General features: G+C 41.8%; 8 protein-coding genes across 8 annotated transcripts; all 8 read right to left on the bottom strand.

The window, feature by feature from the left end:
• Positions 1–4,155: 4,155 nt before the first annotated feature.
• On the bottom strand, positions 4,156–5,674 carry twist1a (twist family bHLH transcription factor 1a; the record flags this gene model as incomplete). Its single annotated transcript, XM_079231887.1, has 2 exons — positions 4,156–4,622; positions 5,081–5,674. One exon carries the CDS (start codon positions 5,672–5,674, stop codon positions 5,108–5,110), a length of 567 nt encoding a protein of 188 aa, XP_079088013.1. The 3' UTR covers positions 4,156–4,622; positions 5,081–5,107.
• Positions 5,675–7,806: 2,132 nt separating this feature from the next.
• Positions 7,807–8,268, bottom strand: LOC306749102 (fer3-like protein; the record flags this gene model as incomplete). The annotated part of the gene is made up of 1 exon (XM_079232351.1): positions 7,807–8,268. One exon carries the CDS (start codon positions 8,266–8,268, stop codon positions 7,807–7,809), a length of 462 nt encoding a protein of 153 aa, XP_079088477.1.
• A 10,545-nt stretch (positions 8,269–18,813) lies between these two features.
• polr1f (RNA polymerase I subunit F) lies at positions 18,814–23,507 on the bottom strand (the record flags this gene model as incomplete). The annotated part of the gene is made up of 4 exons (XM_079232245.1): positions 18,814–19,996; positions 21,508–21,716; positions 22,296–22,437; positions 23,218–23,507. The coding sequence occupies 4 exons, from the start codon at positions 23,505–23,507 to the stop codon at positions 19,519–19,521; spliced, it is 1,119 nt and encodes a 372-aa protein (XP_079088371.1). The 3' UTR covers positions 18,814–19,518.
• A 2,650-nt stretch (positions 23,508–26,157) lies between these two features.
• Positions 26,158–32,034, bottom strand: tmem196 (transmembrane protein 196; the record flags this gene model as incomplete). Its single annotated transcript, XM_079231904.1, has 5 exons — positions 26,158–26,229; positions 26,397–26,515; positions 27,453–27,588; positions 29,818–29,874; positions 31,870–32,034. 5 exons carry the CDS (start codon positions 32,032–32,034, stop codon positions 26,158–26,160), a joined length of 549 nt encoding a protein of 182 aa, XP_079088030.1.
• Positions 32,035–42,092: 10,058 nt separating this feature from the next.
• On the bottom strand, positions 42,093–51,876 carry LOC306748839 (4-galactosyl-N-acetylglucosaminide 3-alpha-L-fucosyltransferase 9-like). The gene is made up of 2 exons (XM_079232064.1): positions 51,741–51,876; positions 42,093–44,580 (listed from the first exon to the last, which is right to left on the bottom strand). Exon 2 carries the CDS (start codon positions 44,571–44,573, stop codon positions 43,488–43,490), a length of 1,086 nt encoding a protein of 361 aa, XP_079088190.1. The 5' UTR covers positions 44,574–44,580; positions 51,741–51,876; the 3' UTR covers positions 42,093–43,487.
• LOC306748840 (4-galactosyl-N-acetylglucosaminide 3-alpha-L-fucosyltransferase 9-like) lies at positions 46,282–51,836 on the bottom strand. The gene is made up of 2 exons (XM_079232065.1): positions 51,741–51,836; positions 46,282–49,059 (listed from the first exon to the last, which is right to left on the bottom strand). The coding sequence occupies exon 2, from the start codon at positions 49,057–49,059 to the stop codon at positions 47,977–47,979; it is 1,083 nt and encodes a 360-aa protein (XP_079088191.1). The 5' UTR covers positions 51,741–51,836; the 3' UTR covers positions 46,282–47,976.
• A 10,793-nt stretch (positions 51,877–62,669) lies between the features above and the next one.
• Positions 62,670–63,719, bottom strand: LOC306748471 (4-galactosyl-N-acetylglucosaminide 3-alpha-L-fucosyltransferase 9-like; the record flags this gene model as incomplete). The annotated part of the gene is made up of 1 exon (XM_079231647.1): positions 62,670–63,719. One exon carries the CDS (start codon positions 63,717–63,719, stop codon positions 62,670–62,672), a length of 1,050 nt encoding a protein of 349 aa, XP_079087773.1.
• Positions 63,720–69,052: 5,333 nt separating this feature from the next.
• On the bottom strand, positions 69,053–69,985 carry LOC306748468 (4-galactosyl-N-acetylglucosaminide 3-alpha-L-fucosyltransferase 9-like; the record flags this gene model as incomplete). Its single annotated transcript, XM_079231644.1, has 1 exon — positions 69,053–69,985. One exon carries the CDS (start codon positions 69,983–69,985, stop codon positions 69,053–69,055), a length of 933 nt encoding a protein of 310 aa, XP_079087770.1.
• Positions 69,986–71,940: the final 1,955 nt, after the last annotated feature.

The following is a 71,940-nucleotide window of genomic DNA, read 5'->3' as shown; positions in this document are numbered from 1 at the left end:
CGTATGCATGATAAGAGACCACTGTGATTTTATAAGGTAAACATGGAGAAAACCTACTCAATCTCCATCAACAGACCCCCTAAAGTTCCACATTTAAAGCCAGAATTAGAAAACTCCAAATCCAATAAAGGAACTTTGTATAAGGCAAGGTTAATTAAGTTAGGAGAAAGAGCCGATGTGTTTGAATGAGCCATGCTGGTCTTTGATAAAGCCTGTATGTTTATATTCGTAAAACGGGGTCACTGTGATATTGTCTGGTATGTGGAGAGTTATAAGAGGCTTGCGCTTAACTCAATCTGCAAGATAAACAGCCTCGGGCAGGAGCGCTGAGAGGATTCATATAAGTTTGTTCCCTCCTTCCTGCCCCCTTTTTCTTGAGCTGCTTCCTCTTTTTCTCACTTGTACGTTCATTTTGAAATGCCGACATGTTTCTCTCCACCATCCTCTGTACCGCGTCTCTGTACTCTTCTGTCCATCCATCTGAGAGGTATTAGTGAACTGAGTGGATGCTTTGTCGGTGTGAATGTGGTGGCTCGTGGTCCAGCTGGGGGTCCCTGCAGTCTGGGGACGGGGTCATTTTGAGAGGTCACAGGTCAGGAGTGATGGGTGCAGTTGGCACCGACCTCAGGGAATGTGTGAGCGCTCATTATGTTACTGGGCTGCTTTGCCCTCACTTCCTATCTGTCACTCCTCTGTCACTCTATTCCTTCCTGCTTGCTTTCATAGCTTCCTGCAAAATGCTACATGTTTTACTTCACTACAAATGTTTAACTACAGAGGCTGTGGGTCATTAAAGGGGTACTCCAGTGATTTCCACCTCTTTGAAACAACATTTTACCCCGTATTTAATGTAAACCTGACCCAAAGAACCAGTTTGACTCGTAAGACGTTTTAGTTATTTCATAATAAATAAGTCAGAATTACATTTTATAACACTTTGTAACACAATGTCAGAACTACAGAAACATCAGGAGGGAATTCTTCTCAAAATTTGAAAATAATTGGCATTGTGCAGTGTGGCTGCTAAATACATCACTTCCTGCCACAACAAAAGAAACAACGAGTCAGATCTACTTCTACAAATTTCTGATTACCACCATCATCTGCTTTACTTACATTTACTTGAATATATATATATATATATATATATATATATATATATATATATATATATATATATATACATATATATATTTATATATATATATATATATATATATATATATATATATATATATATATATATATATATATATATATATAATTCAATACCTTTTTCATTGATTGCTTTTATTCTATTCTATAATATTGTCATTCACTGTATTTTTTCCTCATTCTCTTCTATTCTGTTTTTGTTCATTTTAGTCATTGTATTTCATAACTGTAATTGTGCTTTGGCAACACATATCAAATGTCATGCCAATAAAGCCGGTTGAATTGAATCAAGGGTTGTAAAGAGAATAGGTGCAGGAATCATTACATACGGGCCAAATTAAATGATTGACAGGCTTCTCCTGTGACAGCATATATTTTTTCCTCTTTCTGACGGAGCATTCTATTCATTGATTGCCTTCGGGATGTAATGAGATTTTCAACAAAATATAGTTTTGAATAAGCCTTTGAGCAAGACATTTTGGACCAAATATTTTTATGTTTCTGCATTACTTGTTTCTATACAGCATCACACCAAACTTATTAGATGCTTCCTATAATCAACTAAAAGACAGAAAAGGCTGGAAAAAAAGGATAATTTAACTTTTCAACCTAAATATGCTCAACATTTCTGCTATCGTAGTGGAGATGGGGGTTGCAGTGATAAGCAAAGCAATATTTCAGAGAATGTCCTCAGGTATGATTGTCTTGATTTGCGATTCATGAGTCAAAAGCAGCAGAACACCAAAAAAAAGAGTCCCCAATGTACACACACATACATATGTACAGTTTCACCTTAACAGACACACAAACTCACACACACTGAATGCTTCAGGTTGAGATAAAACAGATAATTAGCACTAATGGAAACCAGGCTTGCAAATAGTCTCTCTCTCCTCCTGTGTGTGTGTGTGTGTGTGTGTGTGTGTGTGTGTGTGTGTGTGTGTGTGTGTGTGTCAGTCCAGCTTGCTCTCCCACTGTCTTTCTGTGTTGTTGAGGTTTAATGTTAACCAGCTCTTGTTACTCCTTAAAGGGAGGAGGAGAAATGGAAATGAGGGAAACATCAATCTGAAATAGGTAAAAGGAGAGGTAAGACAGGAAGGCCTCTGCTAGTTTAAACAAGCCAACAAACAACATGATGGACCAACTGTCTATATATGTAAAAGTGTGTCTGAGGAACCCATTCTTACGAAGATTTACAGCTCCTGGTATTACTAAAACAAACACAGGCCTGCACCTTTGACTCTTAGATCAGTGTACACTACAAGCCCATTGCAAGGAGATATAAACTGTGATTAATGAGCGGGAGAAAGAGAGTGTGTCGATCATCAAAGAGTTTATCATAGCACACTTATAACCAGAGAGCCAGATGCCTTCACGCTGATAACAAGCGGTCTTCCCATTACCTTCAAACATCAAAGGGTGGCGGGAGCTGAGTCGCTCTTTCTCCTCTCTCTCTCTGTGGAATGTATTTCCCTGTTTGGTAGGCGTGAGAAATCTCCATCGGTGTGTATAACCTATACATGTGTGTGTGTGTGTTTGTGTGAGTGTGTGCTTCGAAGCCTCAGAGGTGACATTCCTCTGTGTCAGAGCAACAGCCTCAAGTTTAAGATAACATGGCCACGGTGATCTGAGGGTGGGAATCGATTCCCCCCGTTGGCAGGCGAGGACCCTGGGTCAGGGCTGATGGCTTTACCTTCCGCACGCAACTCGTGAAGCAAAAACACAGTAATGCTCCCATAATCATCGCTCAACAACCCTATGGAGAGATATGGAACGCACTATGAAGTGTTTCTCAGTATCTTTCATCTATGACAGCTCCAAGTACCTCTGTAATAGCCTATTCCTGCAGGAACTGTGTCGTCTTTCAGCATTTATCATGGGACATTTACGGGAAGGAAACTTTTGGCAAGAAAAGGCAATGGGGCCCCATCTAGTCCTAGCCCTGGTCTGATCTAGTCCTACACTCCCTGAATAAATCTAAGGATCTATTTTAGTCAAGAAAATGCATTGATAATTGAATTTATACATTTTATAGAGATTATTTTTTGCAAACGCTCAATTGGTGATTAAGTAATTTAGTTTTGCTCAAGAAGACTTGCTTCATGCAGGTTGATGGGTTTGGTTCATGTGTGTGATGTTGCTTGATTCGAATGAATAAATCCTTATTCTTGCTCAATTTCGAAGGGTAATGCATATTGTTTCAGGAAAACCCATTTTTTTGTGGCACAACCTGAATGCATCATTATTTCAATATAACCTGCTATATATATATAGCAATATTCCAAATTATATAAATATATATATATATATAGCAATATTCCAAATTATATAAATATATATATATATATATATATATATATATATATATATAATTTGGAATATTTAGGAATGGTTTAATAGCAAAGTTATTCAAATAGTTTTGAGTTAAAAATCAACCTTTAAAGATTATTTTGTTTTCTTTGTTGTTTTGATCATGGTGTGCATATGTGAATAACTATTTTTCATCAGTTATGTAACCACACAGTATGCTTTATGACCACATCCACTTCTTATATCTGTTAGAGCTCTTGTGTAGCACCTGCAGGAGACTCCCATGCTGACCTGTGGCTTGGAGGACATCTGGGAATATCATGCATGCCTCCCACAGCTCTACATTCACGCTGTTCAAACAGACCACCAGCTAATTATGGCTTCCCCAGATCCCCAAGCTCAAGAAATCACTACAGACTAAGCCACGGGTATGAGATGTTTTCTTTTGCCCCCTCCACTGTGGTTTAGTAGTTAACTGGAGATTCAGCAACAAACAATGAAAATAAACTTTCTACATTGGCTCAAAGTACTGAGACTATAGGATGTGAGTTTGTTATAAAAAATGTCAGGTATTTAAAACAATTGTGTGTGTCAAATAACCACCTTTGTTTTATTACTTTGTAACTCACCCTCTTGTAGCTGAAATTGAAACCTATAATGTATACCCAGACAACGTAGAGGTACGAATCATACTTTCATTTCTTTTATTCAAGATATTACCAAATATTTACAACACTCAAAATGTGCAGACTTCTGATCCATTCAGCATTCTGTGATATCCCAAAAATAAATAATCTTTATTTGAGAGGGGAAAAGGAAATTTGAGTCTGCGTAGAAAAATAAATACAAAATACTTAATTTGCTGTGAAACATTGTCACAGGGAATGTGGAATGAATTGTCATTTGTCTCTCATGTTTCCAAACAGAGCAGTTCCTCAGAGCTCATTTTGTTTTTACAACATTCATAGTCGCAGTGGTCTTTCTTTCTTCATATCCGTCCTGTCTGTCCTAAGTACTCCCTTGCAAACATTACAGTCCTTACAATGGGACATATTAAAAGGCCCCTCTCCACGGAGGCCTGCACAGCGCCTGGCCCCTCAGCTGTGTTAAGCTTGTTTCAGTCCATCAGATCCACTGGTTCTTCAGTCTGGAAAGATCTGTGAAAGAAATGTAAATCTCATTAAGAAAAGAATTCAAAACATATAATTGTATAGTTTGTAGACTGGTGGTAGTCTGTTTTTACAGTGGTGTAATCTGGTTGTGATATGAGGTCGCCATAAGAAATGTAAACATCTCTCTGTATTCAGAAAAAAACGCATATTTCACACTTTGCACGTAGCAGCAGCTCAAGTTTAAAATGGTGAAATGTTGTGGCTGTCTTACAAATAATGTCCGTAATATTTCTATTCAGTCTAGAGTGACGCATTTCAAAGTAATTTCATTAGGAAACATACTTATGTATGCATTTCAGGAGTGGTTTAAGCCATACAAATATGGCAGCTAAAGCATATTGGAACATTACAGCTACTTTTCATCCGGGTGCTTGTGCGTAAAATGTGCATTTTGGCACAGCTCGTCTCCCTGCAGCATGAATAGTGAAACGCACTCATCTCACCTTTCTGTACCATCCACAGCAGCCCTGCTAGTGGGTAGTTGTAGTTGTAGACAAGGACCACGAGCCCCCCATTCTCCAAACCGAGAACGCGTAGCTCAGGCGCTCGTGCGCCACGTAGCTGCAGCTGGTTCCTCGCGCGTCCAGCTCATCGCTCTGCAGAACTTGGCACAGGAAGTCAATGTACCGGCCTGCCAGCTTCAGCGTCTGGATCTTGCTGAGTTTGTCCGACGGGAGGGTGGGAATGATCTTGCGTAAGGACGTGAAAGCCTCGTTGAGGGACTGCGTCCGCTGCCGCTCGCGGACGTTGGCCATTACGCGCTGTGTCTGCAGGTCATCGAAGGAGGGCTCCGGGCTGCTGCTGGCTTCGCTGCCCCCGCTCCCGGCGCTGCCGCCTCCGCCGTCGCAGCTCTTTCTGCACGGCTTCTTCCCGGGGCTCGGACTCTCTACGTCTCCCTCCTCCTCTTCCTCGTCGTCGTTGTCCACGCGCCTCCGGGTCGCCCGCCGCTTCCTCGCACCCCTCCTTGGCAGCTGACAGTCGGTCTCCTCCTCGCTGTTTCCTGCACTGTCCATTGGGGAGGAGTCCTCTTCCCGCATAGTCTCTTCCAAACCGTGTCTATGGTCTGTAGGAGCGTAATAACCCCTGACCCAAATTCAACGAACTGGATACAACATCAACAAATACGACAGGTAATAAGAAGTGTGGTCTAAAAAGGGGAGTGGGCCGCACGGAGTGGGAGAGGTGTCTCCTAGACTAGGACGACCGGGGCTCTTATAGCGGGTATAGCGGGCAGGAGGATTTTGGGGAGCGCTGTGATTGGGTGAGGAGGTGTAACATAACACTGCAGGGGAAGGAGAGTTCTAGCTACAATATCAAAACTTGTGTTGAAGGCTCTTTACGGCTGCTTTACACAAGATTGCTTAAGGGCGGTGTAATTACACCACAGGTAGATTTGTGCAAGAACAGGAACTGGTTTTCTGCCCCATACATATTGCGGTCTCTCCCTCTTTGATTATAAATCAAACAGAGAAACTATCTGTTTCATGTCTATACATTATCATTTTAACAATAGGGCTCATTTTTGTTGTGCCATTTTCCAACATATTTTTAAACGATGATACTATACTTCAATGCTTGAACTTCCGTTTAACTTCTCCTATTGCAAATAAATCAAAGTAACAGGGAACATGACAGACATTCCCACACTAGCCTGCTGTCGGTTGTAGGTCTCAAGTCTCCCTGCCTAGGTCTAGACACTGCCTGAGATGGGAGCAGTGTTGGCGGTGAAAGATATCAGACCTACTGAAACACAGGAGGTTGTCACAGCAGGAGGTCTCTGCTCGTATAAGCAGACCGAGGTGTTTATTTTCCCGTCAGCGGGCCCGCGTTGAGGTATGCGCTTAAATGGGTCTGACTCCCGCAGGGATCTGGACACCGCGGCTCAGGTTTAAAAGACGGGCCGACCCAGGGAGCTCTTAGGGCGGATCCGTGCTCACAGCGGGGCCGCTAAAGGCGGTGTACTGCTGGAGCACAATGCAAACACTGGAGGTGATGAAGATGGACTAGGGAGGGAGTTAGAGAGAGAGAGAGAGAGAGAGAGAGAGAGAGAGAGAGAGAGAGAGAGAGAGAGAGAGAGAGAGATACTCGCACGCAGAGTCTAAACACGCACACATGACCACCCAGCTCTGGGGCTTACCACGATACAATATCAAAATCCAGCAGGGATACCTCTACATGTGGCTGAAACTAGATATGGCAACTTTTGGAGATCTGTGTGAATTACCCAAAGGGAGGCCTCACCCCTGTCGAGGAGTTTGACACACGAGGAGGTCCTGGTCTGGTCCCTTAACCTCCACAAAAGCCTTGCGGTCCTGCAGCTCCCTAAACAGACTCAATTTACACCTCAGTGCTAAAGATAACGTCCAACGTCACGCAGTGAGTTTTAGATTTGCCATTCAAATCCGCTGAATCTTGACTCATTTGCACGTGACACGGTTGATAAGGCTTTAAAGGCCAATACAAATTTCGGATTTGTTCTCACATTCTACTGAGGGAAAGGTGCACTCAATCACACTTGATCAACGTCTGAATCAGCCCAGGTGAGACTGTGCCGCTCTCCAAGGTGCTGAAATAACACCTGGAGCTTCAGCATGCATAGAAACCTCCCCAACATGTGTATATATCATATCATCTAGAAAGTTAAGAATGAAACGTTACTGTTTCAAACATTAACACTTTTAAAATAGCATTGAATGCAGCCGTATAATACAAACAATTAAGATGTGGTCATACAACTATCAGGGCATTGATACGCATCGTTTGAGCCTATATTGTCCTTGTTCAAATTAAATGTAGAGCAAATAACACATACATTATTGTAGTATATTTATTTAAGGCAGAACATATCTTAAGTCACATATATTAAGTCAAATGTTTAGAGGAGGTGCTCTCGGCTTGTTTAGGTCACGTCTAATGATGTATGTAATTGGCAAAATAATATTCTGATGTAATTGCTATACTTTTTCCGAGCAGTACATTTGAAACGTTGCCAAGGAAAACGTCTGTGTAGTTTTAAATATATGTGGTTTTCTAGATTTCAGGAATTGACCCACAGTTTGGATAACGATGACAGGATGGTACATTTTGAACAGTTTATCGGCTCGAACAGTTCATTAATAAACGCAAGACAATCTCCAAGGAATACAGTTCATAGTTGGACTATTCTGACTCAGGTGTTCTCCAGCAGGTCCGTCATGAAGGAGATGTAGACGATGGCCAGACGGAGACTGTCGATACGGGAAAGCCTCTTCTCGTAGGCGAATGTAGGAACTTTCCTCCTCAGTTCATCAAACGCCTCGTTCAGGCTAAACATCCGCTTCCTTTCCCGCACATTGGCCGCCTGCCGCTGGACCACGGTGATGATCCTCCTCCGTTTGGACTTGCTGTGGTGCCCGTGCGCGCCGCAGCTGTAGTACCTCGGCGTGCCCATCACGGCGCAGATATCCGCAGAGTGCAATCCGTTTTCCAGGTCGCTCCAGGGCGAGTCGCTCAGCCGCGTCTGGTCGTCCGGGCTGGGTGCGTCATTATCCACCTGCTGTTTTGCTCCCAACGTGCACTTTTGCGGAAACTCCGTCAGGTTCATGTCATTGACAAAATCTATTAACGTGGAGTCGACTAAGCGGTTTTGCATCTCCACATTCAGTCCCAAAACAGCAGTCTCACGGAGAATACACTTTCTGCTATTCAATCAAGCGCAAGAGTGACGCCAATCAAAGCTTTCAGGACTGGCTGAACTCATTCAGCAGACAGAGAAACAACAAAAAAAAGAGGAGCATCTTAACAAGTCCAAATGTCTCCAAATCCGGTCAGAGCACGACAGGGTGAGATCCTATTTGGCTCAAGTCCAAGGACCTTTCCTGCTGTTTTAATAAGTCGCCTATGCCTCCTCACAGCGCAGCAGCTTTCATGTCCCCTCTACCTCTAAATTAAGTCCATTTCTAACTTTAGTTAGCCAGTGAGTGAGGTGAATCCGAGGAGAGAGGCTTAAAAAGGCAGAAAGGATGCTGGAGGACCCTGCCAATTGATGCGCTGTCCTCCTGGAGGCCCTTAATGAGCTTCTGAAGAACGGAGGCTCTTGACAGAGGGTCATACAGTCTTGTTTGCACTCTCCCCTCTGCTTCAGGGGCTAAATAATGACACTTTTATCACTTAAACAGGCCAGGAGAAGACCAAATAGAACATTCCCTAACAGTCACTATACACCACACGCTATTCTGTTGCAAATTAAAGCAAATAACTGTCCGTTTCCATGACAGGATAGAGTCCACACGGCAGGGACTGCTGAGAGAGCCACTGATGGGTGTAACTGTGCACTTTGAACCTCCTGTGTAACTGCTTGGACATTGTAACGAGCTTTGCATTACTGAGACCAAACTTGTTGCTGATGATGAAAGTGATGACAAAGAGTTGAGTCTGATCATTTAAACCTTACTTGGATACGATGTTCTTTCAGGTTAAAGCTCAGTCGCCCATTTCCATTGTTCACACTTCTCTGGAAACCAATAATGACACAAAATAATACACAATTTCCCACAGCGTCACATGCTTCATTTGTGCAGTATACAGCGCATTTTGCCGCAGCTGACAGACAGGGAGACATTAACAGTGTTTGTAGTTATTTCAGTTGTTCCCTATGTGGGGAGGACACCAACTAAGATGTAATTTCATCATACTTACATTAGGTAGTTTGACGAAGAACACAATCACCGATTGCTTAATAATTGAGGCAGCGAGAAAGGTCACATTTCATTCATAAACACGTTCTGTCCAGAACAAAAACAGCCTCCAGACTTTTAGTCTCTTGGGTTTGAATAAGTAACTCAAGGGCAACTCAAGTGGTTTAAGGAGGAGAGATTGTGCTGTGCTAACAGTTTCTGAATTCAGCTTTTGTAGAGCTGGTGGTTTTAAAGCCCACTGTTGATGCCAGAGGCATGGCAATCCTCACTTTCAGCTTCACACAACTGAACTAACTAACTTATAATATTAATACTGTAAAAAATGAACTGATCCATGAGGATAAGTTCTGCTTTGGCATGTCCCTTCTGGGAGGTCAGGGGTTGTGGTCGAACCCAGAACAATACCTCTGAGATTTGCAGAGATTTGCATTTCAACTGAAGTTGCCTTTCATTCATGCTGGTTGGCAGGTCGCTGTGTGTGAATGTATCTAAGTCGTCAGGTGCAGTTCTTTGGTTTGAACGGTCATATTGGCTATAGTTGTTGCTTTGGTTGCCCTTGAGATCGCTGTATTAATATTAATAGTGAGTTTGGTAAAATTTTCTTAATACGCTATACTTAACATTCATGATTTCCAGTTTTTTTTAACAAATTACGACATGGTTGCAGATACATATAAGGATATTTTTAAGTGTTATTAATAAGCAGCTATAACTCTTTAAACATTCATTATTAGTGTATAAACAGATTTGTTATGATATGTCTTCATGGGATTTTAAAACATTTATTCAGTTACAGACCTGCTCGTGAATGAAATGTATGTTTTTGATCAATTAACAAACGCTTCAGGCTGTTCTCATACACTGTGCTTAGCTACGGAACTAATGCACTCCACACACGCATGCACACACACAGTATCTAAGTATTAATCATGGGAGATTAAGAAAGGCTGCTTTTAAAAGCAAACAGAGTTGTGGTGGATCTCAAGTCACCATCAGCTCCTTCCAGAGTGCAGGACCACAGAGTCTGAAGACACCCTCACCGGGCCTGGATCTAATTCTGGACCTCTGCCTGATGACTTCACAGGTTTACAACTGCAAGACTTTAATCCAGGGGTCCGCTGTTTGCGTGCCGTGTGAAACCAGATGTCAATGTTGACTCATTTGTCACACAACTTCTGTACTAAAAACAAAAACACATCCGAAGTTATTTTTACCCAAATCCCATTTTATACTAAACCTTACCAAGTAGTTTTGTTGCCTCAACAGGTTCTGCACTGCAGGGGCTTGTGCGGGCCCACTGACCGCCGTGTTGCTGGACTTTAGTAGAAAAACGCAAAGAAAATAACATCTTGGACGATATCATGCAAACTGTTTTATGAGGGTCCATGTGAATACTTCAGTCTAAGAATTTGTCACATGTGTAATTATATATGCTTAAAGCTAGGTTTATTCATTGACTGTTTATTCCTGGTTTTGGATGCTACATTGCTATCATTTTAGTGACATGCCTTAAAATGTATTTTTAAACATCATAGTTTGCTTTCAACAATGAATTAATTGATTATATTATGCGTATAAATGCTTATAAATGCTCCTGGTAGAGTGAACAAGCTCTAACAGAACTCACATCAGTACCAACAGTAACTTTGTGCCTCATGCATTCCTGTGTGGTTATTCCATATACACAAGAGTGTGAGCGCACAAGTGTCTGAATTGTATACACACTCCAACCTAAGTGTATCTTCTCCATCTCCCCACACTGCCTCCTCTTCCTCTCGCTCTCTGTTTTCCCGGCAGGCAGATAAACATGATGGGACATTCCGCCGGTTGTCATGGAAACGCTGAGAAAGCACAGCTGGGCGGGAGAATATGAGGTAATCTCACCCTGGGGCTGCTGGGTAAATATTGGTCTTAAATAAGGAGTAAAACCCCAAAAGAGGCACACAAACACACACACAGAGACACACACACCTACAGGGGTTTACCGTCAGAGTGGAAACTCACAGGACAGACCTTCACTTTCAGACTCATAATGGCCCATTTCCTGCTCTGCTCTGTTATTATTGGTTACCCAGAGTGAAATTAATAATAGTTGTGGTGTGACTAATTGTTTGTGGAAGTAAACAGAGGATGGTTCGACAGCAACAACCTCAGTGTCAAACCAAAATGTGGTCAATATGTCTGGATGTGAAGTGGATGAGGATAAGTTCTGCTTTGGCTTGTCCCTTCTGGGAGGTCAGGGGTTGTGGTTGAACCCAGAACAATACCTCTGGAGCTTTGCAGAGATTTGCATTTCAACTGAAGCTGCCTTTCATTCATGCTGGTTGACAGGTCGCTGCTCTGATAGCATGTGAATGGATCTAAGTAGTGGTCAAGTGCAGTTGTTAGGATTAAACGGTCGTATTGGCTACTAGTTGTTCATTTGGTTGCCCTTTATGATGTCAGACCGCTTTATTAACATTAATAGCAAGTTTGGTAACACTTGTCTAATCCGCCATACTTAACAAGAGTGGCGGGCCGCGGATTTGGTACCTACGCCTGCTGATTAGTTTAACAGCTGATCGCGGCCAGCAGAGAAGTTTTAGCAGGCCCTGACGGCCTGCCACTGCTTAACAATTATAAAGAGTGTTTGAACAATGTGTTTTTTTAAGTGTGTATGTGCGTTCGCACTGACAAGTATGGCAAAATGCAGTGCACAATGATGAAGGTCAAAGAGTTGAATGTAGAACGCTAGACAACTCTCACCCTCAATGCTCGCGTAGCGAAAGGGGAGTAACCACCAAAACGGCAAGAAAATGGCGGCGATGGCGCCGTATGGAAACCTTGTAGGAAACAGGAGGCACACACAAGAAAACAAGTTTAAAATCATGTTAATGTATATCAGTTTTAATATTTGTCAAGTAAGCAAACAAGTTAGCAGGTATTTTGGCGAGCGATAACCGCGGTCAAATACTGGTGGTAATACTCTGTCCTCCTGCAATATGCAAATAAAAAAAGAGGACGCAGTCAAATTACGCAATTAAAATCCTTTTATTTCGGGGTAGTAAAGGAAACCCGGGATGAATCTATTTGCTGAGTTGTTTCTTAGCGAAGCTCGAATGACTTAAAGTTTCCTCTATAAGTGTTACAGTTTTTGTGGGGACTTTATTGTGAGGCAAGAAATGGAAATAGTGTAGCGGCGTTGGGAGTAGTAAAGTTGTTACATCTTTGACGTGATGATGCCGCGAAATGGAAATTTAGGGGATTGCCAAAGTTATTCCGACTCATCCTCTGGCAATCATCAACATCTGTATGAAACTTCATGGCAAGCCATAGAATAGTTAATGAGATATTTTAATGCGGATTAAAGTGGACCGACCGACTTCTCAGAGGCCATGACGCTAACGTGGCTGATAAAAAATGCACATTTCTGGTCCAGACAGTTGGTTACATCTATTGTAATATTTCAAATGCAAGCAAGCCCTTAAGTCCATACATTGTAAATGCATTATCTTACAGCACATAGCAGAAAGACCATCTTGACACTAAATCGCTATTGTATGTTGAGTCCATATATCATTATAATACCACAGTAAGTACTGGTAGGCGGCATAGGAGGAACGGCTGTTGGGAACCATGATTTCACTCATCTCATACAATCATTGAGGGTGGAAAAAAGTATGGATTATTACAAGTATTGTGTTTATTGCGCTGCTGGAGCAGTTGTCATTTATTTTTATTTTTTTTGTTAAATACAGAGATCACTGGAGAACAGTATGTGTCCAGTGTGCTGCTCCGGAGCAGCCAGAGTAGTTCTCACCATGTAAATCTGTCTTCCTACTCCTCTTCTGGCTCCGTCCTCAGTGTGCTGTAAGAGCGCTGCCAAATCTCTCCCACCACCACTGTAAATCTGAAACTAGACACTCCTCTCTCGTTCTGTTTCATTCCTTCTTTCTCTCGCTCTCTCCTTGACACTTTTCACCCTCATTTTCATCTCTTGTTTTCATATAAATACAGAACAACATTGGAGTGAGAGTGGAGAAACAACTGGTGTGACAAAAAGGATAATGTAGTTGAACAGTAACTGTATATACACACTTTTATTGCCTTGTGCACATTTGCAATACTTTTCTTTATCAGGGTCTCGCCAATAAAGCGAATTTGTCGTTGAACATGTGAGAGGGAGGGAGTCAGTGGGAAGCAGAGGGAGTGAGGGAGATGAGTTTAACTCCTGACCCATCTTCCTCTTCTTCATTGTGTCACTGGGACGCTCTTGGCCTTTCTTTCCTTCTCTCTCCCCACCCTGACTCATTGGTCCACTTGTCCCACCTTCCTCTATACGTCCCGCCCTCTGATTGGCTGAACACTTTCGTCACGGGGTGTTTACACGGCCGGGTGGCCTGCGCTGCAAAAGGTAGGGCTCATGTGTGTGGAAGTCGGATGAACCCCAATACCACATCATATATCTCCCTGCTATCCTCCCCTCTCCCAATTCCTCCCCCTCTTTCTCCAAACCTTCACCTCTCACTCGCCAAACCGCTGCAAGCTCCTCAGCTCCTCCTTTCCAAATTACCTTATTTCTCTTAACCCTAACCCTCCTAGCTCTCCCTCTCCACTGCCACACTGAAAACCCTTACTGCATGTCTCCCCCACCCACCTTCACCCGTGTCAGCACCTTGCCTCAGCCCCCCCTCCTGGAGTCTGAGTAATGTCTGTGTTTATTTTCTGAAAGAAGGTCACCCACTCTCTGCTGTGTATTTTAAGGGTGCCATGTTTCATTTGTTTTAACGCTCATATTCTGAGCTCTCGTGTATGCTGAGAAGCCTGAAAGAACGAGGGGACTGATGCCACCTCTTGATGATGATGATGATGATGATGTGGAGAGGAGCAGTGTGCTTACAGCATTTTGTCCTTTCAGTTTCATCCTCATGCTAGACAAGTGTCTTTGCCTGGGTTTCGTTCAAATGTAAATCATAATCTCTTAAAGCACTGTCTTTTTCCTCTTTACCGATTGTTTAAAATGTGTTTCTACATTAATGATCGGTACACATTAGAATTTTTTTTAATGCAGCATGGTGCCAGAACTGCGTAGGAACAGAGGGAAGTTGGAAAATATGGCGAGCACTAAGGGGAAACGTCACAAATGATCATACAAACAAGACAACTTTCCAGCTGGATTGATCATAGGCAGTTCCTGAAAGGAGCCCTGCTGGCATCCCAATACATTTCTTCTTCATCAATTCAATATTACACAACAAAGCAGGAAGAAGAGGTCGACTAAGCTAACAGCGGTGTTTTGGTCACCTGTAAGTGGAGCTCCACTGTTAAAAGTGATGATTCAGTATAATCAGTTTAGCTTGAGGAGTATTTGGTGTTTGTACTCATCACCTGTAGTGAGTGGACTTCCAGCAAATGGAAATGTTTTTCTCTATCTGTACATGAATCCAGAAGCCTTGAGCCAGATCAGAGCAAAGAAGCTAAAGTACAACTAGAGGATTTACAGTTTCCAAAAACCTTGAGAAACACCTGTTGGAATAATATCATGTTTAAATGCTCACTTCTCTCACACTGCTTCAAACTGAAAGTGAACAGAGAGCTACAGAAAAGCTTTTTTAGATAATAGCAAGACTTAGTAAAACCTCATTGGAAGATCTCTGTGTCTTTCTTTTTATGCTAAACATATTTGTCACATGGAGTCTTCTGTAATTAACATCAACCTGCTAGCCAGAGTTAGCGGATGGTACACTGATCGGGGGAGTTTCTTTCATCTTCGCTTTGCTTTTCCAGCAATCAGCTCTAACGTACACTTCATAAGCAGCACTTTGGCCACCCAGGTTTTCCTCCCTTTACTTCTTCTCTCTCTTCATCTCGCCCTCTTTCCAATAGGGACCTTCACCTCTGCAGTTTGACAAGTTTGTCATAAAATTAAAAATAATAAAATATTTAGTTGTGTCCTGGGTATTGTTCTGTAAAGCGGCATGACTTAACATGACATCATTCTTTCCAAACGCATACCTTTTTTTTCCTCCCGCTTTTGGCTTATTTATTTTTCTGTGGTTTTGGGAGGTTGTGACTGAAAGTCTGATGATATGCTGTGTGTGTTCCTCTTCGTACCCCTCCCCTCATTACTCCCCTCCACATTTCTGCTCTCCTCTTGATTTATACAAAAAGAAAAATCATATTTTTACCACTTCATATAGAAGTTGCTTTTTTTTACGCTAGCTTGTTCCACAGTAAATCACTGAGTTAGTTGACTTTCACACTTACGTGCATGCTTTTATGATTTGGCCTCATTCTTTCAATATTAGCTTTGTCTCTGTGGATGATGTTACTATCATAATAGCTGCATACAGTTAAGATGACAACTTTTTTTATTTTGTATTACCTTTTGCCTGTATTTCCCCAGTGTTTTAGGTGTAGGAGTTACGGTTTGGTCTGAACACTGTCTAGACATCTGTGAGCCTCCCATTAAACTTCTGATTACAATGAGCCCTAATAATCTCACGGGCCAGGGCAGTGCCCGCACACGCACGCACACGCACGCACGCACACGCACGCACGCACACACACACACACACACACACACACACACACACACACACACACACACACACACACACACACACACACACACACAATGGGGGGAAGAAAGATAATTAAGAGGAAAAATCAAGCAAATAGAAAAGATATGAGGACTCGTGAATTTGAAGTTATTTCTGTGTGAAAAAAACGTATTGAATACTAGATTTAGTATGTTAATGTGTAAACATCATGTAATATCAACATATATTAATTAGGAATTGTGTGTGTCACATTCAGTTCTTTGTAAACTATCATTTAACTGATCAAAAATGTGACAAATAAAGCTGATTTAGTTACCGTGCGTCCAGCCTTCATGCTAAACTAAGCTAATTGGCTGTAGCTTCATATTTAAGGCAACAGTATACTTCATCAGAACTGTTTGTCATGCATGCATGCACACACACACACACACACACACACACACACACACACACACACACACACACACACACACACACACACACACACACACACACACAGACCCAAACCCAAGCAAGTGAAATTATGTCACAAGAAACACCCGTCTGTCGTTGCCAGGGTTACTGAGGGCAGGACGGTGGGAGTCGGGTACCACGGAAACAAACTAACTATGGGAATCCAACTCGCCAACCAAAAGTGATGTTTACTTTTGGGGTTAACCGTGTGTGTGCATGAGCTCGTGTATACATGTGTGTGAACCCTGATCCCTTGGGAAAGAGTTGAATGCTGGAGCCCGTCTGACTCTGTGTGAGCTTACCTGAGGGAGCAGACCAAAAAAAAGAGATGCAAAGCCAGAAGTGCCAAAAATCTCTTAGAAATGCCTTTGAAAATGTCATAAAGAGATTTCATGGATGTCAGTAGGCCTGTGAGAGATGGGCCTTGATACGACTCCGCCCTGGCTGGGCTGTGTTGGAGGATATATGGCCACAGTTGCACGGCTCTGACTGGTGGAACACTTAAGGGTTTATGACCTGCTGCCATTTGGGGCTCTGGGACAGAGCAGAGTGCCGACCACATAACTAATTAGGCCTGGCCAACGGGGGGTGAGTGTGTATGGGGATTTGTGGATTGTGGGTTGAGGATGTGGTGTGTCTCCATGAGTGAGCCAGTGAGTGTGTGGAAGGGTTGTCTTGTGTCTGTGTATCCTGAACCTGAAGCAATGCGCCAGGAAGCCGTTTGTTCTCCATAAAGACTTCAGGGGTTCTTTCATGTATGAGCCGGCGGGCCTGGAAACTCTGACACTGGAGATAGTGACACACAGCCAATCTACCCACATTAACACTCGCACACATCAGAGCCCACTTCTCGAGAGGCAGACCGAGGTGAATGAAAAGATAGTCTGGCCCGCTTAACAAAAACAACACTCCTCCTATTGTCCCCTCTCTCGCTCTCACCCTGCCTCTTCTTCTTCTTCTCTTCTTCTCTCCAGTGGAGGATCATGAAGATAAACGACAGAGCCCAGATATGAGAGTCCAGTGGCAGGAGGGGGGGTGTCAGAAGTGGAATGTGTGTGAACTGCACACCGCCTCCTATAAATCAGGGAGACAAGTAGGAGGGAGAGAGAACGCAGGATAGGGGAAGAGGGGGAGTCAGCGCGAGGGAGTGATAGGAGAATGACAAGATAAATGAGTGGTGATGGAGGGAGGGGGTACAGGTGCACACAGACTGGGGTTGAATTTTAGCAAAAGAGCGATAAAGAAAGGGGGATGGGAGGGGGGTCATGGGAGGACAAATCACGATTAACCCTTTAAAGTCCACTTGAACTTTTCAGATCACTCTTTTGAAATCTCTTTAGTTTAATATTACAAGTTTCAAGTGGTTGTGTATTTGTACTGTTGAAACAGCACAAGGTGAGGCCATTCAGAGCATTCTGCCAGCGATTTGTAATGATTATGTGGTCCCAAGTACATTGTCAAAAATAAGTTTTGAATGGAGTTACATTTCTTTGCTGAAGTCTAAAATCGTAGCAACATAAGCTTATATTTCTTTATTTTGTGCGTGGAAGCACAACTATCCAGTTAGTTGTGCTTCCACGCACATCATCATTCATTCATTAAGAGCTCAAATCATATTTCAGTACCATTTCATGAAGTATTTATAGTTTGTAACTCTTTATAAATGGTAAATTATTAATTTACTATTAAAGATTAGCCATAAGGCAATGATGTGCAAATATTTTGGTAATAATAAATATTGGCAATCTGTTAAAAGGGAGCTACATGCTTTCTTGATTGAAAGTTAGATGAGAAATTTGATACAACGCGAGTTTTAACCTTAAACATATAAACAATTTCTTGGCTGATGAGTTTCTAGGCCAGCAGAGACTCAAGTAGACAAACAACAGCTATAACACGAGGTGTAAAGCGTTAATTAGCTAGCTTTTAAACATTGAACAGAGCAAATACTTAAACATGAGTAAATACTTACTAAAAAGCTCTCAAGTCTACAGTTACATGTCGTTATTCAAGGTGTTAAATTGTAAAGCACAGATGTACACGATCAGGTGTGACAGCTGATGAGCCAAGTTAATTGCAGCTCCTTATCTGTTCTCTTTAGGCAGCTCCCGATAAGCTCTCCAACTCTTAGCACCTTACAGCTAATGAGACTCCCCACTGAAGGCAGGGCGTGTGTGTGTGTGGGGCGGTGGGGGCAAAGAAAACACCAAGATCTTTAGGATGTCTCTCAGCACTTTATCACCTGACACCAACTGGCCAACATGAAAGAGTATGTTGTGGGAAGGAATATGCCATGAAAAAAAAGAAATATATTTGTATTAATAACCATTAGAGGGATAATTTCTTCTCACAAATACCGCAATGTTGTAGATTTCTAAACTGGAGATTTTGGCAGACCCACTTTGTCTTCAGCTATTTTGAATAAACAACCAAGTGCATTTCAAATGATTGAGTGAAAAAAAGGAAGCAATGGTCAACATTCAAAAATAGAGCTTTTTAATTGGGATAAGATCTCAAGAATGTCCATTTGTTGATTTTCATTCAAAGACAGACTTCATGTGAAAACAGTCAATGCAACACTGCAGAAAGAGCACACAAATAACTCTAGAATAATTCCTTCCATGAAGCATTTCTAGGATGCAGATGAATCCATTGGAGCTACTATTCAAGATAACCTTTTCAAAAAGGCACCCGAGAGAAGAGAAGTTTCTGAACCTGGCCTCAGCTGCCTAGCCTTCCTTCTTCAGTATACTAGCAGGAGAAAATGCAGAGTGGCTACAAGGCAGTAATAAACTTATGCATTTCCCATTTGGCTCCAAATTAAAAACCCTGGCCCATTTCATCTCAGCACATTGATGTTGAGAAGGTTTCACTCCTGTGTTTTTATTTCTTTGAAGAGGTTTTGCTCCCCCCACAGGCCGTGTATGAGAGTTGCATTTACAATGAGGATCTGTCGAGTCGGCTTCCATCCTCGTGTGCTTTTCCGCAAGCTTACACCATGTGACCGTAGAACGGTTTTTCTGCAAGCATGACCCTCCGATCAAATGATTTCAGAGGAGCTCAGAAGAACCCACACGAAATCTTGCTTGCTAAAAAACGTGTTTAATCGTTAAGGCATGTCTGTATATTCCTCCAGAGCCATTGTTGTCATTAATGTTTTATCACCTTATTATCACACACAATTTAACCAATTTCCAAACAGAATAAGATTTATTTCAGCTGTTTAATGTCACTTTTCCTCTTCTTTTTGGACTTTGGTGGTTCAGGAACTTCACTAAAACTAGATGCGACATCTGAAACAGTTTCATGTCTCCTCTTTTTGCTTGGCTTGTCACTAAGGTAACCGCTGGAGTCACTGCCGTGGACCTCTATGGTCGAGAGCGCAACCTCATCCTCCTCTTCTTTCACATGTTTTTTCTTCTTCTTTTTCTTCTCACCAGCTCCATTGCCATTTGCTTCAGTGATTGTTCCGTTCAGCTCTGGTGTTGTGCTGCCATCCACTTGGCAGGAATCATCCCTCTCCTCCTCGGATTTGTCTCTCTTCTTTTTCTTCTTCTTCTTCTTCTTAGGGGTGTCTACAAGTGATTCCTCGGTGGGTTCTGGGTTTGGTTCCGTCTCTGGTGGTTCTGGCTGGTCTGCAGGGACGCCCGACTCTGAGCTCTCACCCATAGCCAGCAGCTCTTGCACCCTGAAACACACAGACATCAATCAAGGAAAGTTACACATTTGAAAATATTATGCATCTAGTTCATACAACAAATAAATTGTGCGACTAAGAAAAGTGTCAATAACAAAATAAATTTTAAAGAACATAAAATTCCCCATAAAAACTTCTGATAATATTAAAGTCAAACAAAGCTGTGTAGCTGCAAACTCAAGTGGGTCAAAAAAGGTGACAGCACCCTCAGACCAGCCATGACGTCGCCATGTGCTCCACTATTATCTCAGATTTGATAGACTAACCAAAACTAATCGATATGAGAAAGCTGTAAAAAGTGTCTGGCGTCTTTAACCATGTACCCCTTTCTTCCTCAACCACTTTTCGCTTTGTCGCTGCTACACTCGAGGATGACAGGCAGCTCACCTCAGACTCACAGATGTAGCAGTCATGGCACAGTGGCTGAGATAAAGAAGTGATAAAATGGCTGCTTCTCTAGAGAATTAACATGCACACAGAAGCAGCGTGTGCGCATGACTTTACATTGAAAACAGGAGTAGATGTTTTGACGCACTTCATACATCGGCTAACCGCTCGCTTCCCATAGAAAATGAATATTGTGATGAATTGCTTTGCCTACATAACATTCAGTGTTTCCCCCACCCCCGTCATTTTCTAGATAGCGTCAGATCACAAGTCGTCATTTAAGGTTCTCGTTCCTATAGAACAGGTCTACACCTTGTTCTGTTAGTAAACAAACTAAACGGCGGTAATTTATTGATCTTATCCACACGACAGCTTGTCATTTCGGTCTCTACATGGTTGTGTTAACACTTCTCCTCTGCTCTTTGTATCGCGCACGGCGGAGTTCCGCCCCGATGCGCACAGACACGTGCGCGCGCACATACACACACAGGTGAGCACTGAGTGCACACACACAGAGAGAGTCCTCGGGTGAAGATGGCAACAGCAGCTCTCATGTGACGAGCACCGGAGTTGCTCCTCGCACCGGCGCAGCTCTCTGGCTCTAAGTGAAACGAGCGAAAGCGCTTGTGTCTTCTACCCAACAATGAGCTGCTGGCTTCACATGTTACAAAAGTACAAATCTGATTTACTTGAAAGTGATTGCAATTTTCTTTATTCTGTTATTTATAAAAGCACAGCTGGAGTCACAAAATGAAGTAATTTACAGAAAAGGTTTGAGAACCATTACTTTAAGTGTTTGTGTCAGTGTCGTCACCGTCCCCCCCCCCCGAAGCTGTAAACCTAGGGGAAACACTGACATTGTTTTTAATTGTTAGCTGCATTTGGACAAGCTAACGTTCTGTAGCTGAGTCACATTTCAAGTTCCAGTTTATCACAAACATTCAGTCAATTGCTTCCTGCAAGTGGAGGTGTGTCTGTGATCTGCCCAACAGTTTTATTTGAATCACGTGGGTGCCATACCGTTTCAATCAAAACATCGACGATTTGCAGCTTTGTAACAAAAGAGAACGCAGATTAGTTTTCTCCCCCATCCATATACCACCACCGACAATTACCTTGTCCTGTCCATCCGTCCTCTGATCAGCAGAACCCCTGCAGTGTCAGCGTCGAGGGCAGTCACCTCAAACTCCATCTGTGCTCCGATTCTCGGCCCTGCATACCGCCAGGTATCGACAGAAACCAGGTTGGGTTTGGGGATGCTGGCATTGAAGCAGCCGTGCACCAGGCAGCCCACATGGCTGACTCCTAGTTTATTCACTTCACCCTGGGAATAGAAACACAGAAGAAAGTAAATGACATGCATGAAGGTGGACCACAGAAAAACAATCTTCTTAGGTCATTTTCACAAGCCCGTAGGACTAGTGTGAATCAGAGCGAAATTGATACTTTGTTAGTCTTCACTTTAGTCTGGTAGGTTTCACAATGTAAAAATCAAAGCACACAATCGGGTCATATTATGTTCTCTCTGCAATCGAGCCGCTCTAGGGTTCTCATAGAACCAGTTTGAGACTATGTCTTGTCAGCGGCCTCGGAGTAGAGTAGAGCTACTGTTGCCAATATACTGCCCAAACGAACCGCACCAGAGATTGATTAAAACAGAGTACATTTTGACTTGTTTTCTTGGTTTGCATTATATTTTATTGGCCATACTGCTATTGTCCCCTGCACTTTTAATCACACAAATGAAATGGACTGTACAGCACATCAATTTCTGTTTACACAGAGATTGTAAGATATTTTCCTCGAGCAACACAACAAGCCCAAAACACATGTCAACACTATGAACGACTGTAAGACACTCTGGATAACAGCATCTGCCGAGTTCAGTAGATGTCAGTCTTACCAGCAGTTTCTGTCCTGTTTCGGGCTGAAAGACAATAAAGTTGGCCTCTATGTCCATGTGGATGTAGCCGCTGTCGTCGTAGATGTTTCCCTCAGGACCCACTATCCTGATGTTTTCATAAGCCAGGGGTACTCCCTTTAGACTGAAAAAGTCAAGTTGAATTAGTTTGATACAGAACAATACGATATATTATCACATTCATGGTAATATACAACATGTACAAATTGCTGTCAAACCAGTTATATTTAAAAGGAAACACAAACAACAACAACATCTCATTTGCACACCAATTAGTTAATTGACAGAAACGACACAGAGGTCATTCAAGGCCATCTGATTACATTAGATCACTTTCATTAGACAACTAATCTGGTGTGTTTATCTGATAGACCAATAGAGATCAGATGGTGAAGTGTTGGGAGCAGGACCGAGAACTATCCTAGACCAAGTGGTGAAAATGTAACTAAGCACATTAACTTTCTACTCTATTAAATGTATTGGACTGCTATAGCAAGTAACTAGATAGCTAGAAGATTCAAGTTATCATGCGAAATGTGATGCAATTATATTAATGTAAGAAAACCGTATAATAGTAGTAAAAGTAGCTTCACTTCGACGGCTGCAATGATAAATGCAGCAGACAGTAATGCATCAATAATAATAATATAAATATATAGTATTACACCTACAGGGGGGCAGTTTGCTGCAATATTTATATCAATACTTTTCAGTGCATTTTGCTTGTGCAGAATTAGTTTTACATTGCTGCACATTTACAGTACTGAGTACTTTCTCGACCACTGCAATAATCAAGTGACAGGCTTGACCTCGTGCGACTGTAGAAATGGCCAAACTTAGCCGAAGTAGCTTTGTCAAATTAAATAGAGTAAAACAACTGTGTGGCCCGTGTCGTTGTTGTTACCTTTGGGAGAACCTGAGCAGCTCGGCTTCCAGCTCCTCCTGTATACCGGTCCTCTTCGTATTCAGGTACATGGGCGGCAGGGCGACGTGTCTCCGGTGCGCGTTCATGACCAGACACGAGTACGGCGCTGACAGCAGCTCGGAGGCGGCTGCGAACGACGGGATGGCGCACGAGACGACGCCCGGTGCGAAGGACTCTTCTTTCGGTTGCACTGCGGCACCGGCGGCGGGTGTTTCACCAGACATGTTCACATGTTTTGGGTCGTCTTCTGCATGCTCGAAGTTCGCCATGCTGTTTGGGAAAGACCGGAAGACGGAAGACGCGCCATTTCCGCTTTGAGGAAGGCTCAACATCTGTCAAAAAATGTCGTGATATTGCCCCCTGTTGGTCAGGAGGAGACAATACAGTCGGAACATAATTAAAATAGTGACGCTCCAGCGTTAAAGAAAGTCAGCTATTTACCTACTATGCCTATATGGGTATCAACACATGGTTACATTAATAATTTAAAAACATGTAGTGCATTTAAATATTGTATGTTCTTGTAGTAAAAACCTGTTTGATTTGTCAAATCTTAATCCATCATGCTGCTTTCAAATGTTGTAAAATGAAAGTACTTATATTACTAATGTCTCAGAACTGTGTTTACTTTCTATAAGTTGGCCAACAAGGCAAACCAAGTGACTGCTCGAAGCACCCCAGAGGCCACTAAATGGTCCATGTTCACATCATGACACTTGGGTGCATATAATACAATTGTATTATGTTTGATCATTCATAAAGGTTGGGGACATGTCATTTTGTGCATTGCACAGTGTGTACAATGGACTAGGAGGAAGAGCGAGTGAAAAGGATCCCAGCAGGGCACATCCAGTAATTCTCCCAGTAAAGTCCCTCCTGTAATAAACATTCACAGACAAAAATCTTCTTAGTCTTTTCATTTCCTCACCAACATGCCCTTTGTTAACTGCAAGGTGTGCACCAAGGATGCTGTAAAGCTGTTCATCTGATAAGAGACGGTGATTGATTCTGTATCCTGTTCTCACCTGATGGCACATTAAGATCATTAGGGTGACCTGAGGTGTCAATTGGAGCAACTAATGCACGCCCACATGCACTCTCGCGAGCACACACACACAAATATAGTGTTACCACTTTCTGACAGAGCAGCACCACAGGAGGTCACATGATTCAGCATTTCACACACACGCTGCAGATCTTGCGCTCTCTTGGGCGCCATGGCCCACTCCTTACTGTTGTCACAGTGATAAATTGTGACATGGTTTCTGAGTCAGCAAGAGCTACCAGTGGCTTCTGCTGCTGTGGCCCTAGTTAGCACGGACGCACACACACACACACGCTGCTGTGCTTTCTGGAGTAGGCAAACATTATAATGAGGAAGGCGATTGAGCAGCATGATGTTGTCAGAGCAGCTGTATATCTTCATTCGAGGTCACAGCTGTGTGTCTGTCTGCGTGCATGCATGTGAGTGTGGGTGATACTGGTTATTGTTGGTTGGGAGGTGGTTTGATAGGTAGTATTAAACAGATTTACTCCATCACTTCACTTTACAATGAGTGTGTGAGGCTTAAGGTATCACTTAGTTAGAGTTAAACTGTGGTCGCACAGGAATGCAGTGCTTCTTAAGTCTTATGCCAAATGTATTATGTTGACAGCGTGGTCTGCACGTTTTTAATGTGTGATATTGTACACTTAGTTTTTCAGATTTACATATATTTATGACAAATAAAACATGTAGTGTTTTAATTAGAATGCTGTGAGGGTGCAACTTGCTAAGTAAAAACTCACAGCACTTGTGAGACTTACTGAAACATGTAAAGTCATTACATCCATCCATCCATTATCAGCCGCTTATCCGGGGTCGGGTCGCGGTGGCAGCCGGCACAGCAGGCCGACCCAGGCTTCCCTCTCACCTGCAACACTTTCCAGCTAATTCTGGGGGACCCTGACGCGTTCCAAAGCCAGTCGGGAGATATAATCCCTCCAGCGTGTCCTGGGTCTTCCCTGGGGCCGACTACCAAAAGTCACTACATGTAAATTAATTTTCTTTAAGTGTAATGAGAAAGGCCAAATCTACAAGAGTTGGGATCATGAGACCAAACTCATCTTGCTGCTCTGTGTGCGAATTAATCATTCCAACATTTCTGAAATAAAAATAATGCACTAAATTCCACAGAAATAGTCCAATGTGAGATAAGCGACCACTCAGATTTGTCATACATTTAATTAAATTCACTTTATAAGAAGCATTTATAAAAATATCTTGGCTTTATAGGTACGGCTAGAATCCTGATATACAAGCATGGATATACAATACAGTACATTGCGCATCACTGTATTTCATATCAAACCATTCCATTATCGGACAATACATACATCTCAAGATCTGCATTACATAAACCCATAACAAGACAGAGTGATACAGAGATAGATAGAGAGATAGGGAGAAAGAAAGAGAGAGAGAATAAAGACATTGAGAACTAGCAGTAGCTCTTCAAGTGAATCAGCTGCATGCTTGGTTTGTGCTCATCACTTTGAGGCATCTCATTGGATAAAAATGATCCTTCCTGCTCATTAGCTTTAAGTTCAGATGATGCCACTCAGATGTTTGCCACCTGAATTACGATCCAAACGGCTGCTCTCCATTCTGTCTTTGGTTTGAGTTTATCTGGGGCGGGTTTTACCCCGTGTTTGCATAATCATTCAGAAGCACAAATGGCTCCCACTTGTTGTCAAAATGTCCTTCTTTCTCTCCGGCGGCAGAAAAAAAGGGTTCTAAGTTGAGAGATCTGGTTTCACCCCCTGCACAAGATATAGTTGCAAATGCCGCAGGATGTGTAGAACGAAGTGCATGCTGTATTACAGCAAGCGATTCAGGAACTGACTCAGTGTGTGCAAGTCGCTTTTGGTGATATGTTGTCATGGTGATGCTGTGGTGTGTCCATTGTAGGAGATTTGAGGAATGCCGTTGCTGGAGTTGTCCAGGATCTCCTGTTAGGGGACACACAAACACACTTAACTTAACACATACTGCCCAACACAAACTATAAAATCTTCTTTGGTCACGAAACATAAAATCTCCTTTAACTGTTAGAGCCTAAGGCCGTACTGTTGACAAGCTGAGCATTAAGAAGCTCTCTTCTGCGGCCGCCTCCTACCTTCTCGCTCATCTCGTGCGAGTGGTGTAGCGAGTGTTCCCTCTCAAGGAACATCCTCTGCTGCTCGGAGCTCGCCAGACGACAGGTGAGCCACGTGGATAAGGTACAGGAGGAGATCCCTGGACAAGACAGGAGAAGGGAAACCAGCTGAAAAAACATGGAATAGTTCTTCATTTCAAGGGAAGAGTGGGCCGCCCCGTCTTGAGTATTTTAAACTATCTTAGCCATGCTAGTGTCGTGCCTCAAAGATGCCAACTTCACTCTGTTGGTTGGTCCATCATCTCGGTCCAAACTGAAATATCACAACAACTATTGGATGGATTGAGTGGTAATTCTGTACAGACGTTCATGATCCCAAGAGGATGAATCCATAATGACTTTGGTGATCCCCTGACCTTTCTTCTATCACAACAAGCAGCGCAACATTTTCACAAATCCATTGAGATGTCTTGACATCTATTGAATGGATTGCTGTGAAATTTAATGCAGATGTTCATGTCAGCCTCAGGTAATCGCCCACAATTCGGTGCCACCATAAGGTATTTTAATTTCCATTAGGCTCAGCAGAAATGTGTGCTAATTAGCACATTATATATTGCTAACCTGCTAGACTAAGATGGTGAACATTATGTCTGCTAAACATCAAAATGTTAGCATTGTCACTGCACACATTTTAGTATGCTGACGTTAGCATTTAGCTCAAAGCACTTTTGTGAAGACAGAGGAAGAGTGGCAAAAGACAAAGTGTAGGGAGACTAACGTAAAGTGTTATGGGGGAACATTAGTCTACTACTACTTCTAGAGATGGAGCTATGATATGTGACTCATAGCAATAGGTTTGGGATAATTAACAGTATTGATAGGTTACAAATCAAGAGCTACTTTACTTTTAATTTAAAACTTTGAATACAACTATTCTCTTTAAACACTTGAACAAAGGTATATTCAAACAACATTTTTATATCATGACAGCATACACATGTCACATACAGCATTGACATGTGTGCTGCACAGTGTGTTGCTTTGTATCACATCGTGGTGTCATGTTTTGTTTACCCAGACAGGCCAGAGTCATGGCAGCCAGATGGATCGAGTGCATGGAGTCTGGTCGTTTGTTCAGCGCCCGGACAAACTGGAAGTTGAGGATCCCACCAATCAGCCCACAGATACAGCATGCCGAAAACAGGATCATCTGAGGGACAGAGACAGTGAATGGTTTATGTTGACGCAAACAGAAGAATTGATATCTTTTCAACACTACTGTAAACAAACTGACAAAATGTGATGAGTTGTGAGATATATAAACTACTATTGAGCTTCCATCTCCATCATTCTGATGTTTTGTATGGTAGCTGCTCTGATGAGTAATACACAGTCAAAATAAATATAATTTCCTATTAGAAAATTGGATCACTCTCAAAGCACACCGTCTCTTCCAGAAATATTGCACGGCTTGTAAATATGCTTCATCACTCACTTGTTTGTGTGCGTGTCTGATTTGTGTGTTAGATGGTTGGTGAGATTTTCCTTTCAGTATTTCATTAATCACATTTTACAGATTAGCTCCATAGAATAGTAAATCAGCTGGAAACTCTAACCCAGTATGAAAATAAAATTTTCCCCAGCAGGATCTGATGGAAAAAGGACCGCAGTTCCGTTACAAAACAATAAAATCCAATCGATTTAATTCTACTCCCCGTTTATTGTGTGTGTGTGTGTGTGTGTGTGTGTGTGTGTGTGTATTGTGTCAGGAGTTCAGGTTCTCATTCATTGCTCCCAGTACAGATGCCTTTAGTGCCTTTAACCGCATGGAAAAGGGCATCTCCAATTTCAGTCATTACTCTGTGAAGTGTGGAAAGCGGCTGGCAGGACTCCGGAGCTAAACCAACCTAATGCAATCATCACCCCGCTGGCAAACACGGAAAGAGGGGATGGAAAGAGCTGAGGAGAGGGAGATGGAGAGTCAGAGCATCGAAATGACTTGCGGGGAATTAGATTGAAAAGAGAAGGTAGATGGATGAGAGCGAGGTTGAAGATGGCGACAGACAATAGGAGGGGATGGATAGGGTGAGACAGAGGGAGAGAAAGGTTGAGGGATGTCTCTGTTACAGCAGATTGTGCTGACATTGATCCATCATTAGTGCCCTGCCCGCAAGAGACAGAGAGAGAGAAACACGAGGACTCGGACACAGAGAGACTGCGACGCGATCGCTGAGCAAAGATAGATGGAGAGAACGACAGAGAGAGAAGAGGAGAGGTGACTGCTCGTCTCCTCTGGTTTCCTCAGATGTCTTTTTCAGAGAACACTGTACGCACCAGCAGGACCACACACACACACACACACACACACACACACACACACACACACACACACACACACACACACACACACTTTTGGGTGACAGGTGAAAGCTTGCAGTCTCTACTTGTAAACTTCTAGGGGTAGACAATAGGTAAATATTCTTGATACAGACGGTACAAATATTTTTGCATCCTTCAGTTTATGGGTACGGATTCATATTCTATGAATGATCAGTGACAGCACATGATATCGTCGAGTCATCTCATTGAATAGGAAATGTATTTGATGTTGGAACAAAAAATCTTTGAAAGGAAAACACCTTTACATACACAATACATATTGATTCATCTTCATCATCTCTCAAGGACTCTTTTGCTTGCACCAAATGCCAATCATCTAAGTCATCTAAGTGAGTTTTGTCTGCTAACTGGATTACAGTCTATAATTCTGTGATTCAAAAGTCACCAATCTATCAGAAACTAATGCAATCTGGTGGCTTTCTTTGAAGTCAACACAACCAAGAAGTTGATATTCACGCAAAAAACTGAGGAAGACAAGCCTTTATATTATCTTCAGATTGAACTTTATACTTTTTCAAAAGCATTAATGTTCAAACACACTTTATTGGTTTGCTTGCTAAGCATTCAATGAGAAGATTGGCAGCTCTTTGTTGAATCTACAGCCAGCAGACAGTTATCTTTGCTTAGCATAGCATAAAGACAGTAAACAGGCAGAAACAGCCATGGCTCTGTCCAAAGGTAACTAATTAAACAAATAAGATATAATTACTCTGTGGATTTTAGAAATGCCGTGAGGGAGGACGGAACCAAGCTCTCTGTTTCCACCTGTGTCCAGTCTTTATGCTAAGCTAAGCTACCCAGCTGTAGCTTCATATTTACTCATGAGATCACAACTCCAGCAACACTTGCAGTTTATAGAACACAATTGTTTAAACTTTAGACCAACTGGTTGGCTTGTGGCCTTCATCCATGTAGAGCCTGTTCTGTTTGCTGCAGCAGGAACATGTTGTTTATAGAAAGAGTCCACAATCTAATACTAAAGGACAACAAAAGAGGCGAGTGGGAAACAGAGGAACTAAATATATATACATGCACTTACAATAAGACCTGTCCTCTTGCGAGCACACAGCACTCCGCACATCCCACAAACCAGAAACTGGAAAGAGAGAAAGAACAACAAATGAGTAAATAAGCAGTTTCAGAAGTTGTTGTCTTAAGAAAATGACTGGTTAAGAAACTATATGAAATCAAATCTATTTGTATTACTCCATTCTCCCCATGCTGACAACAGGAAAAGGGTGAATGTATTCTTTACACTCAGTTATTCAGATGCAACTTTCTCCCTCTAAAAATAGAGTTTGTTATTCTTCTAGCAGGAAGCCACACTGTCCTGGATGTCAATGATTCAGCCTGAACAGGAACAGCACGGTGGCATATTACGCTGGCAGAGTACGCTTACGAGTGGGACAGCTCAATGAGATGCAAGCTGCATTGTTTTGCAGAACATTTCTGGAAACAGTAGTGTGTGTGTGTGTGTGTGTGTGTGTGTGTGTGTGTGTGTGTGTGTGTGTGTGTGTTTTCCTGGCTTTCTCTCATTTTCAATCTTTAAGTTACAGAATGAATGTTGAAGTTTTGAATTCATTTATTGAATAATTGGAAGCAACCTAAAATCACTTTCAGTTCAAGTTGAAGGCTTTGATCAAACTCAAGGTGCACTTACACTTTTATACAAAGCGTTCTGCCCCATCTTGTGGCCTTCTTCAGTAGATCGTTTGCTAGATTGAAAAAACTGAAAGGAACCTTTTGGTCAAATTCTTAATTTTCTTGTTGGACATAAAATAACTCATCAGTCATCACATGGGAATTTGAGTTTCTGTTTCACTTCTAAATTGTTATTTTGATTCCAGTGCTCATAGAAAAGAAATCTAAATATGTAATATATAATACAATACAGAATGTCTGAATTTTAAACTTTGATGTGCCTCTAAAGGTAAACTTTAAAGACTGGTCGCATTAAATAAAGATTGGGGCTTTTGATTAACAAATGACCTTCAAGTTATAAAAAGGTTGCCCAATAACTTGGGAAAATACTTGAAGAAAATCATTTAAGTAATCTCATGTATAAAGAAACATAACTCTAAATGTCTTGACAAATATAAAATATGAAGGAGGATCACTTTCCAGCAGAATTGGACATTTAATCTACTTTGAGGACAGCGTCAGTCTGTCCTAATGCCAGTTCCGGAGATATTTGGGTAATCACGAGTCAGCGGCTGACTCAGCAGACAGCTTTAACTTAACTTAACTTATCATTGCTCTGCCGCAAAAGCACGACAATGAGTCAGAGAGCAGCTCAGTAACAGGAGGAGACAAATGCAGAGGAATGAGGATATGATTGTGCGTAAAATCTTTAACCCATTAAAGCATCGAGCAACAACTAAAGCATGAATGAATGCAACCAATATTTAGCTGGCACCAGGGGCATCTAGCAGGCCAAATTACTCTGTGCTTCTTAACATCTAATGGACATGGATTTCACATAAAAGACAAACATAACCAAAACCTTGAGTCTTCACTATATCCTCAATGGGGGCCAAGACACAACTTCCAGTTAGTGATTAATATTAGATAAACAACCACTAGTATGAACAAAAATCCATCTAATAGGCTAATTTGTAACAGCTTTATACTGTGCTCTCACACACACACACACACACACACACACACACACACACACACACACACACACACGAACACACAATGTGTATGATAAACATAGCATAACAGAATCATGAACCAACTTTTAAAGTTTTTTTTAATTATATTTTGTTGAATTATGAGGTTAGTTAGTTATAGTTGTTACAGTTTTAGATGTAATAGTAGTAAAGCCTGTATATGAAACTCACTTTATGAAATAAATAAACTAGAACCCAACTTCTGCTGATATCTTCCAGTCCAAAACTAAACAGCAATACATCGTATACAGATATTTAGCAGCCTGCAGAGGGATGTTTTTGAGATACATTCAAAGCTGGATAAGTAAGATAGTTCCCCTGAGTTTTATTTGCGCCTACTCTCCATATCACTCCTGGAGATACTCATCCTCTCTGGAAGTAAATAAAGGAAAGTCAGGGCAAAAGTTGTGACGTACACAGAGTCCGCTCCACACCGGGGACGCGTCGCCCTGCTGCGGTTTGTGCTGGCCCCGGACCCAGCTGATGCCAACGGCTCCCAGAACGATGCTCGCCACACCGAGGCCCACCTCCACCACGGACAGCAGGAGCAGGCTCCACAGGATCTTGCGGCTGGAGCACATCCTGCCCCGGGCATCTCTCCAACTCCAGCAGGAGGCGGACAGGGGGCGAGAGTGGGAGTCCGCTTCCCGGTGCTCCGAAGGGCGGCGCGGCTCTACTGCTTCATTACCCGGCTGGGAAAAAACAGGGATTATCAGAACAAGTAGGTCCAAAATAGAGGAGACAGGTTAAAGTAAACACAATTGGAGGATGTAAGCTGTCTCTGCGCTTAGCTGAAGTTCCTCCGCTTGCTCAAGTGCGTCTGTGTCGCCGGGCGCTCTCCAAGGTAGTTAATAAGCACCACTGCAAACACACACAGGCAACGCGCGGATTCGCGCGCATGCAGAGACACGGGTATGGGGGCAAATCAATAGCAAAAATACAGAGCGCAAATGAGCTCCACGAGAGCGCGCAAATCAAACAGCCGCGCGCGTAATTTACTTTGACGAGCGCTTTTACATCACTACGCGAGCAAAATCCCCGCTCGCGCGAGCAAAACTCGCTCTCGTGCAACTTTAACCTGCTCTCTCTCGAGTATATTTCCTTTTTGACAGTAAGTGGGCGGACCGAGTCACTATCGTACCTCTACATCTAATTGGACTAAAGTTCCTAGTAGGCAGTACAACGCTATTTTGCAGAAAGTGGAAACCTCAGTACGAGCACTCTAGCGTGTGATAAAAACTGCACAGTACATCTCAGGAGCAGCCTTATTTTTTGCCTTAAGTTTATTGTAATTCTGTGTGTTAGGAGGACCCAGCAAAATAAGCTTTTCATTGGACAGAATAACTGCCTGTTATCTGTGCATATGAGAATAAAAATATCTTGAATCAATACACAGTAAACCCACACATACACACTCAAAACAGATACAGAAACACATACAATTGTATAAATATGTATTTTATATATACATAAATATGTATTTTATATATATATCTATATATACATAAATATGTATTTTATACATATATATATATATATATATATATATATATATATATATATATATATATATATATATATATATATATATCCTCCAATGAATCGCCACCTTAACGTGGTGGAGGAGTTTGAGTGGCTCAGTGATCCTGGGAGCTATGTTGTCCGGGGCGTCAGCCCCTGGTAGGGTCTCCCAAGGCAAACAGGTCTCGGGGGAGAGCCCAGACTAAGAGCGGTTCAAAAAACCCTGATGAATAGCAGCCCACGGTCTAAAGCTACCTCGCCCGGACAAGGGAAACCGGGGCACCCTCCCGGAGCCAGACCCAGGAGGGGAGCTCGTCGGCGAGCGTCTGGTGGCCGGGCTTTCGCCCATGGGGCCCGGTCGGGCTCAGCCCGAAGAAACAACATGGAGCAGCAGTCACCCCGTGGACCCACCACCCGCAGGGAGAATTATCGGGGTCGGGTGCTATGCAGACCGGGCGGCGGGCCAGGCAGGAGACCTGGGCGAGCCGATCGCCGGCAGCATAGACTAGCTCTAGGGACGTGGAACGTCACCTCGCTAGCGGGGAAAGAGCCGGAGCTGGTGGAGGAGGTGGAGCGGTACCAGCTAGATATAGTTGGGCTCACCTCCACGCACAGCATGGGTTCTGGAACCAAGCTCCTGGAGAAGGGTTGGACTTTGTCCTTTTCTGGAGTTGCCCAGGGTGAGAGGCGCCGGGCGGGAGTGGGGATACTCACGAGCCCCCGGCTGAGCGCCGCTATGTTGGAGTTTTCCCCGGAGAACGAGAGGGTCGCCTCCCTGCGCCTACGGGTTGCAGGGAGTAAAGCTCTGACTGTTGTTTGTGCTTATGCACCGAACAGCAGTTCGGAGTATCCGGCCTTCTTGGAGTCGGTGGGAGGGGTCCTGGAAAGGGCGCCGCCTGCCGACTCCATAGTTCTCCTGGGAGACTTCAACGCTCACGTGGGCAATGACAGAGAAACCTGGCGGGGCGTGATTGGGAGGAACGGCTTGCCCGATCTGAACCCGAATGGTGTTTTGTTGTTGGACTTCTGTGCTAGCCACAGTTTGTCCATAACGAACACCATGTTCGAGCATAAGGTGGCTCATAAGTGTACCTGGTACCAGAACATCTTAGGCCGGAGATCAATGATCGACTTTGTAGTCGTATCATCTGATCTGCGGCCGTATGTCTTGGACACTCGGGTGAAGAGAGGAGCAGAGCTGTCAACTGATCACCACCTGGTGGTGAGTTGAATCAGATGGCGGGGGAGTCGGCTAGAAAGACCCAAACGTGTAGTGAGGGTGAACTGGGAACGTCTGGCGGAGGATCCTGTCCGGGAGGTCTTCAACTCCCACCTCCGGAAGAACTTCTCACAAATCCCGAGGGAGGTTGGGGACATGGAACCCGAGTGGACCATGTTCAAAGCCTCTATTGTGGACGCGGCTGCTCGGAGCTGTGGCCGGAAGGTCATCGGTGCCTGTCGTGGCGGCAACCCGAGAACCCGGTGGTGGACACCGGGGGTGAGGGAAGCCGTCAAACTGAAGAAGGAGGCCTTTCGGGCCTGGCTGGCCCAGGGGTCTCCTGAAGCAGCTGACGGGTACCGGCAGGCCAGAAGGGCTGCAGCTGCGATGGTCGCGGATGCTAAAACTCGGGCATGGGAGGAGTTCGGGGAGGCCATGGAGAAGGACTTTCGGTTGGCCTCAAGGAAGTTCTGGCAAACCATCCGACGGCTCAGGAAGGGAAAGCAGGGTATACCCCAGGCTGTTCTCAGCAGGGGGGGGGGGGGGGGGGGAACTGCTGACCCGGACTGGGGACATCGTCGGGCGGTGGAAAGAGCACTTTGAGGAACTCCTAAACCCGGCTAACATGTCCCCCGGAGAGGGGACAGCGCCGGAAGTCTTTGGGGTGGTTTCTCCCATATCCCTGGCAGAGGTCGCTAAGGTAGTCAAAAAGCTCCTTGGTGGCAAGGCGCCAGGGGTGGATGAGATCCGCCCTGAGATGCTGAAAGCGCTGGACATTGTTGGGCTGTCTTGGTTGACACGCCTTTTCAGTGTCGCATGGGGGTCGGGAACAGTGCCCATGGACTGGCAGACCGGGGTGGTGGTTCCCATCTTCAAGAAGGGGGACCGGAGATTGTGCTCAAACTATCGTGGCATCACACTGCTCAGCCTCCCGGGAAAAGCTTATGCCAGGGTGCTGGAAAGGAGGCTCCGACCGCTTGTCGAACTTTAGATTCAAGACGAGCAGTGCGGATTCCGTCCCAGTCGTGCAACAGTGGACCAGCTCTTTACCCTTGCAAGACTACTGGAGGGGTCCTGGGAGTTTGCCCAACCAGTCTACATGTGCTTTGTGGACTTGGAGAAGGCTTTCGACCGGGTCCCTCGGGGGTTTTTGTGGGGGGTGCTGCGGGAGTATGGGGTGCCGGACCCGTTGGCACGGGCTATCCGGTCTTTGTACGCCTGCAGTAGGAGCTGTGTTCGTATCCTCGGTAATAAGTCAGACACGTTCCCGGTGGGTGTTGGCCTCCGCCAGGGCTGCCCTTTATCACCGGTCCTGTTCGTGACCTTCATGGACAGGATATCTAGGCGCAGCCAGGGGGCGGAGAGGATCCGGTTCGGGAGTCTCGGGATCGCCTCTCTGCTGTTCGCGGATGATGTGGTCCTGTTTGCCTCCTCGGACTGTGACCTCCAGCATTCACTGGGGCGTTTTGCAGCCGAGTGTGAAGCGGCAGGGATGAGAGTTAGCGCCTCCAAATCTGAGGCCATGGTGCTCTGCCGGAAACCGGTGGATTGCTCCCTCCAGGTGGGGACAAACTGCCTACCCCAAGCGAAGGAGTTCAAGTATCTCGGGGTCTTGTTCACGAGTGAGGGTAAGGTGGAGCAGGAGATCGACAGAAGGATCGGTGCGGCTGCAGCAATAAAACAGGCGCTGTACCGGTCCGTCCTGGTGAAGAGGGAGCTGAGCCGGAAGGCGAAGCTCTCCATTTACTGGTCGGTCTATGTTCCAACCCTCACCTATGGTCACGAACTCTGGGTCGTGACCGAAAGAACGAGATCTCGAATACAAGCGGCCGAAATGAGCTTCCTCCGCAGGGTGGCCGGGCTCAGCCTTAGAGATAGGGTAAGGTGCTCGGACATCAGGAGGGAGCTTGGAGTCGAGTCGCTGCTCCTTCGTGTCGAAAGGAGTCAGCTGAGGTGGTTCGGGCATCTAGTCAGGATGCCTGGACGCCTCCCATTAGAGGTTTTCCAGGCACGTCCAACTGGTAGGAGACCCCGGGGAAGACCGAGGACACGCTGGAGGGATTATATCTCCCGGCTGGCCTTGGAACGCCTCGGGATCCCCCAGAATGAGCTGGAAAGTGTTGCGGGTGAGAGGGAAGCCTGGGTCGGCCTGCTGAACCTGCTGCCACCGCGACCCGACCCCGGATAAGCGGCTGATAATGGATGGATGGATGGATGGATATATATATATATATATATATATATATATATATATATAGAGAGAGAGAGAGAGAGAGAGAGAGAGAGAGAGAGATACATATACAATGGCAAACAATTCGGTCAAAAGTAATAAGACACCGTTGTAGTTCAAAGTAAAAGTTAAATTTAAATCTTAAGTTATGAATCGTAACCATTCCCTCTGTCAAACTGATGTAACGTTGCTGTGAATAAATAATAAATAATGAAGATTGCTCGTTAGATCCTCAAAGCTGAATTATATCTCATGTTTAACCGCTACGGAGACATCGGAGCCAGCGGATCATTTCAAAAAGTCCTGCCGGGATCAGGCTGCTGTCGGCGGGCAGAAGAGCGCTGACGGCCCGGTGCTGCGGGGCTCACGGTCCCGCGAGCAGGAACTCAAACCGTATCTTTTTAAGTAGGCTGATTCTTGACAAACCGGCCACAGATTTGATGCTTAAACAACTAACTTCTCGCCTGAAAACATCCTAAAATTACATTTTGTGACTCAATAACAGTAGTATTCAGAGAACGCCAACTTTCAGTTGTGTTTTCTCATCCGCCATTGTTCCTTGTGCGAAATGCATTCCAGCCAATCCGAAGTCAAAAAGAAAATCTACTCGAGCGCGAGCAGGTAACAGACACGCGAGCGAGCAGGTTAAAGCTTCGAGAGGGACTTTTGCTCGCGCGAGAGCAAATGTTGCTCGCGAGCGGGGATTTTGCTCGCGTAGTGATGTAAAAGCGCTCGTCAAAGTAAATTACGCGCGCAGCTGTATGATTTGCGCGCTCTCGTGGAGCTCATTTGCGCTCTGTAGTTGTGGCAGGGGTTTACCGTCATACACGCGGGCGAGACAGGTCCGTAGAGATAAGAGACCACGAGACGCAGCCTCCGCCCACATGTGGAAACAATCAACACCATAAAGCAAACAGTCTTCAGGCTCATTGTGCTGCTCGTTAAATGGACTTGATCACTGTCAACTGTCAAGCGTGTTTAGCACTAAAGGTTACACTACTACTAAAAAAGAAGCTATAATCAAATAAGAGGAAAACAAGCTTAATGCAATTAAAAATAAACAGACAAATTAAAATGACAAAATAAGCAAATAATTGATTGAAGCAGTGCAACAGAAAAGCCTCAATCCTTCTCGGAGTTGGGGCTCGAAATTTAATGGATGTATTATCACTGGATTGGGATGATTACACTCTTTGTAACTTCAAAGTCGTCAAATGCAGCTTTCACAAATCAGACTCATACTGGAATCAGAATCAGAATCCGTTTATTGCCAGGAATGTTTGCGCAAACGAGGAATTTAGTTCGGCGGAAGGTGCATACATTAGACATTAGACGAGACAAACACCAATCAACAACAGCAACAGTGCAATGATGTCTAAATCAGATAAGGATAAAGTGCTCAGACAACAGATAACAATAATATAAGTGTATGTTAAAGTGACGTGTGTGTTTAAGTTAAAGTTAAAGTTAAGTATATGTGCCATGAGTGTTTAAATATGAAGTGTGCAGTAGAGTGACCGGTAAGAGGAGAGAAAGGAAGAAAAATAAGTGGTCCGAAAGAATTGTCCGAGAATAGTGCTGTGATGGTGGAGTCAGTCAGTGGGGAACCCGGGCTCTATTGATGAGCTCGACTGCCGACGGGAAGAAACTGTTGGTGTGGCGTGAGGTCTTAGTCCTGATGGACCTCAACCTCCTGCCAGAGGGGAGGGACACAAACAGGTTGTGTCCAGGGTGAGAGGGGTCAACTGCAATCTTTCTTGCCCGCTTCAGTGTCCTGGAAGTGGACAAGACCTGGAGGGATGGCAAATTGCAGCCAATCACTCTTTCCGCAGAGCGGATGATGTGCTGCAGCCTGGCCTTGTCCTTGGCAGTGGCTGCAGCATGCCAGACGGTGATGGAGGAGCAGAGGATGGACTCAACGATGGCAGTGTAGAACTGCACCATCATTTTCTTTGGCAGGTTGAATTTCCTCAGCTACCTCAGGAAGAACATCCTCTGCTGGGCCTTCTTTGTGATGGAGCTGATGTTCAGCTCCCACTTGAGGTCCTGGGAAATGATGGAGCCCAGGAAGCGGAAGGACTCCACAGTGTCGACGGGGGAGTCACACAGGATGAGAGGGGCGGGTGGGGCTGCATTCTTCCTGAAGTCCACAACCATCTCGTAAATACAGCACTTTAGACCTTGTATTCAATAAGTTTCACTTGTGGAATCTAATTGAATTACATATTGAGTTAGCCTCCTTTACAGACTCCTGTAAAAGGAGGGATCCAGCCTGGATATCGTCAATGGTATCAATAGCCCTGAATACATTTAACATGATATAAATAAAATTAAAGCTGCGAGCAGCTGTGACTGGGCCCTCGTTTCAAGCACGTCGGGGACGCCGGCGGGTCGCCGACTCTCCCGGCCTCGAACATCCGCCTGGCAGGCGAACGTTCTCGGACGGACGAGCCGGCGACCCATCACCGTTTTTCACCGAGGTGAGGTATATGGCCAAATGAATCAAATGAGGTCAATTATGTATGTATGTATGTATGTATGTATGTATGTATGTGTATGTATATATATATATATATATATATATATATATATATATATATATATATATATATATATATATATATATATATAAATCACATCAGAGGAAATTTGGCCTTTTCCAAGCTCCAGTAGAAGTCGGTAGGGAGAGAAACTGAAGCTGGTTCTTCAGAGATTCATCACTGCATCTCCATCAGTTCTAGTTCAGACTCTCTTCACTTCTTCTGCATCATCAAGAAGGGAGTCGAGAACAGCTTGAATTCGTTCTCAATGGCAGAAAGATCTGGGAAGCGCAGACTGAGTTCTGTCATTTGATGTGATGACAGACACATATTTCCTCTTTTTCACAGAAAGGTTGACCTCTGGAAAATGGAATATATGCATATATATTTTGTACATGTAAATATATATATATAAAAGTACAAAATATATATACAAAATATGTATTAAAAGTGATCAAAAGCTTTAGGTTTCATGGAACGGCGTGGAAGTGGTGTGACGACTATTGCATGTTGTTCGTGATCATGCAGCAAGCTGTTGTAACTCCACTGTACTTTGTCAAAACTGTTCCAAAGTTAACATGCTTTATGAGAGGCATGGCTGGAAGACTTCTGCATGCCAATATGAACTCATAGTCAGAGCGCCACCTACTGGGAAACTATGGCAATTTGAACTGGAAATGAAGGACGAAAATGAAATTGGCCAACTTCTGGTACGGTTTAGAGCATGGTCCCAAGAGAGTTTATATGTGGTACATACGCCTATCAAATATTGTATATCTATGTTGAACGTACTGCGAGGGCTGCTTTGTTGAATTTAGTTGAATTTACCCCTAAGAAGTTAAGGGGTCCTTTTCTTTTGAACACAAAGAGATACAAACAAGCTTTTGATGTATTGTGATGAAATTGAACCTTTAATGATCCACAGAGAATTTTGTAAAAATCGAAGCCAGCGTTTAGGAAGATTTGAGGAAAAAATTGTTTTTATCAAAATTCAAAATGGTGGAAATTCTAAGTAGGCAGACTTTAGTGCGCCCATGTACTTTTTTGTAGAGCAGACACAACCGGACATGTGTGCCAAATTTCAGGTCAATTGGTGATAGGGGGCAAAAACTGTGGGCTTTCACAACTCACAGATTGTCAAAAAAAAAACACGTTTTTTTAGGGGGCGCTATCTGACTTCCTGTACGGTTTAGAGCATGGTCCCAAGAGAGTTATTTCTAAGTTTACATGTGTTACATATTCCTAGCAAGTTTCATACATGTAGGTCAACCGTAGCGCTGGGGCTGATTAATTGAATATTTGTAGGGGGCGCTATAGAGCCGAAGTTCCAGTTTTGAGTCATTCAAGTCATATCAGGCAACTACATCGTTGCCTTTAAATGTGTGTGCCAAGTTTAGTTACGTTTCGAGCATGCTTAGTCCCTCAAAAGTACCTTCGTTGTTGACCGCGAAGGATGGGGCGCCACGGCAACAGCGTTACACAAAAAATCAAAAGCTTTAGGCGCTGACATCATGAAAGTCTTATGTTTGTCTAGAAGTAATTGGAAGTTGATCTGATTGACCGACTAAGAGAAGCAAGCCAAAGTATAGAAATATTTACTTCATGTTGCCATTAGGTGGCGCAATGACTCAAATTAAAAATTAGACTGCACATGTCTTCAGGCCTGGAGGCTGATCAAACATGTGAAACCTGGAAAGGATCTTATCATGTGGAGTCGAGTTACATCGGTTTATTCGGTCATGGCGAAGGATCGAACTTCTGCGATGGACCGACGCTACGCCGTTCAACGGATCCTTACAATCTTCAAGGTGATACATTATCAATGTCTTAAGTCTGTTCCGACGCATTTTGAGAGAGATCTGAATAATCTGTGAGGAGCACGGTGTACAAGTAGAAAACATGTAACTTCCTGTTGCCTCTAGGTGGCGCTATGACTAGGATTAAAATTGATCATATGGATGTCTTCAGGGTCAAGAGGTCATGACATATGAGAAATATGGAGTAGATTCCATCATGTACGGCCGAGTTAAAGCAACTTCCATTTTCATGGAAAATGGTGTCTCTTTGCCGCTGCTCTGCGCTCACATAGTTCGATATTTTGAAAATCCTGAAATAACTTTTCCCTGCAAAGGTCTCAACATCATATTGCCCGAATGTGAAATCAATCGTGTGTAATCTCTAGGAGGAGTTCGTCAGAATACAACGCCTGAAAACAAGGAAAATGCCAAAATTGAGCGGTTCACTGCAGCGCCCTCTAGTGTTTGAATATTCTGAAACAATTTGGGTACGTTAAGGGACACGATGTTGACATATGCTACAAAGTTTGTGAAGATAGGCCAAGTAAGTTATGTGTATTGACATATTGAGCCACGCCCCTAAGAGGTTAATTGGTTAATAACTTCTGAACGCAATGAGATATCAACACGGTTGACAATACCGTTTGATTACATTGAGCCAATGATGATTCACAGAAAATTTCGTAAGAAACGGACCCAGCGTTTAGGAGAAATGGGCAAAAATGTGTTTTTTACAAAATTCAAAATGGCGGAAAATCTAATTAGGCGCATTTTAATTTCACGGATGAGTTTTTTGTAGAGCAGTCCCACCCGGACATGTGTGTAAAATTTCAAGTCAATCGGTCAAAGTTCGCAAAAACGGTGGGCTTTCAGCCTAAAGGGGGCGCTATAGAGACATTTTCTCAGACTTTTGGTCGACACCCAAATTATATTAAAATTTTTGCCGAGTCTGATGGGTGTGCAAAGTTTGAAGAATGTAGGTTTATCCCAAGCACCTCTTTTCCATGCAAATAGGTCGGGAATAAGAATAATAATAATAAGAATAATACTTCGCATTTCAATAGGTCCTCGATCTGACTACGTCAGTACTCGGGCCCTAATAATAATAATAATAATAATACTTCGCATTTCAATAGGTCCTCGATCTGACTACGTCAGTACTCGGGCCCTAAATATAGAATTACACTCGTTCACTTGTAAGAGTGAATGTATCTATAGTAAATTGAATACCTTTATTTTTAATTAATTAGCAGTGACATATTGTTCCCTTATAAGTGTGACCTGGTGATAAACCCCACACAACACCCAGAGTAAACTGGAGCCAGAGACTACGTACCAAACATATGTTTTATTGACAAATTGAGTAAACTATACCTAAATCAAAAGTGCACAAATAAGAAAGTAAATCATGTGGGACAAAGACTGCATCGTCAGGGAGGTCAGTGTATAGAGCAAAATAAAAACAGTAAATAGTCACACAAACCAGATAAAATGGACTTATTCACAGCAAACACAATAAGTAACACAACAGTAAAATGCCCAGCACAAAACCCCACAAGCTATAAAATATAACATAAAAAGGCCCATGCAATTGATTACTTTAAAAAGGACATGTAAATGTCAAAGAAAAAACAGTGGTTGCTCCTTTAAGGACTCTTTAAAAACAAAAGAAACAAAAGACTATATCACATTCATAAAATCATGCTTTTAGAAACTGCATCAAAAGGAAGGAGAGCTCACCAAATTAGTCCCCCAACATGGCTGGCCTGCTCTCAGGTGTGTGTCGCTATAGGAAGAAGGGGCCAGGTGACCACCCCTTTTTAAAGGCTCTGTCCCTTTGCCTGGGTCCTTAATTGCAGGCTGTCTGTGGCCTGCCTTACTACGTATTATCATCATGCCAGCAACCATATACACATTATTAGTAACAGCCTGATGTTTAAAATGAAGGGAACTCATTTAGTAAATTGGCTGTTCTTAAACCAGGCAGTATTAAAGTGTTTACCCAAAGTACAAATCCAACAAAAAACATGTTTTTCCAGTTACATCTACCATGCAGATAGTTGGCTGTGGTTTGGTGTCTTTTTCATGTTTTCGGATTTGTTTCTGTCTCGACCCCAATACAGTATCGAGGTAAATGAAATTAGCAGTTCTCACATGAGTGTTCTCATCACACTGAATAATCCACTGAACAACCAAATAAAACAATGTGCATGTCATAAAACCACCTGAGGTAAGTATACAAATCACGTTTATTCAAAATTTCAGTGAACTGACCCTTTAATGACTAAAATGCCAAATGATGACATTGAATACAGTTCAATGTACAGTACAGCTCTGAAGCTACAGTGTTTCAATTTAAAACACATGTTACGTCACTTTAAAAAATGAAATAAACTTAAAACATTAACAAATTTGAATTAAGGTAGGTGTATTATATCACCAGGTGTAACACATATTATTCATAACATGACAATTGTGAGTGAAATTAAGACATATTTTGTTCTATTATTGATTAACCCAAACATATATTTATAAGATTATCATGAAGGAATGAATTAAAAAAGATAAACGCCAGGCTGTTTGCAGGGCTCTTGGTCATGACATGTTTTGGAGATACATTTAACCATGAGCGAAGCCAAAAGTTGCACACATTTTAATAGTATTTCTCTGAATAGACTCTGATTTGTGTTTTGAATCAGTTCAGAGGAGCAGTACATCAATAACAGCATTACAGTAAGAACCACTTGTACAGATCAGGTACAACTCTGTACTCCTTGTTCATGCCAACGTGACGACAGGCCTGGCAGATAGCGTGTGCAAACTCATACTTCTCCTCAGTAAGGTGACGTCTTGCAGTATAGAATCGCCGCCAATTGAAGTATCTCATATAAGCCTCCTGATCCTTATCCAGGCCCAGGAGGAACTGAGCTAGTGCTAAAGCATTAGGAAAGTCATTAACATGTATGAAGGATTCACCTGGGGCAAAATCCTCATAGTTCCTTCTCGGTGGGCCCAAAACTATCGGCACAGTGCCAACTGCCATAGGTCCATTGAACGTTTCTGTAATGTAATCTCTGTGAATTGAATTCTCAAAGGAAAGGTAGAATTTGCAGCTGCTAATAGTCAGGAAATAGTTCTCCCCTTCGGCGGAGTTGTGAAAAACATCCACCTTCATGTGTTTTATAAGCTCTCTGTAGAAGCTGTATCTCTCCCCTGATGTTGTGTCGAGGTTGTCGCTGTTCACAATCCAACAAAGCAATCGTTCTTTCTTAGGAAGTACAAAATCTTCACCTGAATTCTTGTAAGTAAGTCGCGTGCGAACCTGAATATCTGCATCCTTCCTGTAGCTCAAGGTTAAGTTAAAAAGGCTTTGAATGCCTTCGATCCTGCGTGTGTTGTTCGGTGAGTCTGTGTTGAACCAGATCCACCTCTGAAACCTAGCTCTAGGTAAGGTGGGGAGGTTGGAGAGGTCATCCTGAATAGCTCTGTGAAACACCAAAACTGCATGAGCTCTGGAGTATAAAGATCTATCATCTGTGAGGTGGCAGCCGTCAATTTTGAAAAGCATCTTACAGTCTTGAAGATCAAACCTTTTGTTTTCAGGCCAAAACCACAGCAGCATTACAGGCTTGTCTGTCTGTTGTTTCACTGCCGAGCTGTTTGCCTGCTTTGTCAGCCGTCCTGAAGGAGCCGGGGGAAGATGACATGTTGGAGCTGGAGATGACTGGAGATACTGTAAAACCAGGACTATGATTCCAGCCAGCAGGAGAATCGCCATCAGGGTGGCTCGTAAAATATAAAAGACTGACGCCATATTAAACCTGCAAGGAGAGAGGAATTGTCAAAATCAGTGGCAACGAATACACAGTTATTTGTTAAATTCTCAAAGAAGTAGACTAATAGAGTTTAAAGAAGTCAAAACTGTTGAACCAGAGGCAAATGCACTGTTACTTTGCAAAGAATACACAAGTAAAAGTACAAGTAGTCATCAAGATAATAACTTGAGTACAAAGTATTTCATGAAAAAAATACTTGAGTAACAAGTCACTTTAGAAATAGTAATAATCCAAACATAATGGCCTAACATGACTGAACATAGTTAAATGCACATGGTTTTCACTGTTTCAATATCAACATTATGACAGAAAGCAGGAGTAGTAGTTTTGAAGCATGCCATATTATGTGTCTATTTATTTAAACTTATTAGCATGTCAGCATGGTTTTCTGATTCTCTTCTCTGACTGCCTTCAGACCGCAGCCCGCCGCACTGCGCGCTGTTAATTGTTCTGTATTATGTGCTACAGCTGTAGCGCTTTTTGAATGCTATAACGTTAATGTACTGGGCGGTTTCACATGTTGAGTCTGGAAATGCCAGTCATGCTGTTGCAGCTTCAGTCATGTTGATTTGAAGAGTCATGTGATCCGGTGTCATGGAAATATGAAATAGTAAGTAAAGTAAAGTGACAGAGCAAATGTAATACTTTTTCTGATTGAGTAAGAGTACAAAATATGTTGCATTAAAACTACTCTGATGAAGTTCAATTTATAAAAAACCCCATTAAATAACATTAATTCAACATTTAAAAAAAATAAAAAACCTACATTTTCTTTGTTAAACAGAGTAAAAGCTGTTATACCCACAGCGGATAACCCCATGTAGCATGTAAAGATAATTGGTTGGTTATTGTGTTAGCAAATTTATATTACCCGCTGTTGAGTCTTTTTAAGCTGAAAGGACGACTATTGTAAAACAGAACTTGTCTATTAATCATGTATTCTTGCAAGGAGAGGTGCAGTTATACAGCATCTCAAGGAGTCTGTAGAAGTGAGCACTCAAGATCATTAGTCACATACAGGAGTTATAGGGAGTGACCAGGATGGGGCTGTATTGGATCATGATGCTTTAGGCCGTGGCAGACAAAATGAATGCTAAGTCATGAGCATATACATGTACTGATATATAAATACTACCCTTAAGCTCCCCATAAGTACTTGATGACTTAACAGCAGGTAAGAGGATGTGCATGCTACTAAGGTAGCTGCTGCGTAACCCCACCCAATGCAAACAGTGATAAAAGTAGCTTGTATACCAGTTCACTTAGGTAAGAATATAAAATACAACTAAGAATATACAATTGCCATAACATTGTAAAATGTCCAAGTTTGTTTGGATGCAAATGAACATAATTGCACTCCAAATAAAAATGTAAAGCAGGTGGAACATTTTGTCTAAATACTTGCATGTCCCTTTAGAGCAGGTGAGAGTGTAGATATTCTGCAGGACACAAAATGAAGCTGCTCTGACAAGTAAAACAAGGCATGTACACTTCATGGCTTTTCTCTCATCCTTTCGGCTATCCCTTCAAATGTGACATTTGACTGATGCTCCACCTACTCATTAGCAATAACAAATACTGGGTTCGACGTCAGACCCCACAGTCTCGCATTAAAACATCTTTAAAACAAGTATTTTGTTGCAATGCATGTTTGAAAAATATATGCTGAAACATTGAAAATTCCTCAATGATCTTTATTTTTCATTTATTTGACAACAAATATGTTGATCAGTACAAAGATCTAAGATGTTGTTGACTGTAAAAACCTGAGTCAGTTACTTCTACAGAGTAAAACAAATGTAAAATCATGTCACCTTGCACTGTTAAAATTCATAAAATATATTGCCATCATCAGCCAGGATCAGAGATGTATACTCGTGACAAGAGTAACAACACAGTCACAGAGAAGCAGTACCTTTGTATTTACCCAGATTTGCATCCCCCTCTATCTTACTAGCACCAACTTTTATCTCATCCTGAAGTGTCTGTGAAAAAAAGCATTTGAATTTGAATTTGAATGTACAAATGATAAGCAAATACTAGACACAACCTGTCTCTACCTCACCTGGTTACTTTGTGTTTGTTAGTAATTATGCATCCTTATTTTGTTAAGTAAATGTGATCATTCATACCAAGTAATATTAACTAAACTACTGGATTGACTGGGGGATACAAGTGAACCTGGCAACCGTGCGCATGCTCAGGGAGTGACGTCACTCAGCGGTTGTATGTTTAATTAACCTTTTACATTCTTATTTACTCATCAGTGAAAGTCAGTGTTTGAGCACTGAATCCTTAACGCTAACAGGAACGTGTCTGGGTCAGTTTAGGTTAGCTGGTGAGGTTATGGTGCTGGTTAACTTGAGCTGCTTTACAGACGTGGCTCACAACACTACGTTTTGTGGCAACGTTTTTGGTCCACTTTAGCGCAGTGGGCATGCCCAACACACACACACACACACACACACACACACACACACACACACACACACACACACACACACACACACACACACACACACACACACACACACACAGGCTCAAACAGAGAAGGTAATGTTAACTGTAGCACTAACATCTTTATGGGTGTGTCTTATCGTTATATCTTTTGTTGAAATTGGTTTAAATATATTGTCATTTTGGAGGCTGTAGTTTGTGTTGTTGCTCAATCGTACATTTTACTGGAAGGACTACTGTATTAGTTGTTTTAGCAAGGTGGATCATCTTGATCATGTTGGTTTTTATTCATCTTTTGTTTCATATTAAAGAGGAGTTCAGAAGGATAAGGACAGTTCATCTGGAGCAAAGCACGACCAAACTCTTGATGATTTTCTGGACAAAGAAGGGGTTGCAGGACTAAAATGAGGCCGATGCTGGATTCACTCCACTTGATGAAGTTTAATGAAGTTTTTTGTTAGGCTCATATACCCAGAGAATAGATACCCAATGACATATTTGAACACATTCAATATTTCTATTGGTTTCCCCCACCATTGTTCTATTTTGAGAACACATAAAATTGACATAAATAATAATGATGATTGTTTGGTAACAAAAGCCCTGTAAAATGTGTGGTGTTCTGAAGATTATTCTGACCCAGTGGCGGGCCGTTGATTGTTACATTAATAACATTAACACAATCAGCCTACCAGCACCTCTAAGCGCACCAATTTGTAGACAGGCTAGCTGTTTCTCCATTTCTTTAATTCTTTAAGCTAACTGTCTACTACAGAGACATTACATTCCCAAAATGTACAACAATTCCATGGCTTATTTCAGCCAGTTGAACACAACTACTTAAATCAGAATACAGTGTGCATAATCCTCAAGTATCTATCTGCATGTGTGAGCCACTATCAAACAACGTCTTCGTTGCTGTTTTCATGTAAAGTACCAGTCATAAAGGTCATGAACTACATGGAAATCCCTGTCTCTTGACATGTGGTCGCAGGCGAGGCAGATAGGATGAATGAATTCATTGTTGGTTGACTGCAGATGAGGGGTGGCTGTGAAGAACTTCCTCCACTCAAAGTAACGTGCGTACGCCTCGTCATTCATGTGCAGCAGAAAGCCTGCCAGGGACTTTGCATCAGGGAAATCATTTATGTGAATGAAGGCGTCGCCGGGAAGGAACTGCTCGTAGTTTTCTCTTGGCGGACCCAAAACTACAGGAACTGTCCCCGCCACGAGGGGCCCGTTAACCTTCTCTGTGATGTAGTCTGTGTGGATCGAGTTCTCAAATGAGAGGTAAAACTTACAGCTAGCCATGGTTGAATAATATTCATCATAACTCAAAAGCTGCCCTCCATAGGCTTTACCAAAGACGTGGATCTTGATGTGTTTGGATAGTTCACGATAATATTGTTCTCTCACTGCTGTTCCAGTATAAAGCAGGTTGTTACTGACAATCCAGCACACTAGTTTGTCTTTCTTGGGCAGAACAAAGTCATCTTTCATTTCTGTCTGTCTGATAGTGAGCTCATTCCTCACGGTGATGTCAGCATCTCTTCTGTAGCTCAGAGTTAAGTTGAACAGGTCGTCCAGACCCGGTATCTTCGCTGTGTTCCTCGGCGATTCTACATTGAACCAAATCCACTTCTGAAAAGCTGGACGGGGGTCCTGCGGCATGTTTTTCAAATTCCAGTTTATATTTTTTTGGTAGAAAATGACTCCCTGTGCTTTGCTGTAGAGGGATCTATTATCTGTCAGAACACAGCTATCAATGTGGAAGTAGGTTGAGCAGACTTTGAAATCAAACTTCACACCGAGAGGCCAGAACCACAGCAGGACTAAGGGCTTTTCCTGTGGTTCCATGACCTGACGATATTCCTCTTGAGATAATGTAGGGGGGCAAACAGGAGATGTTGGCTCAAAATACAGAATGAATGCCAGAATAGAGGCCATGAGGCAGATAGCGGCTATATTTCGTGAGCACAATGTTTTCTTGGAAGCCAGTGTCGTCATCTGTGGAAGTAGAGAGTGAAGCATACACTTAGATAACTACCTCTGGAGTTGCAGCTAATACATAGAGTTAAACCATAAGTCCAAAAGATGAACAACTGTGGGCAAAAAATATCTGTTTCTTTGATACTGAAGTGTACAAAAATCCTGGGAGGTGATGTAGGAAATAAGGTCCAGAGTCCAAAAAAGTTATAATAAAAGTATATTTCAATACCAAGTTGAAGGTACGAGCCTCTGCAGGCAGATTTCATCCAGCATTCGTAGCTATACCTACAGAAAATAATGGCCGTGTCATTAACTTCATTGTTATTTTGTCTTTAAACCTGTTTTTATTTTTTCAGTTTTTCTGAAAGAAATGACAATTCTCACAGACAGAATGAATGCAATGCTTTTACTAAAATTTTATTTTTAATTCAAAACAATGTTTTCATGCCATGTGAGTTCATTGTATGACGTCATGTCACATCAGATCGCTCATTTTCGAATTTTGATGTCTGTCATTACCTCGCTTCAGAGAGGGAGACTGTCTGTTGTACAAGACAACTTTTAAACAAGGTAAAACAATTTTTTAAAAGGGTCTTGTGTTTTCAATGTACATGTATGTTTATTGGCAGGATGGACAACTATTTAAAAGACTGTTCTTGTATTTTGCACTTGTATTAGCTAAAACTAGCAGACCTGATTTAGCTTGCATATTTGCATTCATTGTTCATACTGTCGTTCTGTCCGTTTGACAAGTTTGACAAGTTTGACAAGTTTGACAAGTTTTACAAGTTATTAAGCTGTTGTGTATGAACAATAATGGTAGTTTGAGACGAGTCTTCTCTTTTTCTATAGTGCTTAAACTAGGAGAGGACCTGTACCGGGTCTGTTTCAGGACATGTTTCCCGTGCTTGACAGCGACGTAATAGGATTTGTTGCACATTTTAGTTAAGAAAATATTACATTATGGTTTTATTTTCATTGACAGAATGACATTTTTATATATATATATATATATATCTATATATATATATACATAAATATATATCATCCCACCACCCTCTACCAGTGGTAACTTATCCTCAGTATCCATGGAAAAAAATGTAAGCAAAGAAAATGACACACAAGTGTGTAGTCTGCGAGTCAAGCTCTAAATATTGGATTAATCAAAGAAAGACAATTTGATGGAGCATGCTTTTTGTCCGGTTTTAAAGCTTGAAACACACTTTCAATCTATCCTTCATCTTCTTCATCAAATGATGATACATTTTGAACACTGTCAGAAACAGTTACATGTCTCAACAGACATTACATTATATTTCAAGTTCTGAAGCACATACAAACATGTTTTAATAGCTGTGTGTTTATCAAGGTTACAGAAGGGTTGCACAAAGGTACATTATATACATTGTTATGTATCCTGAAGTGTTGATGTGTAAAACATACTGGTAAGCTTTACTGCCTGCACAATTTTTTTTTTTTTTGTGTAGTTTGTTTTTAAACAGTACGTCACAGAAAAGGCTATGTGTAGACATTACAAACATTAAGGTATTTTGAGGAGAATATGCCTGTTTTGGTGTATAGTGAGACAACTAAAGTGATAATTGATTGTAACAAAATGTTTAAAATGTTATCTTAAGTGAATATTCTATTTCTATACTAAGTGTAAATTGTAAAAAAGGAAGTTAAGTTTTGGCTTGTAACTAAAAAATATATATTTATTTATGCATGATTTAAAATGTATAGTTTGTTTCACTTCGGTGTTTTAATTAGTTTATTTGAAAGTAAAACTATACTTGAATGTAATGGTAAATATTAAGTTTTTCCAAATAAAGAAATTAAGTTGTGTTTTTTTTTTGCTTTTAAATTAATTATCTTTTTACTTAGTGTGAATATCAAGTTTTGTCTTTGGCCAATGCAATATTTTGATTGAAATCACGTAAAATGTTTCACTTTCAACCAAATTGAAAATATAACAATATAAACAAATCTTGGATGGGTCAAACAAGCAGCGATATTCCAGCAAGGAGATCTCTGTTCGTTCCCCACGTGAAAATAGAAGGCAATGTTGATTTATTCTTCACATAACTGGCATACTTCAGTAACGGCATTTCCATAGTTATTTTAACCTAAAAAACAATCTTTACCTGAACCGAACTAAGTAGTTTTGTTACTTAAACCTGACTTTTTGTTTTCTGCGAAGACAGTAATATTTTGAAAAGGCTGTATGCTTGTAATGAGCGGAAACTGACGCCTGTTGCTGGCTTCGTGGGCAAATGGCCCAAAACACACAAACCGCATCAATGAAAAAACAGCTTTCCAAGCGACGTTGACGTTGTGTACCCAGAGCCTTTAAAACAAATGAGCAGCAAAGAATAAAATGTCTACAAAGTTGACTTGCTGGTTCAAGAAGTCAAATGCACTTCATGGAGTAAATTATACATGTAATATATTAATGCAGGGCTCTCAAGTTTTTAAAACAGATAAGAGTGACATATCCTCTAATGTATATATATATATATATATATATATATATATATATATATATATATATATATATATGTATATATATATATATATATATATATATATATATATATATATATATATATATATATATATAAAGAAACAACACATTAATATACAAAAGGAACTGTAACTAAAATATTTCATAAAAATTGGAATTGGAAAAGTAGATCTACCTTTCTAGACTGGATCACGGTCGCCTTCCCCAGTTGGAAACACTCTTATTTCTTTGCTGATGTACAATCACTCCAAGTTGTTGTCCCTCACCGAACATGAAGACTGATAAAAAACAATTTTAATGTAATGCTTTGAACTGAAAATATTATATCATGTTTCTATAACTTCCACGAAGAGCCTACCAAACCACTCCTCCAACGAAGGCAGTCCTCAGCTGCTTTCGTAGGTCTATCGGAGTGAAAGAAGGACCCAGGTGAGCTTCCCAGCCCTTTTTAAAGGCAATGCAGGGCATTTATTTGCCCATGTGCCCCTCCCTCCTCCTCCCCCACGTAGTGCTCATGCAGTGCTGAGCTCCAGGGCAAATGGGTGCAGTTACATCTCTCTCTGAACCGCAGCATCAGACAAACAGGTAATACCGGTGTTTGTGCAATCCACCGACGTTTGTAAATGTCACGAGAAGTCACAGCTAGAAAAAAAATTACAAAAAATTTAGCATTCATCCTCTGCATGGAAATCACCACTCCAGCATTTGAAGTCACTGCTCTTGCACAGGGCCAGAGTGGGGCCAATTTTCAGTTGAATCAGTTCAGCTCTTACTATCCTGTAGTTTTTTTTTATTAATACCATGGTCCAACAAATAATGTAAAGGTTAAATACAACAATAATAATCCACTTAAGATGAGAAGTTAACAAAAAATATTCCACTATGAACCAACTCTATTTGGGAGGGGAGAACTTCCAAATAGAGTCGGTTGGTTCCATAATGGACCGAACCAACTCTATTTTGGAGGGGTGAACTTCCTCGCATGATACAACCCATGCAGAGGCTGCGGTGTCAGAATGCGGAACGTGTGTCGCCCACTTTAAGAGAAGATGGACAAACGTGACAAATGTCAACAAATAAAATTCTCGCCCGGCCCAGAAGTGAAGCGGCCCACCGGGAAAACTCCCGGTACTCCCTATGGCCAATCCACCGCTGCTCTTGCATCAAACGCTCTGCAAGAAGAAAGCCTGGACCACTCCACAGCCTACAAACTAATTGATGGTGTAATTAAAACAATACAAGCATTGAGGTCTGAGGAGAAGTTTGCTGAGATATTTCAAGGTGTGTCAGAGAAGGCAGAGGCTCTCAACATTCCTTTACATACTGTCAGTGGCGGTTCTACATGTAATTACGCCCCGGGCGAGACTGGCACAATCATACAGTCCTTCCACTCTCTAACTGTGTGTGCCAACTGGACAAGCACCCCAAACCCAGAGGCAGAGGAAGCTGTCCATGTTCTTTGCGACTTCTAGGAAAATGAGGACCAGTTGAAGACAGGTAAAGGTGTTCCACTCCAGCTTTCCCTCGAAGAACCTGCAAGAAATGCTTGCCATTGTGGAGGACACTGGCCAGCTCATCTTTCCAACATGTGTGGCGATGGTAAGGATCTATGCAACACTGCCAGTGACAACAGCTTCAGTGGAAAGATCCTTTTCAAAACTGAAGATAATAAAGAACAGGTCCAGGAGTCTCTGTGGGGAAGAAAGACTATCCGACCTTCACCTGCTTGCCATTGAGCAAGACATTGAAATAAATCAGTGAAGTAATGCACATCTTCCAAGAGATGGCACCAAGGAGGATGCTCCTGTGAATATCCTTTAATTTATCCAGAGCAGAGTTTTGATAAGTTTGGTAAATGATAAGTTTTTTAAGTTAGAATATTTTTTAATTGCATTTGATACAATGTGGTCTTGTTTTGTCTGTTTTTGCCTGTTATTCATTTATTTATTCAATTTGATAATTTGAGTTAGTTTGTTAATAAACATAAATATATACAAGTTGAAAATACCCTACTGTGTTTTTTATTTATTTATTATTATTATTTTTTATTTCATAAATTATTTTGGCGATGGGTGCCCTTCAAAATATTTTTTTACAAGGCATCTATAGACTGCTGCAGATATTGTTTAGGCCAACCTAGAAACAACCTACTGGTTCCCTCAACAACAAAACACGTTTTGATGAGCAAGATAAACTTCACAACTTGTTAGCGCCCATCTTTTTTGAGACGTCAAAACTTTACAATTCACGCGGTATGTACTGATATATTTTATATTGTAGATCAAAACATTAAAATATCTTAACAGGGTTCGTACGGTCATGAAAAACCTGGAAAAGTCATGGAATTTTAAAATGGTCATTTCCAGGCCTGGAAAAGTCATGGGAAAAAATAAAATTCCAAAGGTTTTGGAAAAGTCATGGAAATTTGTTGTATTCATATGTTCATGTTGTTCATTTACACTGAGTTTGAAATAATTAATATGCTTTTAAAAGAAATATATAAGCAGGCATGCACTTTCATTCTCGCAGTGCGAATTATTCGGTCGGCATCACTTAAAAGTGACATGCCGACCGCTTCCCTCAGCTACCGTGATAGCATCAGAGCGCTGCTGCTACACTGTAAAACATCACAGCCCTGTTTAGTTATGTCCACTTACTTCTTCTCGTCAAATCAAAGAGCTCTGACAAGTTTTAGATTTGAACTTAACTGTTCAAGTTAAAACTTAGTTAAACTTACAATAATGCCTTGTGTTGACTTTTTGAGATGTGTTAGTGTTAATTGAACTTGGCTCTTTAAATTATCAGAAAAAAGGAGTGAGGGTTTAAAAAAAACAAATGCTGTCATGTTTGTGTTTTAGGTAAATTGTCTTTTTTAAACTATTTTTTTAATTTGATTCATAATCTACTGCAGTGTTTTTCAACCTTTTTTGAGCCGCGGCACATTTTCTACAATAAAAAAATCCCGCGGCACACCAACAACCCAAAAAGTTACAGAATGTCACAGTATTCAGTGTTTCCCCTAGGTTTACAGCTTCAGGGGGGCGGGGGGGAGCGACTGACAGACATACTACATCGTGGCACCTCACAGTACTACAAAGTAATACTTCACAGTACTAGTGACTCCATCTGTGCTTTTATAAATAATAGAACATTGAAATCACTTTCAATTAAACCAGATTGCTCCATCAGACAAAAACAAATGTGTTATCACTTTGTTAGAAAAATAAAAATAAAGTTATATCCGTGCAAAAAATAACTAATATTTAGTTACAACTAAATAGCTTATTGTGGAAAATAACATGCTATTTTTTTGCAAAACAGAATGAGTGCAGATGTGTGAGCATAACGTTGTATCATTAATAGTGGCTGCAGTGAGCTGCTTTCCTCTACAACTCTTTTTAAAACGAGGTAGATTTGATACAGCCGTTCTCAATTCATGCTCCATGTTGAGCGACGCAACAGCAGAAAAGACAACCTCATGGAGATCTCATAAAGATCGGCTTTTGGCGAAATGACAAGAATCGGCGAGTCGTACATGCGCATGTGACCCATTAACGGCGTACGGTAAAATCAGCATTTCCTCTTGCCTCACCTGTAATACGCCCCAGTTTGATAAATACTGACTTAAAGGAAACATAGTGTTCATTTATTTTAATGATGACCACAAAGTGAGCAGGCTTTGTCACTTGAGTGTGTTTTTCGGGCTTTTGGAAGAATATTTCCAGAGCCTCAGAAACGTCAGAAACGTCATTGATGGAGCGCCAGGCTGCAGCCTGTTGGATGTTTGTCTTGACCTACAAATACCTTAACTGTTGGGCTTCAAACATGAGAGCTCATAGCTTAAAATACTTAAAGCAGCAAATCCCATTGTGAAAAGCACGCAACATATTTTTCGCCGCTCTCTCTGTCCGCTGTGTGCTCTCCTGTGTGCATCGCATCGGGGCGGAAAGAGTTGTAGACGCGACCCAGAAATTACAAGCTGTCGTGTACGATCAATAACATACGGCCGTTTAGTTTGTTTAATAGCAGAACAAGGTGCAGACCTGTTCTATAGGAAACTACTAGGCCAGCCACTATATTGCAGTCTCAGACGCTCAACAATGGAAAATTATTTGCGGCAGCTAAATAATATTTTTTTGGACCAATTAAGTGAAATTGGAAATTTTCTCAAGGCACATCTGACGATCTATCACGGCACACTGGTGTGCCGCTGCACAGTGGTTGACAATCACTGATCTACTGGTTAAACACTGCAGAGTCAAATACTTAAATTCCAATGAAAATATAGGCATTTTGTGGTAAACAAGAAAGGATTATTTCCGCCGGCGCAGGGATTATATTAACCTGACAACCTCCAGTGAATCGAGGCGGAGCAATTCACCGTTACTTTCCACCTGCAACAAGTAGAGCGGACTGACCAGAGCGCTGAGGATTCTTTTTGCTTTGCTTCGGCACATGAAGGTGAGTTTAAATTATGACATAGCATGTGTAACACTAGTAATGTAACACAGTTATGTAGCTCGTGCAATGATCTGGAAAGACTTAGATACTTTGTGGCTTTAATGTTTAGCTAGCGTAGCAATGTCCCTAAATAGAACTTATTCTAAGACAAATGGTTGACCTATTTTATAAAAAATAAAACAATCGGAAATCTTTCAAAGGCAATTCCTCTAATCTTGGAGTATGATATAGGTGATATTGGGTCACTGAAAATACAGATAAAAATGTAATATTTGTTTAACTAAAATGTGCATCACATCCTATTACGTTGCTGTCAAGCACCTTCCCTGCAGGTGGCTCTAATCATGATTTGCAGAGCCCCGCCCTCGCTAAACTGTCAATGGATAAATAAATAAAAAGAAAAATCACGGGGAAGATATTTAACTTAGCCAGAATGCATTAAGTCTCTTCTGGCTAGCCTGAATATGTCGTCAGGAAATCGGCACTCTGTTACGCTTCTGGAACACATATTCATGTTTTTTAGCAGCAGCTTCAGTAGCAAGTTGCTGTTCACTTAGCCAACATGGCTTTTATTGGTCTGGGATGAGATGCAGCCTTTGGCCCGTTGCCTAAACCGTACAGTATCTTATAATCAATGGCAGACTTGATGACACACTGCATTTTTCTCTCTCTCCTTTACTGCCTTAAACCAACACCCATTCACCCATTCTGGCTGAAGCCAGAGCTTATTGCATTACACCTACCCTTAACAAAAGACAACATTTGAATTTTTCATGAATGGAAACACATCTTTCTAGCATTTTCCCTCTTCCTAGTAAAAACAACAAGGATATTTTCTAAATTGTTCTCAAACAAGTGAGGCAGACTTAGTGTTGACACTGTTAAAATATCCAAACTGTGATTTGTATCTATTTCCTGTGTTTCAAGTATCTGCTGTGTGGGCAGAAGATACTGCCAAGTAAACAAGGCTGTTATTAACTATTAAACACTTCATGGCAGGAGCTGCAAAACACGCACACGCACACACACACACACACACACAAATGCAAGTGAGTGTGGGAGAGTCACAGTGCAGAGTCAGGGGCCTCCAGTCACAGTGAAATTCTCTCTCTCTCTCTCTCTCTCTCTCTCTCTCTCTCTCTCTAACAGACCGGACAGACCGGACAGATAAATGACTCAGTAAGCAAAGCATGCGATAACCTGATTCAGCCAGAGACATCTGAAACCTCCAATCATGTGAATGTCCAATACTGTGAGTGGTTACAGAAATGGTCGCTGATTTAAAGTGTTCAGTGAATCTCTTCACCAAAAGTACTGGACTTTGACATTTGACCTGCAACTGTAAAGTCATTATTATCACATTATCATGAAAGGCAAAAAAGACCACCTTCCTCTAGAACTTCTTGTCATTTGTTAGAATTAATGTCTCGGGGACACCGAATGGAGATTTTTGTTTAAAATTTAACAATGATTTATTATAATTGCATAACATGTGCAACGTCTTTGGCAATTGGACGTAAAAATAGGATAATCAAGGGGTAGTGATGCTGAGGTCTGATAAGGCAGAATCCCCCCCGGAGTCCAGACACTGGTGGTGGTGGTGAAGAAGGGAGTTGCCGCAATCCGATGAAGAATGAGGCACCTGATGGATGCTGATTGGAGGAGCCGGGGGTGGAGGAGGGTCACTACTGTTAGGAGCTGAAATGACAACTGACAGCAGCAGAGAGAAGAACCTATTTAAAAGTTTGGAACTGAAATTAAATATGACAATGTAAAGTACAAATGCAATTATTCTGTCTCAGCAATGGTAATGTTACCCGTTTTACATTGGGATTTGTGTAATGAAACATGGTGTGGTGTATTCCATTCATGAAATGTGCTTTAAAAATAAATCTAAAAGAAAATGAACAGCTTTTTGCAACAGTATGAATCCTGAACACAAGTAGGCGACCTTACACTTCCCAGAGAAATATATTGTTTGTTTTTTACTTGGGTAGAAACACAAATATTTTGAGTAGTAGTAGCAATACCAGAAGTTTATTCATTAATATTATTGTCTTAAACTTTTACTTTACTAATTGTTTTGTTAAAAATGGCTTCACCTCCATCACTGCCACCATTGTCTGGAAAGAGCGTCTCGCCCCCCAATCCTGTTGCATAAAGTTACACAATTAAGCAACTACTAACAGATGTGGGGTCATTTAGCCTTCAAAATAAAATTATGAAATACATTTTAAAAAACAGCTGCCATTAATTCAAGTCAGCAAGCTGATCTGTGCGTTATTTGTAGTACATTATTTTCAGTGATGGCAAAAGCTATCTATTGACATTTTGCTGTACTCATATTCCAAAAGCTACTGATTGATCATATTTGCTCTCACGAGAGTATGTTTGATATTACAAATATTAATTCAAACATTGTATAGTGCGGTGTCCATATGCTTTTGAACCCAACTCAATCACAAAACCGCAAAGATAAAACATAATTGGCTGTACAAAGGGAAGTTTATTATTTTTCATCATTGGCAGTTTTTACACATCCAGTATAACAAATCAACTATTTACAATCATACAATCACAAAACACATTCTGTCCTTCGTCCCTCGTCTCAGATGAGAAAAAAAAAACACCCCAAAAAAATCACGTTTGACAAAGAAAGGTTACAGTTCAGTTGTGAACTGAGGTGGGCTGAAGTGCGGTCGGAGCTTTCCTTGTGCGTGCGTAGCAAAGTCTCATATTTCATTTGGAGGGCACTGAGAGTTTTAAGCAGCTCACGATGGTCAGAATGAATGTCTCCAAGTCTCCTCCCTAGATCTGTGTATTCCCGTTGCAGGTGGTGCAGAGCCTTTGTGCTCTCATCCAGTGCATTTCTCTGCTGGTTGAGCCTGAGCTCAGTGTCACTGATGTGTCTGAGCTGAATGTTTGACTCCGCCAGCTGTCCCTGAAGCTTGGAGATGTTGTCCCGGGCTTTCTGTAGAGCCATGGCCAGTGTCTGCTTCTCCTCCAGGGTTTTAACCTGCCAAGGTCAAAGCTTCCTTGAGCTCAACGCGCTGCTTCTCACACCTGGCATTCACAAACAACCCGACTCAGAGAAGACCGGAGCCGGCGCGAAGGAGGCTGTTACCAAGCGGTCTGAAGACCGAGCCCCGGTGCAAGCGGTCTGAACACCGGCCCGTTACTGGCCTAACAACGGCGGGCAAAGGGTCTTTGGCTCCCAGTGTGGCCGACTCCCGGACTCCCGGGCCACTGGCCTCACCCCGCCCCTCTTTTTGTTTTTCACCGCAGAGTTTAAAAATTAAAATATGCTCAAATAAAGCAAGAAAACAATTACACAAACACACAATTATAAACGTATTTGTAATACGTCAAACACACATAAAAACAATAAAACAAAAATACGTGTATAATCAACATAACTAGGGCTGCAACAACGAATCGATAAAAATCGATTATCAAAAGTGTTGGCAACGAATTTCATTATCGATTCGTTGTGTCGCGCAATTATTACGTCGGGCAATAAGTCGCGGAGAAGAAAAAAAAAAAAAAGAGAGGAGCAGAGCAACTGGCCGGCCAGCGTTTCTGAGATCGGAGTGAGACACGAGAAAAGCTGAGGTTGTAATGTTCTCAAAAATAGAAGATCTTTGACAAGTCGAGTCTTGGCCAATCAGCGTCTTCATGTTCCTCAAACTTGTTTTTAATGGAAGCTAGTCAGCTTGCTATCGCGTTAGCAAACGTGTTTGGGTTGTGTATTGTCGTTAAAGTTACGTTATGTTCCGTTACAGTTCAGTCTTGCTTGTAAAAAAAGGTAACGTGATGAAACATGCAGTCACCCCCCCCGGTCTGGTTCAGTTCACGCTGTCACTCGTTAACGTTAAACCGGCTGTTACGCCCCGTGGTGGCTCGGAGTGGGACGCAACATAAAAACAACAGATTAGGACAAGAGCGGGTACAGTCACATTTATTTACAAAAAACGCAACAAGGACTGTCAGTGGCATCAAAGAAAAGAACTTAACAAAACCCCATCCCCCCCCATTGACAGGTGCTTTGCACCCAAAAAGTACAGGTAGTGGTGCTCACTCTTACCTAGGGTATTAACAACAAGTAAACCTACGTGTGTGCAATATGTAAACCCCAGGGTATCTTACCTGTCCTCATTGACCCTGTGCGCACAACCAAAGGAAGTAACAAAGACAATGACAAAACCAAAGTAAGATGCTAACAAGAAATAGTTTACACAAAAGGTGGGGTAGCTAAAGACAAAACATAAACAAGGAAACAAACAAGCAAGCACTAACAGCTAGTCAGCGCTCAAACCGAGCTCTAGCTCAGCTCAGCTCAGCTCAGCTCAACTCAACTCAACTCAACTCAACCTCAGAGACCTGGGGGCAGAGCGAGACGTGACAAAACGGAGGACTATTAACAGGGGGACTGGTTGATTGGAGAACTGGAACAGGTGGGTTGATTGGATGACTGGAACCAGGTGTGTACATCTGTGAAGTGTGAGAAAGACAACAGGAGGGGGAGACAAAACAACAACAAAGCAACACAAAACAAGCACAACACATGTGCGCATACCAGACCGGACACCGTCCGTAACACCGGCACACTGGCGGATCTGGCTGCAGGTTTGTTTTTTTTTTACTCAAAGTAGAATGAAGCAAATCACGTAGTTGGGCTTAGCCAACAACGTGACGTCGTGGTCATAAGAGACCCAGAATGAAAGAGTTTAAGGAAGAGGACGCTCTATATGGAGCAGTACAGCTTCCCTCTGTCCCAGTATTTCATACATATTGATAAAGCAGGGTATGTAAAGGCAGCCTCTGGAGGGATCAATTACAGTAAAAAGGGCTCACATTTGGCAGATGTAAAGTATAGATGTGTATGTTTTTAGTGTTAGTCCATTTTGTTGTTTTAATTAACAGCTCAGGGATGTTCAAGGAGAAACCTGTTTGTGCACTTTCTGAAGATGTTTTGCACTGTCACTTCTGTTTTTGAATAAAGGGTTGGAAATGAACGCTTTTTTGATAAAAAGATTTTTTTATCCGATTCATCGATTAATCGAAAAAATAATCAACCGATTAATCGATTATTAAAATAATCGTTAGTTGCAGCCCTAAACATAACTGTAACATAACTATAATCAACGTATACGTGTATAATCAACCTATACGTGTAATACGTCAAACACAAACATAATCAGGGAGGACATACGTTTCTGATCAAACGTAATTGGGAATGCGTATTAGTTCTGGGGGAACGTCATTTTTAGGAGACAGGGTTGGTTCTGAAGCTGCATTCGGTGAAGTTCACATTCATCACATGGTTCAGATCTTCCGCTTCCTTCTGCTGCTGGGAGACGGCAGCCTCATAGTCGTTCCTTGTTGAGGTCTGAGGCCCACTGATTCACTTTCTCGTGCAGTGTGGACACAATGGTGTTCTTGACTTCGACGTCGCTTTGAAGTTTCTATATGTTGATTTCGGCACAATTCACCAGATGATGCTTAGCTGATCTTTTTTTGTGCTGACAAGAGGACGTTTCCAGATCCTTCTGGAGCTGCCCAATCAACTTCTTGTCCTCTTCGATCTCTGTGGTCATTGCAGCGGTTGCACCTTTCAGCTTTGCCTTGCTCCTGCTGATCTTTCTGGCACTTCTTGAGATCAAGTGCACCTTCAAGTGCTCCACCTCATCACGAAGGCTGTTTCTTTCACCTCGCTTGAGTCTCTTTTTCTTTCCGCTCTTGCTTCAGGGCTCGGTCCATAGAGCATGTATTGTGATTAAATACATGCTCTATGGCCTGCTTTTGATCTGTTTTTATTCATTTATTTTCTTTATTTGTTTTACTGTGTTTTTTATTGCACCATCTTTTAATGTGTATTTTAATAATAATAATAATAATGCTTTTTAACTGTAATGTGTTGGCCCCTGTTATGGTCAATTTGGTTTAATTTATGTTTTTCTCGACTCCTGTACAGCACTGTATGACCTTTGTCTGTGATAAGTGCACTATTAATAAACTTTACTTCCTTCCTTAGAGGAAGATACAGGTCTATAGAGATAAGAGACCGCAAGATGAAGCCTCCGCCCACATGTGGACACAATCAACACCATAAAGCCGATAGTCTTCAGGCTCATTGTGCTGCTCGTTAAATGGACTTGATCCCTGGTTGTAGATCAGTTGATTAAACTGTGTGACAGCATGTGAATTAAGGTTATATCACCAGGTGTAACACATATCATTCATAACATGACAAATGTGAGTAAAGATTTTTTTTTTCTCTTATTGATTAACCAAATGTATATTTTTAAGATTCATCGCTCACACCAATTGTCTAGATATGGTGATTTGGATGTGTTGAGGTAAACTAATAGAATTAAGTATGACTTTATAGGCTGAAGAAATTCTCCTACACTTTGCAAGCTAAATACACAATGTATTGTTGGATTATTATGAAAAAAGGAATTAAAAAAGATGAACGCAGGGCTGTTTGCAGGGCTCTTGGTCATGACATGTTTTGGAGATACATTTAACCACAAGCGTAGCCAAAAAATGCACAGATTTTAATAGACAAAAAGTATTTCTCTGAATAGACTCTGATTTGTGTTTTGAATCAGTTCAGAGGAGCAGTACATCAATAACAGCATTACAGTAAGAACCACTTGTACAGATCAGGTACAACTCTGTACTCCTTGTTCATGCCAACGTGACGACAGGCCTGGCAGATAGCGTGTGCAAACTCATACTTCTCCTCAGTAAGGTGACGTCTTGCAGTATAGAATCGCCGCCAATTGAAGTATCTCATATAAGCCTCCTGATCCTTATCCAGGCCCAAGAGGAACTGAGCTAGTGCTAAAGCATTAGGAAAGTCATTAACATGTATGAAGGATTCACCTGGGGCAAAATCCTCATAGTTCCTTCTCGGTGGGCCCAAAACTATCGGCACAGTGCCAACTGCCATAGGTCCATTGAACGTTTCTGTAATGTAATCTCTGTGAATTGAATTCTCAAAGGAAAGGTAGAATTTGCAGCTGCTAATAGTCAGGAAATAGTTCTCCCCTTCGGCGGAGTTGTGAAAAACATCCACCTTCATGTGTTTTATAAGCTCTCTGTAGAAGCTGTATCTCTCCCCTGATGTTGTGTCGAGGTTGTCGCTATTCACAATCCAACAAAGCAATCGTTCTTTCTTAGGAAGTACAAAATCTTCACCTGAATTCTTGTAAGTAAGTCGCGTGCGAACCTGAATATCTGCATCCTTCCTGTAGCTCAAGGTTAAGTTAAAAAGGCTTTGAATGCCTTCGATCCTGCGTGTGTTGTTCGGTGAGTCTGTGTTGAACCAGATCCACCTCTGAAACCTAGCTCTAGGTAAGGTGGGGAGGTTGGAGAGGTCATCCTGAATAGCTCTGTGAAACACCAAAACTGCATGAGCTCTGGAGTATAAAGATCTATCATCTGTGAGGTGGCAGCCGTCAATTTTGAAAAGCATCTTACAGTCTTGAAGATCAAACCTTTTGTTTTCAGGCCAAAACCACAGCAGCATTACAGGCTTGTCTGTCTGTTGTTTCACTGCCGAGCTGTTTGCCTGCTTTGTCAGCCGTCCTGAAGGAGCCGGGGGAAGATGACATGTTGGAGCTGGAGATGACTGGAGATACTGTAAAACCAGGACTATGATTCCAGCCAGCAGGAGAATCGCCATCAGGGTGGCTCGTAAAACATAAAAGACTGACGCCATATTAAACCTGCAAGGAGAGAGGAATTGTCAAAATCAGTGGCAACGCATTCACAGTTATTTGTTAAATTCTCAAAGAAGTGAGAGACTAACAGAGTTTAAAGAAGTCTAAACTGTTAGTAATAGTAATACATTATTAATAATCCAAACATAATTGCCTAACATGACTGAACATAGTTAAATGCATGTGAAGAGAGTCATGTGATCCGTGGTCAACAGATCGTCTCTCATAAGGGACCTCCCTAGTATGGCGTTAGCGGTGGAGGTGACGAGTTGACCAACTGCCTCATAACGGATCATGGACATATTAAATAGCAAATAAATACTTAACACATTTAAGTAATGCGATGAATGTAAACAAATGGAGCAAACATAATGATTTTTCTCCCCAAAAAGTAATTGAGTAAGAGTACAAAAGTAGGTTACATTAAAACTACTCTGACAAGTTCAATTTACTCAAAAAAGTAGAAAATGGCCTATATTAAACAGAATAAATGTAAAAAAAAAAAAAAAAAAACATTAAATAACTCAATAATTAATTCAACGTTTGAAAAAAAAAAAAAAAAACTACATTTACTTTGTTAAACAGAATAAAAGCTGTTATACCACAGCTGATAACCACATGTAGCATGGAAAGACAATTGGATGGTTATTGTGTTAGCAAATGTATATTACCCACTGTTGAGTCTTTTTAAGCTGAAATGACGAATATTGTAAAACAGAACTTGTCTATTAATCATGTATTCTTGCAAGAAGAGGCACAGTTATCCAGAGTCTCAAGGAGTCTGTAGAAGTGAGCACTCAAGAGAAGAAGTCACATACAGGAGTTATAGGGAGTGAACAGGATGGGGCTGTATTGGATCATGATGCTTTAGGCCGTGGCAGACAAAATTAATGCTATAGGTCAGCTTTGTTAAAAGCAGTGGCGGGCCATGGATTTTGACCTACGCCTGCTGTTTAACAGCTGAACTTTGTGATTCTGTTTAGGCCAGCATTGAAGGCTTAGCAAGCCCTGACGGCCCGCCACTGGACAATACATACTGATGTATAAATCCTACCCTTAAGGTCCCCATAAGTACTTTATTACTTAACAACAGGTAGTACTTTATTACTTAACAGCAGGTAGTACTTTATTACTTAACAGCAGGTAAGAGGATGTGCATGCTACTAAGGCAGCTGCTGCATAACCCCACCCAATGCAAGCAGTGATAGTATGCACAATAATAGCTTGTATACCAGTTCACTTCAGTAAGAATATAAAATACAACTAAGTATAAAAAATTGCCATTACATTTCAACATTTTCAAGTTTGTTTGGATGCAAATGAGCATAATTGCACTGCAAAGTGTGCCTCCAATAAAAATGTAAAGCAGGTGAAACATTTTGTCTGTTTTTTATTGCAATGCATTTTTGAAAATGATTTGTTGAAACATTCAAAATTCCTCGAGAATCTTTGTATTTAGTCTTTATTTGACAACAACGTTGTTGAGCAGTACAAAGATCCAAGATGTTGTTACCTTTAAAATTTTATTTAACCTTTATTTAACCAGGAAGTCCCATTGAGATTAAAAATCTCTTTTTCGAGGGAGACCTGGCCAAGACAAGCAGCAGCATAAAAAACACATAGTTATAGACAGAAAACACAGAAGAAGACAAGTTAAAAGAAACTAAAAGCTAAGAGCTAAGAAACAGTGACGTAGAGTTAATTAAAGAAACATTTACATTTTTGGGAACCTGCCTCTATTTCTTTCATTCGAGATTTAAAAGCAGTCAGTGATATTAGTTCCCTGAGCTTTAAAACATTCTGCAGCATATTCCATGATGAGGGGGCAGAGTACCCAAAAGCCCTTTTTCCCATTTCCGTTCTGGCATTTGGAACAGTGAGCATAAAAAAAGTCCAGAGATCGCAAAGAATATTGTCCGACACTTCTCTGGTTGATGCAAACACACAGGTAGTTTGGGAGCAGACCGAGGATTGCTTTATAAATAAGGGTGTACCAATGAGAGAGCCTACGGGTGGCCAAAGCAGACCATCCTACCCGAGAGTATAACTCACAGTGGTGAGTCAGAGCCTTACAGTTTGTAATGAACCGCAGTGAAGCATGGTAAGCTGCGTCCACCCTACGAAGACAGTTAGCAGAGGCATGCATATAAAGAAGATCACCATAGTCCAACACAGGTAAAAAAAGTAGCAGCACAGCTTATTTCGAAAATAAAAACCCAGTTTCAACCTCAACTTTTTCACCAGGTACTGTACATGTGGCTGAAAAGTGAGGGAGTCATCAATCAGAATACCCAGATATTTATGAGAGTCAACGACCTCTATTTCACTCCCTTCAAGAGTGACCACCGAACGGATATTCTGTGGCCAACTCCGACTGTTTGAAAACAACATACGTTTAGTCTTATCTGTATTTAAAACAAGTTTCAGTTGAAAAAGGGTATCTTGCACAACATTAAAAGCATTTTGCAGGAGATCGATTGCCTGCACAAGAGTTGACGCACAGCAATATATCACAGTGTCATCCGCATAGAAGTGACAGTTAGCGTCCACCACATTTTGGCCCAGATTATTTATATAAATAGTCAATAAAAGTGGACCTAATACCAATCCTTGTGGCACACCTTTACAGACGGTAGCAATATCAGAGGATAGACCCTCATATCTAGTGCACTGAGACCTATTCTCAAGGTAGCTCGTGAACCAAGCGACCGCTTGTTCCGAGAGCCCTGAGTTGAGGAGCCTCAGCCTTAAAACATCATGGTCAACTGTGTCAAATGCTTTGGAGAGATCAATAAACAGTGACGCGCAATGTTGCTTCTTATAAAGAGCAACACAAATGTCATTGACCACTTTCAATGCAGCTGTAGTAGTGCTATGTTTTTTCCTAAAGCCTGATTGGTAGACTGATAAAATGGCATTGCTGTACAAGAACTCCTTAAGTTGCTTGCTCACAAGAGTTTCAAGAATTTTAGCAAGTACAGATAAATTAGATATTGGCCTATAGTTATTTAACATAGCTGGGTCACCACCTTTAAACAGTGGAAGAACAAAGGCCGATTTCCATTTCATTGGTATTTTGTTGTTTTTCATTGTCAGATTAAAAATATATGCAAGTGGCTCTGCAACAAAAATCAGCAGCCAATTTCAAAAAGTAAGGGTCTATACAATCAGGCCCAGAAGGTTTCCTATGATCTAGGCCTTTTATGGCTTTATGAACTTCCTGCACAGGAAGTGGTGTAAAATTAAAAGGCTGACCAGTATAAACTGGAACCCCAGTACAAGGTTTCACAGACCTTGGACAACAAGAGTCAAACAGAGAGCCAGAAGAAATGAAGTGTGTGTTGAAACAATTCAGTATCTCCATTTTGTCATGAACAGCGACAGAGTCCTTCATAACAAAAACAGGTAAAACATGTGAGTTCTTACTCACCGAGAGGGATTTTATAGTTTTCTAAAATCTCCTCGGATCATTTACATTTTCAGTAGTAATAGACAAATAATATTCAGATTTTGCTTTGTTGATAAAAGAGGAACATGTGTTTCTTAGTTTCCTAAACACAAGCCAGTCAGTGGCAGAACCTGTTGTTCTTGCCTTAGCCCAAGCTAGGTTTCGCTAATGAATACTGTCTGCTAGATCAGAGGAGAACCAGGGATTTTCACGTCCCTGTACTCTGTACTTCCTTTGTATTTACCCAGATTTGCATCCCCCTCCATCTTACTAGTGACAACGTTTATCCCATCCTGAGGTCTGTGAAAAACATAATGAAAGCACAAATGACATGACAGATGATAAAAAACTAAACACAACCTGTCAAAAGCCTATCTGTCTCTACCTCACCTGGTCCTACTGGATCATCTAGTTGCAATGAACAAACCGGCAACACATGTTAAGAGGACGGTTTAACCATTGTGAGATGGACTTTTGCTTCAGAAAACACACTGAACATTTGAGTGGGAGATGATTACATGACAGGGTTGATAAACTAAAAATGTATAGGGAATTATCAAAATTGTTCATAGGCTAGCTCAGGGGTCAGCAACCTTTCCTGTCCAAAGAGCCATTTTGCCTTTTTTTCCACCAAAGAAAATTTGTCTGGAGCCGCAAAAGCTATTTGATATCACGGCTTATAAAGTTGTATACATAGTCATATTATATGTACAAAAAACTATAGTTTGTTGTATTTATGAAATTAAAGAACAAGAATAAAGACAATTTTTGACATTGTATTGCTATTTTACCTGTTTATAACTATCAAACTCTTATGAAGAGGAGAAAAAAAAAATAGTCATGTGTCGGCTACATTAAGGTCCATTAAAAACACAACTATGCAGACCTTGAGTCTGTATATGTGGCTCATGTGGTAGAGGGTTCATTCTGTAATCACAAGGTACTGGGTTTAATACCTTGCTCTTCAAGTGAGGTTTCCATTTTAAAACGCATATCTTTTGCTACGTTTACACTGAGCGTCCTCACTACAGATTTTTAGAGCACCGCAAACGGAGGAGGACGGATCCGTTTTTACTAACGGACTTCTCAGTGTCTCACTAACTGTCACACAACCAGCAGCACTAGTGCAGTTTGGAGACTGGATCTACTTCCTGAAAGCCTATTTACTTTGTTCAGTTTGCTGCAGCAGTTGAGAAATCGCTCTTCTTCTTCATCTGCAGCTGGATACTTTTCAGCAGATGCTGTGTGCTTGTTCTGGAAGAGTCTTTCAACATTACATGTTTTGTTGTTTGCTCATTTCTCGCCACATATCAAGCAGACAGGTCAGCAGCATCGTTGGCAGTGAAAGCAAATGAATATGTCCACGCAGAATTAAACTACTTTTCTCCTTGACTTTTTAATTTTTTTATTTAACCGCTCTGTGAATGACGAGTAGCCAGCTGCAGGGGAAGCTGCTTGACAGCGACATCACAGGATGTGATGCACATTTTAGTTAAAGAAATATTTAAACATTTGTTTTTATTTTCAGTGACCCAATATCACCTCAAACTCCAAGATTAGAGTAATTCCCTTTGAAAGATTTTCCACAAGAATAAACAAAAAATGAATAAAATAAAAACATTATTCATTTTTTTGTCAAAGCCTCAGGGAGTCGCAACAGATGGGCTAAAGAGCCGCATGTGGCTCCGGAGCCGCGGGTTGCCGACCCCTGGGATAGCTGTTTCTCCCTTTTTCCAGTGTTTAAGATAAGCTAATCACAACTACTTAAATCAGAATACAGTGTGCATAATTCTCAAGTATCTATCTGCATGTGTGAGCCACTATCAAACAACGTCTTCGTTGCTGTTTTCATGTAAAGTACCAGTCATAAAGGTCATGAACTACATGGAAATCCCTGTCTCTTGACATGTGGTCGCAGGCGAGGCAGATAGGATGAATGAATTCATTGTTGGTTGACTGCAGATGAGGGGTGGCTGTGAAGAACTTCCTCCACTCAAAGTAACGTGCGTACGCCTCGCCATTCATGTCCAGCAGAAAGTCTGCCAGGGACTTTGCATCAGGGAAATCATTTATGTGAATGAAGGCGTCGCCGGGAAGGAACTGCTCGTAGTTTTCTCTTGGCGGACCCAAAACTACAGGAACTGTCCCCGCCACGAGGGGCCCGTTAACCTTCTCTGTGATGTAGTCTGTGTGGATTGAGTTCTCAAATGAGAGGTAAAACTTACAGCTAGCCATGGTTGAATAATATTCATCATAACTCAAAAGGTGCCCTCCATAGGCTTTACCAAAGACGTGGATCTTGATGTGTTTGGATAGTTCTTGATAATATCTTTCTCTTACAGCTGTTCCAGTTTCAGGGGCTTTGTTACTGACAATCCAGCACACTAGTTTTTCTTTCTTGGGCAGAACAAAGTCATCTTTCATTTCTGTCTGTCTGATAGTGAGCTCATTCCTCACGGTGATGTCAGCATCTCTTCTGTAGCTCAGAGTTAAGTTGAACAGGTCGTCCAGACCCGGTATCTTCGCTGTGTTCCTCGGCGATTCTACATTGAACCAAATCCACTTCTGAAAAGCTGGACGGGGGTCCTGCGGCATGTTTTTCAAATTCCAGTTTATATTTTTTTGGTAGAAAATGACTCCCTGTGCTTTGCTGTAGAGGGATCTATTATCTGTCAGAACACAGCTATCAATGTGAAAGTAGGTTGAGCAGACTTTGAAATCAAACTTCACACCGAGAGGCCAGAACCACAGCAGGACTAAGGGCTTTTCCTGTGGTTCCATGACCTGACGATATTCCTCTTGAGATAATGTAGGGGGGCAAACAGGAGATGTTGGCTCAAAATACAGAATGAATGCCAGAATAGAGGCCATGAGGCAGATAGCGGCTATATTTCTTAACCACAATGTTTTCTTGGAAGCCGGCGTCGTCATCTGTGGAAGTAGAGAGTGAAGCATACACTTAGATAACTACCTCTGGAGTTGCAGCAAATAGAGTTACATCCTTATTCCAAAATATTAACAACTGGGGAAAAACCATATGTGTTTCTTTGATGCCAAGTTGAAGGTACAAAAAGTCTCTGCAGGCTGATTTCATCCAGTATTCGTAACTATACCACCAGAAATTAATGTGACGTAATTCTTAGGTATCCCACAAAATAATTTAATATCTTATGCATGTAATCATTAATGAGGAAGTATAACAACCTAATTTTTTTGGGGGGGGGTGTATTTCAAGTTGTGTCTCTGGGGGCTTATCAAACAATCAATTAGGACAATTATTTTACATTTCAAATAATCTTTTAAAGCAACATATAACCCTCTGATACATTGTTGTATTGTTTTGATTACCTTAGGTTAAGCAGCAAATTGTATAGCCAATCCCGTACTGCTGATACAGATACATATCAGGTTACTTCCTGTGGTCATTTGCATTCCATTAAAATTATGTTTTCAGATTTGATTTGATGATGTTAGACTACTACTTGTACTAATAAAGACACAGTTGTCGTCACTGCAAGAGTAAAGGTGTTTTCTCTCTGTAGTCTGTTACCTGCCACAAACTGCAGTGATTATTTATATCCAGTGTGTGGTATACAGTGGTGGGCAGCTAAGCCTCCTCTGCTGGCCTAAACAGAATCACAAAGTTATAGCTATTTTATAATTTAATTGTTTTTCAGTATTATAATTATGTTTTCCATATTTCTCATTGCACAGCTCCTGTCTTCGTCTGTTGCTCTGCTTCCAGCCTCCAGCCAATCAGATTTCACCTCTATGCCTCTATGGAAGGAGAGGCCCGAGGCCTTCTAGCTGGCCTTTGCAGATTATAGTGCATGGGGAGGTTATCGTTGATTGTCATAGACTTCAACCAATCAGATCTTTAGTTTGACGAACTGGGTGTATTCTTTGTGTATAGTTGTATTATTCATGAAAAGTTCCGATTCTAAAAGTTAGATATGTTACAGATACTTGTTTCTCTAGAATGGATCGTAACCCTCAAGAAGATATTTCACTTGGCCAGAAAACCCTCAATGAGAGATTGCATTAAGTCTCTTCTGGCTAGCCTGAATATGTCATCAGGAGATTGGCTCTATGTCCTGTTTCTGGAACATTTGGTCACATATTCATGTTTTATAGCAGCAGCTTCAGTAGCAAGTTGCTGTTCACTTGGCCAACGGGACTTTTATTGGTCTGGGATGAGATGCAGCCTTTGACCCGTTGCCTTAACCGTCCAGTAGCTTATAATCAATGGCAGACTTGATGACACACTGCATTTCTCTCTCTCCTTTACTGCCTTTCAAACCAACACCCATTCACCTCCTCTGTCTTTAGCATCTTAGCCCCTTTTTTTGTTGTTTTAACCATAAAGAGCTGAACCATTGTTAATTTTCCAACCGTGCAATTTAGAATACATGTAAATGTCTGTGTTGGTGGGATGATCCTTGTCACCTTGTCAGCCTTGTTCAGTCTTTATGCTAAGCTATGCTACCCGGCTGCTGGCAGTAGACTTATATGAACAGTACCTACATGAGAAGGGTTGTAGCGACTACTAGCAACAAGTTATTTTAATGAACATGATTTTACCTGCTAATATAGTGTAGAACTATACTTATTATTTCATAAAGTGCTGTTCCTTTATAGATAAAGAGTCTCCCTTGTGTCCCTGTGCTGCTTCTGTAAACTCCACTTTTAACAAAAACTCAAGTCTGTTAAAAAAAAAGCAGATGACAAAGCATCTT

The sequence above is a fragment of the Taurulus bubalis genome, assembly GCF_910589615.1.
Source record: "Taurulus bubalis genome assembly, chromosome: 16".
Classification (NCBI taxonomy): domain Eukaryota; kingdom Metazoa; phylum Chordata; class Actinopteri; order Perciformes; family Cottidae; genus Taurulus; species Taurulus bubalis.
The sequence above is the reverse complement of the archived record's forward strand: the minus strand, read 5'-3'. Positions and strand labels throughout refer to the sequence as shown.

Bases quoted from the DNA above. Each gene is read 5' to 3' on its own strand.
- LOC306748840 (XM_079232065.1), bottom strand. From the start codon at position 49,059: ATGACGACACTGGCTTCCAAGAAAACATTGTGCTCACGAAATATAGCC.
- LOC306748839 (XM_079232064.1), bottom strand. From the start codon at position 44,573: ATGGCGTCAGTCTTTTATATTTTACGAGCCACCCTGATGGCGATTCTC.